The sequence below is a fragment of the Protomyctophum parallelum genome (genome assembly GCF_964188405.1).
Source record: "Protomyctophum parallelum genome assembly, chromosome: 14".
In the NCBI taxonomy this organism is placed as follows: domain Eukaryota; kingdom Metazoa; phylum Chordata; class Actinopteri; order Myctophiformes; family Myctophidae; genus Protomyctophum; species Protomyctophum parallelum.
In genome coordinates this window covers 21271436-21332383 of record NC_139709.1, presented here as the reverse complement: position 1 = coordinate 21332383, position 60948 = coordinate 21271436, and the positions used below count along the sequence as shown (strand labels likewise).

General features: G+C 43.1%; 1 protein-coding gene across 4 annotated transcripts; it reads left to right on the top strand.

Annotated features, from left to right (window-relative positions):
- The first annotated feature begins 1781 nt into the window (after positions 1-1781).
- On the top strand, positions 1782-24636 carry LOC310870881 (SUN domain-containing ossification factor). Of its 4 annotated transcripts, none has more exons than XM_083782233.1 (24): positions 1782-2093; positions 6681-6786; positions 7492-7626; positions 9163-9437; positions 9726-9833; positions 10177-10315; positions 10806-10926; positions 12909-13036; positions 13377-13444; positions 13807-13914; positions 14565-14670; positions 15091-15111; positions 15853-15908; positions 17107-17189; positions 18136-18201; positions 18325-18390; positions 18825-18921; positions 19382-20776; positions 21150-21237; positions 21582-21686; positions 22182-22348; positions 22837-22928; positions 23042-23106; positions 23600-24636. In XM_083782233.1, exons 1-24 carry the CDS (start codon positions 2026-2028, stop codon positions 24065-24067), a joined length of 4131 nt encoding a protein of 1376 aa, XP_083638359.1. In that variant the 5' UTR covers positions 1782-2025; the 3' UTR covers positions 24068-24636. The 4 variants fall into 4 exon arrangements, with proteins under 4 accessions (XP_083638359.1, XP_083638360.1, XP_083638362.1 ...); XM_083782234.1 differs by having other exon boundaries at positions 23042-23097; positions 23600-24635; XM_083782236.1 differs by having other exon boundaries at positions 23042-23129; positions 23600-23738.
- Positions 24637-60948: the final 36312 nt, after the last annotated feature.

Below are 60948 nucleotides of genomic sequence, written 5' to 3'. Positions count from 1 at the left end.
CTTTGTGTCTGGTGTCATCATTGTGGACAAAGGGAGACAAATGTAATATGTTTGACAAATATGACATAATATGTTAGGGAAATAAAAAGCTGGATAGACATGGAGACTCACTGTTAGTGAACAAACACTCTATAGAGTACTATCACAATATAGAGCTATTTCACACATTTTAACTTTAGGCTACACTACCTTTAGTTTAAACAAGATTGACTGAAATCCTAGAATACATTTTAGTATTGTATTATTGACTGTGTAACATTGATGTACTGGAGACAAAACACTACTGATGGAGAAAGGAGAGAGAGAGCACACAGTGAACCATCCCAATCCTTTAGGTCACAATCACACATTTTTAGCAAATGTAAATGTATGTTACTCAGAATAGGGATGCTAGGCTGAATTAGTGGTTCATTTACAAAAATGACACGGTTGGTCGATTTGAAAAAGTATTCAGGAATTGAGGTTCTCTATGGACCCTGAGTCTGCAATAAACATACATTGCCACACTCAGACATACATATGGACACACATAGCTGTGCATAGGAGATGGTGTGCCACCGCTCAAAAATGTGCCAAAAATAATTGCAAACCTATATTATGATGAAGAGCAGAGCCTTATCAACACAAGAGGGAGCTATTGCTATGGGTGGACCATTGATTGTCTCAAACCTTCTTACCACTTTTGTGGTATTCTGCAGATCTTATGTAGTTCAAGAAGACTAGCTGTTGGATACATTTAGCAGTGTCTGCCCACATGCTTTATTGATACTTTTTCCATCTGGGCAGTGGGTGGGGTATGGAATTGTATGGACATAAATAGTTTGCACTGGTCTGGGAAGCTGTTACAACCCAGCAGATGGCAGTAAAGTAACATTATTAATTTATTATGAATACCAAGATCACCGCTGTAAAAAATAAATATAAAAAAAAAAGTCAGCATTAATCTCCACCCATGCAGCCAAATACGAGGCTTGCCTTCAAATAACAAGCCCTTCCAATATTGCTCAATTAAAACTTGCGTTAAAGGACCACTTCACCACTTTTCAACCTATCTTCATATAGGTCCTCACTAATAATCATGATAAAATGGCACGATTTCTTTCTACTCAGTCTGTGTCTCATAGGGCGGCTGTGGACAGTTTAGAAACCGTCTTCCAGTGACATCATCATTAGGCAGATTTAGATTTTCATTATGGTGATAACGATGGCTTCCATTTTCAAATTGCAACTTTTCAGGGCTAGAAAGCCTGCAGTTTCTATTAGCTTGTATTCCCCATCTATGATGTCACTGGAAGACGGTTTCTGAACTGCCTACAGCCCTTCTATGAGACACAGACAGAGTAGAAAGAAATTGCGCCATTTTTTCATGATTATAGTGAGGACCTATTATATGAAGATAGGTTGAAAAGTGGTGAAGTGGTCCTTTAACTTTCCACACAATGCCGGTGGAAGGCTACAGGGTTTCTGTTTACTGCTCAGTGCTCATCAGACCCACATAGAGTATATATACTCTAGTCTAAGGACCCACAGTCCCGCCTACTGTATCCGGTAATTTGCACGCGCGTACACTGATGCGTTTCGGTATCCGTTCCAGACCGGATCTGCAAACCACAAAGTCGAATCGCCCCCCGGTCCGGCTCAGCGTAAACTGCGCAACAGCTCTGCTGCGCTGTGATTGGACGGGGACACCGACGGCGCCTTGTGATTGGACAGCAGGGCACTGACAGTTGTTCGGCAGCTCGAGCGGTCTGACAGGAGAGCACATCACGGCTCATATGAAATGAAACCAAGTGACAGTGCTAGACTTAAATCAGACTTAAATATACTGCCCAGCGGACGACTTATTTATTAAGATACTGTAGTACAACAGTATAACGGGACATTTAACGTTTACCTGGCCTGCCAGTTCGTTGTTCACTACCGAATAGAAAATCCAACCACAAACAGGAATTAGAAGAAGGATTATGTGTGTTCTTGTCATGTAAACACGATGTTCAGTTCGAGGATGTCTGTCCCAACGGGAGGATGATGCCAGCAGCGCTTTGGTGGCGACTTGTTTTAGTGTGGCTGTGTGTACTGGCTTTAGTCTCTCGGTAAGTTTACGAATACACGTATTTATACATTTTATATTATTCCATAATCTATTAGGGAATTACGTTTATTGCGGTAACCTTCTGGCTCACAACACACATACACACAAGTGCAGCTAACATTAGCTAGGCTACGTTAGCCAGAGCTAACGTTGTATTGTATTGCTTGCCATAAAAACAGATCTACAAGTCAACAACGCGTCGCAATGCGCCCGCGTTGTTCACTTGTAGATCTGTTATGTTTTGGCCATCGACACCGTCGTACTACGAAGTATACACGAGGCTTGATGTGGCACCTGATGGGCTGAATTGTGTGATGTGATGCTAGTACGGTGGTGGTGCAACACTTGTAGGTGTTGCACAAAAAGTACATGAATACAAAATAACATGAATCGAAGGTACTTGTATGCAGTATTAAGAGACTATAATAATTAAAAACAATTCAAATTCTCAATTCATTTATTGTACCAGTCATTGTATCAGTTATATAGCAGTTTTTCGTAGTTTTTATATTTCAGAATTCACTTTTTTGTGATATATACATAATATACGTTACCTTTGGATTAGCTTTTTTTTGTTCAATAGCATCGGTTTGTATTTCACAACATCACTGTTCATCATGGTGGTGGTCACCTGTCAATCATAGACCATCAGAGTTTGTGTCATGTCATCTTGTCTGACTGATGCAGAAACTCAGTCAGATGACCTGTGTTACTTGGAAATTGGAATCATGATCGGAGCTCGATCCGTTCCAACAGGTTTCTGAAAGACTGAGAGAGCCAACATAACTGGACTGTAAGCTCTTCTTGATGGCATTAGCAATTGCCAACCAGCAATTTATGTAAAGCTTGATGAGAGAGAGCTGTTGGCTGTGGTACACTATGCTCTCATATCAGTACCGTAAATCTGATGATGTCACAGCAGGTCACTATAGACTTGAGAGAGAGATTAATAGGATGGAGGATGATGATGTTACTGATGATGGGTTTTGAACCAGTATGCTTGATGATACTGAGCAGTGAGCACACTGTCGACCTGACCCTACACATCTTATGCAAGAGTGTTAGTTTGAGATCTTTGTACGTGATGTTGGAGCCGACCTATGTTACATTTATGACTCACAATCAAGTCAGCAGTAGCCCTACTAGTCAGCATGCTTTGAATGTATGTAGTCTCAGTCTGTGAATATGTCCAGGCAGAAATGTAATGGAACTGATTGAGACAGGAAATCAATGGGTAAGGGTAATATGTCGTGATAACCGGATTAACCGCCCATAACAACGTTCCAGGATTCGTTCTGGTTAGATATCATATATCAGATCTGATAGTCATACCTGCTCTTGTGTTTATAATCACGCACGCCTAATGATATAAGGTGTGTGTCTAAAGGATCATGTGACGTGTACAGATACACTCGATCTTTGCTCTGCTCTGATATGATGCATGTTTATCTCTTAAGTTATGTACAGTTGTATAGGAGCATCAAGACATCCACTCTCCTGTTGACTTTCAGTGCCACGCCCCTGCACAGGAGGCGGAGCTATGGCACAGCTGCCAGGCCCGCCCCACACGTCCAGAAGGGAGCTGGAGCTGGTAGTTACTGAGTGCTGCTTGGTTGAGGGAATAAGGGCAGGCAACAACTCCCGTAGGGATGGAAACAATGCTTCCAGTGAATGTTTTGCTCAGTCAGTCACATCTCATCCATATTTCATGGCGATATTGTCTATATCAGGCAGCCAAATGTGCCTGTGTGTGTCTGTGTCACTGTGTTCTATTAACAACCTGTCCTACTTCTGGGTCCCTTTTTATCAGCGGTCTCTAGCTAATTTGGTACTCAAGAGGAAGCAAGATGGATTGGGCTCTAATAATGGTCTGCTGTGGATCTCTGATCATTTGGCCAGTGTGTGATGTCAGTCATCTGTGACGTCAGTGCAATGTCGGTCATCTTCATTTCAACCAGTTTCGATTCGGCCTCCATTGACTAACAGCATGAAATACTTTCTTGACCGGCTCCATTATTTATGCAAGACAAGCCATGCTTTATTACCACCACTTTGTACATTACAGCTGCTGGCTTTTAATTAGGATACAAACTTGAGTGCTGTTTGTTTCACTGTTTATATGACTTGGCCAGCTTTGCGAGACGGACATGCGCCAGCCACACCAGTGGCCAAGCAGACGGCTTAAACGGAAATCCTAAAAGAGGTTCTTGTGAATGGCCCGAGTGTTGACAAGGCCAAGTGCTGGAGTGTGATCTTTAAAACTGGAGCGCTGTACACTCACTGACCTTTATCCTCCAGTTGGAACGTGAGCGTGTTGAATCTTTGTACAGTAGTAGGAATGGGACGATGTTGGATGTCCTGAGTCCTCTAACTCAGGACAGGACTCACGACTGCAATTACAATGGTTTCCAAGAGAGTGTTTAGTGCACTTGAGTATATTTCTCACACCTCTACAAGCACAACTAAAGCCAGACAAAGTGAACATACTAACATTTGTGCACTTCAGTCGTATGTATCTTAAAAGGAACACAATTTGGCACGTATCATTCTCTGGGCCACAAGTCTAGCAGTTCTGTACCACTAAGTTTCACACTTTGACTCAATCAGCCACAATACCAGTTGAAGTTTATTTAATTTAAAAAACATATGCCACAATACCAGTTGAACTTTATTTAATTTAAAAAACAAACAATGCACACAATGTTACTTTTGACTTATTTGTATATTTGTCCTTTTTTATGCACAAGGACCTTTATTACTGTTAATTAATAAGATGACATCTTATTCAGAGCAAGTTACAAGTATGAGATTGAAACTAGACAAAGTGCCCCTCGGGGCACAGGTCAGGTTGAGGCCTCCTGGTGGTGCTATAATGAGCCGATGTGAAAAGGGTGCCAATTGGATAATTTGAGGCATTTTGTTCCAAAAATGTGTTTTGCACGCTGCGTTCATGATTTGAGGCTTTTTGTTGAAAACGGGCCAATCCTGCAAATTTTGAAAGCCAATATTAGCCAATCAGGATTGAATAGGAAATATTGATCAGATCTGTTTTGAGCACATGACTATAGATACACTGTGTAACGATTTGCGGGATTGTTGGACAAAATATGGAGGAGTCTGAGTAATATCAATAAATGTGTTTTACAAAAGTCGCCCTCCTGGTGGCGCTATAACAGGCCGTTCTGGAAAATTTGGGGCAGAGGTTCATCTTTGGCATCTAGGGAGTGTGTGTGCAAAGTTTGGCATCGACTGGGTTAACGCCGGTGCCGGAGATTAGCTGTACACAGACGGACAGACCCACGGACCCACGGACGGAGTGCAAAACATACTCTCTCCCCATGCCTTCGGCCTGGTAGAGACACTAAGCAGAGTACGAATGTCAGCAAAGAAAAATAGTCGCATAGAGAACAATGTTGTAGTGGCTCAAACTAGAAACGAATTTGTGGTCAAAGAAAAAGAAAATATAATATATACTGTACAAAACACATGAGAACAAGCATACTAAACTAGCAACTATCGAACAAAGGTGAGACTGTGGAGGAAAATTGTCAGTCTGCAGTCCTGTGGAGCGTTGGCCAGGGTATTTTAGGGATGGTTGGGACAGTATTCCTAGGCTGGATCATGTCTTGAAAGTATGGGGTTGGCAGGTGCCTTTGGATGTAACAGTCGGCAGTGATGAGGCTATAGCTGTACACAGTTAGCCTCGGTCCCAGGCTTACTTATCTGCGAAAAGAAAAGCCTGGTCACAACCTAAGGCAGAGAAGCAATCGGCGGTTGTATCCTCCGGAACAGCCGTCAAATGTATTTCCCCCGGATACGATATTTTCCAGACCAATCACAACACTTGTTTCATTCGCGGAGAATGTAAACTGATTTGTAAAGCATCAACGATTTCACTTCCGCTAAAATCCCGCAACATCCGCTGATAGTCTTTTCAGCTTAGGTCTTGCCCAGGGTGGTACACAGTAGGTTTCATCATCACTGCCACGTCACTGCTAGTGATTATTGTTGCCACTCCTCCAGGAGTGACCTCAGTTGCAGTGACACCGATTGCTTTCCTGACATTATGTCACAACACACAGACATAGCAGCATGTTACACTGCTAGGAGAAAAGGAGGGATTCTTTGACATATTTTGTCCAAAAACATTTCCCATAAAAGACCAGCACCGATGACATGAGTCACATTGTTTTATTTATCATCTGTTCATGTCTGTGTCACCTTCTTTTCAAGGAGCTTAATTTAATCAAGAAAGGTTTTGGCTTTCTCCCAGTCAAAGTTGGGAGATGCATGACTTCTGCTTTTGTCCTCTTTACCTGACTTTGCAGACACAGATAAGAGAAACTGACCTTATTTAGTGCCATGGCCACCTGCTTTTTCCCATAACTTCATGCCGTGAGCCTGTACAAGACAGCAGGTGTCTACGTTTCATTTATGACCGTTTTCTTCTCGAGGACTATAAAATAACTTATTCCAAATATGTGTTTGTGTGCCAATTTTCTGTCAATATTGTGCAGAATTACCAGATGACCTCTTTTTGCTCAAAGTAAGTCAACGGAACATTCCTACTTGTGACTCTGTCCCGTAGGCATCCCAGCTGTTATGTCGGCTGCACAGAGCAGCTGCAGGATTCCACGTCCCTGCCTGCACAGGACATCGTGTCGGAGGAAGAGCAGAGTGAAAACACTCCGACGGTAAGACCACAAACCACAAATGCAAGGCTCCGTAAATGCTCGACCCCATTCACGTAAACATACTTCAGTTCATTAGGTATTTAATGGTATGTTCAACTACTACCATGGGAGCTCTGGTGTCACGGCAAATGTAATAAAAATGTTTTAGCTGCAAGCAGCGATAAGGCTGCTTGCCTTCAAGACGGAAGGCAATAAGCAATAAGAACAATATGTGTGTGTGTGTGTGTGTGGGGGGGGGGGGGACACTCATACGCTGAGTTGTTGGTACCCGGATTTGAACCCATGACCTTGTGTTCCAAAGGCGGGAGCTCCACCTACTGAACTATCCAGACACAATCAGTTGTTTTGTCGTTAACAGCCAAATTCATGTTTTCACGTACAAACGTCTCTTCAACTGGGATTTCAGATAATGGTCCATAGATTGTGTGTAGAACGTTTCACCCAAATCTCTCAAAGATCCAGGCCGAAAATCAGGTGTATAAGCCTGTTTATAACATGTTTATTTTTCAAACACAGTTATTATATGAGGCGATCTAAAATCCCCCTATGGGGATTACAATGCAAATAAAAAGTACATGAACCTGTGGATTTGCGCCCTCTACCAATATTGACGTCAGACTTCGGTGCTCTATAGTATTTGAATGCAGATGGGTAAGCAGCTTTGGCATGTGGCAGAGTTACATTTCTGCAACTAACTTTCCGCAGGCTGAGGAGAGCCTGGTGTCACATGTCCACTCTCTGTCCGAAGATGAACTCATGACAGCTGGACAGCGGCCAGACGAGGACCTGGACACCCAGGCTTTGGCGGAGGAGGACGAGGACGTGGAACAAGGTCCCGAGGTACAGCGTTGATTGGATTCCAACACGGATGAAACGGTGTAAATCCTGAGCCAAGATCGTGTTGTTGTTCTCACGAAAGCATGCAGTGTGTTTTGACACAGCAATGGGTCCAGATATGATGATATGATTTGTTGTTTTCTTTTAGTTCACCGGAGTAAACGATTAGCTAATCCTCTTTAATACCTTCTTACAGCAGCAACATGGAATGTATAATGAGGAATGTGCAGAATTAGAGGGAGCATAATGGAATGCACAGTGAACTGTACTGTACATCAAGTACACTTATCAATGGTATATACGCCTGTAGCAAGTTGTTGCCGCCAGAAACGTCTGTTGCTTGGGTTTCCTAGACAACCAGATAGACACACAGTTTGATCGTTCAAACACATTTTAATATTATACAGATACACACTGACTGGCAAGCTGTTACAAGCCAGAGTTGATAGACATGCTGCCGTAACAACTAACAAGAGGCCTGGTTTTCTTTCTGAACTGACTAGTAGTGTGATCCATTCTATGCTACGAATTCCCCTACTAATATCTGTATCTGCCTGTTATTGTTCCCCACACATGAATGCTGAATCTAGTAGCCTAGTCCTGCCAGTCGCTATGAATTAAAATAAAATGTGGACATACCAAACAAAATCTATCAAGAAAATACTTTCATGCGATTTCAGTACAATGATGCCCCTGGTTTCCAAGGGACTTATTTTGGGAGCACAGGCTAAATCCATATCCGCCGATTCATTCACTCTAAATTGGATCATCTCTAGGTTGTAAAATTGGAAAACAAGTTGATCCCAGTCTATCCCTGAGTGTGTGGGCATGACTGTTTAATTTATACTGTGTATATCTATTGGGGTGTGCAGTCACACCCAGCTCAGAGTCCAATTAGTTTGGACTCAGGCCACGTGTGAGTGCTTAAATCAGCCATCACCCAGACCACAGCGCCCCGACCCTAACGATTCGGCTATCAGGCGTTTTGTTTTTAAACAGCTTACAGTGAGTCTACGGCGGGGATGGATTTAGACCTGGCCATGGTCCAACTGGCTGGCCAATGGTTCACTTCATCTGTTGTTCGCGGAACAACAGGTGGAGCATTAGGAGGGTGTTAGCTCCAGCAAAGAGGCCAACTACATTTTGACTTCCATATTTCACCAGACAGTGCAATGTGTTTGGGAATGCAACAGTTAATCGAACTAATCACTTATGAATATTAATATTGAAGCTAATATAATTATTATTGAATTTTTTTTTAATAGTTTTCTTTGTCGCATTCCTGAGCCAATAATTACTATGACCGGGTCATCAGTCAATAGTCTCCTATCGGAGACTCCGCTGGTCATCAAATGATTTGCTCAGTAACAAATGACAAACACAAAATCTCCATCAATTCATGGCTTCATGGGGTGTGTAATTGATAGAAAAGAATAATAATTGAGTGAACTGCTCCATTAATAAGATAAAGATATATGGAGGAAATTGAAACTTCCATGCTATTTTTATCACTAAGAAATGTATTTGATTACTTATCAGGCTATGAGAGCAGAGGAGCCAGCTGCAGAGGTGAACCTGGAGACGGAGACGGAGACAGATGATGCAGCAGCAGCAGGTGAGCCAGAGCCAGACACACAACTTCCAGACACTCCTCCTCCCACCATTACTCAGGACCAGCAGCCAGCCGTAACTTCGGAGCCCTCCCCTGCATCCCCTGCATCTTCTGGCGCTGCGGCCGTTACCCCTGACAACGCTACGTCTGACTCTGCAGAGGCCTCCAGCATCTCTGCTCCACAGGACCAAACCCTCAGCAGGTAAGCTGCCATCACAGAGAACCCTTGATGAAAACCCATTAAGCCCTCAGGCCCATTCTACAAAATGTCTGCTAAATAAGTAGTTCTCAAACTATTACGTAATTAAAAATGATTCAAGATTCCTTTTTTCAAGAACACTTTAAAGATAAAAAAATAAAAAAAGTAAATAGCAGATGTACAAGTTTGCAGCGCGGACGATCAATTAACAATGGAGAAAAACATACTATAATGTTCTAAGTTGAATCGGTCTGCTCTGCACAAAACACATGGTCTGCTTTCTCTTTCCAGTGGTTCAGACAATGTTGAGTCTGACATGCCTCCGCCTGAGCCCAGCGACGAACATTTGGCCACGACTGACTGCGAAGCAGGCGAGGCCAACCCTTATGATGATGCAAGGTGGGTACAGTTGGTGACATGCCCTACTGGACGACATAAATAATAATAAATACTGGATTTCGGCAAAGAGAAATCCAGCACACTTCAGCCAGTGGAAGGTAGAAGGGCAGAAGGGCTCATCGGTGCTCTATCTGGGAACCTATCGGCAAAAACATAAGCATAATTGCTGATGTTGTAATCAAATAACAACCGATCTATTGGTCTGGCCCTACTGTGTACCCATACCATCCACACCTGTTATACTGTACAGATCTGGGCGGTACTATAATATGATATAGATATCTCTCTATAGATCTATGTAACACGGTGGAATCTTTCTGTTAATTATCTCCTGCCTTTGTAGTCCTCCGGTGGTCTTGGAGAACACTTCCAACGCTCACATAGCGGGTACCAAGACCCACACAGACCCAGCAATGAGTCCTCCGCCAGCGCGCAGCACAGATAGCCTGGGGGGCAACACATCACACATGCTGAAGGAAAAGGTATGCAGCAGGAATGCGCCCATTTTATCGGCTGTACATTGGTATCAGCCGATACTTGCCTCACTCACTGCCATCGGTGTAAATCGACAAATATAGATGACGTTCACCACCGGTACTAATGTGTAGATAATGCTAATGTGTAAACTGGTCAGTTCGGAATGACAACCTGTTGTGGAAAGCCTGGTGGGGTGAGGTTACAGTACTTGTACACGACGACACCAGGCTCTACATTTGTCAATGGAAGAGTACTATGAACTAGGGAGACACCCTTAACCACTGCAGATGTGCTAGTTATACAGTTGCTATACAGATACAAATGTACAGTTTTATTCATTAGAATTCCGGATTGCAGATTTTATTTATGCCTTTAATGGTTGTTGTTTTTTAAATGCTGAATCATAATGTATACACCTACAGATGTTATACATTTACATTTATATACATGACATACTGTACAGTGTACATACATGTTTTTGTTAATTGTTGACAGGGTTTGAGTCCTCCCGTGGCTGCAGAAACAGATTCCAGCACTGGTAGCAAGGACCCGGAGGACAACCCCACGTTTGATGAGTGGAAGAGAAAAGTAATGGAGGAGGTGGAGAATGAGAAGAGTAAGTTTATGCACCAGCTTTATTTTTTATTTGTATGTGAAGCTCCAGAGTATCAAATCAAACTTATTTTTTTGCATTAGGACAGCAAATGTTTTTTTTGTTGTTTTTTTTTATTTATATTTTTTGTCCCACGATTTTGTAACCCATTTTTCACCCCTGTGTCAATCATCCTGTGATGCGATCCTGGGCTCTACACACCCTCCGCCAACCTAGGGAGAGCAACGGACTTAACTCATGCTTCCTTCATGCTTGAGTGTCCAAGTTGCTCCTTTACACCTGACAGGGGGGAGTTTCCCTGGTTGGACGTAGCGCGTGGAAGGAGCACGTTATTCCAACCAGTTCCTTTCCCCTCCATCAGGCGTCCCGGCTGGCCAGGGGGAGGCAGTTTAGAGACCAGGATTACTGCATGTTTTTGTGAGGGTACCTACCCTAGGGGACACGGAGAGAACATGTAAACTCCACACAGAAAGGCCCTTTCGCCAACCCCGCCTTCGGGTATGGGCACTGATGACGCGGAGGAGGAAACACGCCGCCAGCACCCACAGCGCCCCGAGCGGGAATCGAACCCAGGACCTTCTAGCTGTGAGGCGACAGCACTACCAACTGTGCCACCGTGCCCCTCAGGACAGCAAATGTTGATGATCATCTTAGTAAACATTCTATCGATTGCTTTTTTTTATCACCCGTATATCGACAAATTGATTGAGCTATTTGTCACTATGTGATGTTTTGTCGTGCAAAAATAGTGAATATAGCCAATCTATACAAGCTCACAACGCCTTTACCATTTCTTAATTTTAATAAATTATTGTCAATTGATTAATTTGATTAAGGCCGTTTTCACACCCAAAGTTCACTTAGAAGGTCCGGAACAAGGACCAAGGACCAAATATTTGCATTTAGATTTCGGTCCGTTTGGTGTTCACACTGGACTTTGTAAAGCGTACCAAATATGTAAACAAATGACACGTGGACATGTTAAGCGAACCAAATAGTGAAAAAAAGAAAAGAGGTCGCATCGAAGGCTTCGTCATAACTTTGCGTGGTGGCGGCGGCACATGCTTACAATAAACAGATCTACAATGGTACATCATGTACCATACCGTACATACCATTCCGTGTCGATAACTTGTACATCTGTTATTTTTGCGCACGTGAACCTCGTACGCTGCCATTAAATTTGCGCTGCGCCTCGACATATATGCGTCTACTATTAAAATCAGACAGCTATAGCTGTCATATCAATAGTGATCCCCGTAAAAAATACATGCTTTTAGAACTAATTATTAATGCAGCCTCACAACTGCCGACGGCTATTTTGGCTATCGTCCTGTATTTGGTCCTCTATAAAGTCCGAATGCATTAACACGGAAGCGAACCGAGTCCGGCCTTTTTTAGTGGACCATGGTTCGTTTCTTTGATCCACACCAGAGTTCGGATGCACGTTCACACCAACCGAACCAAAGGGGTAAGCGGACCATGGTTTGTTTTAAACGAACCAAACATGTCCGGTGTGAAAGTACCCTAACTGTTGCACCCCTACACCAGTGTTCTTAAATGATTGTGTGAGCTTGAACGCATCATCTTTCTGTTGCATTTTCACCGGGTGGTTTTTCATCTGTGCTGGTGTCAATTCCGCTGCTCATCAGGGTGTGAAAATAACACTTTGCACAACCTAATGCTGGTCCATTTTGACTGGCTGGTATATTTTGTCTATACAAGCAGCCACTTGAACATTTAACCAACCATCACTCAAGGATCTTGTTTGGTTTTATAATGCCTTTTTGGCTTTTAGAATAGAGCCAAAGTGGCTTTTGTAATCCATCAGCCACTATGGCGTCTGACAATTTGATTTTGTGCACCGTTGCCTTTGCTGTAGTTGGCTGAAAGCAACTCGAAGTTTAAGTGAATATTCCGAATGAATGTGTATAAAAGTGATTTAGAGAAATCCATTGTTTCCTGTGTTTTCTGTGTCTCCATAGCTCAGGCTACTCATACTTCTTCCAATGGGGCTTCTGTTCCTGTGAAGAAAGTTCAGAAGAACTTTAACAACAACTACGCATCAGTGGAGTGTGGTGCCAAGATCCTGGGCTCCAACCCAGAGGCAAAGGTACACCTCATACTACTGTACGCTTCACAGTGACAATATCAACCACATAGTTTAAGAAACGGTTGAAAATCGATTTTTAGAAACTTTTCTCTTAGTTGATTATCTGAATAGAACGCTGTGGGAATTGCCTTTTAAAACTTTGATTGAGCTATTTATGTATTATAGATGGCATAAATCGTATTTACTTTTACATTATTTATAGCACAGTCATATTCCCATAATTCTCCCTCTGTTGTGGAGTTTTATCAGGTTTTATTGGTATTTTGCATGTAAAGCGCTTTCATTAGGGAAATGATTAATGTTACATTTGAATAATTATGAGTGATTTGTTTTTACACAGAGCACCTCAGCCATACTAATGGAAAACATGGACATGTACATGCTAAATCCTTGCAGCAATAAGATATGGTATGTAATGTACTGTATATACATTTCTACATACTGTAGTGCTACACAATTATGGCTGAAATGATCATTGTGATTATCTTTACATAATTTGTACTTAATATTACTATTACAGTTACAGTTATTATGAACAGCTATTGATAATTGTGATTTCTGGTGGTAGATTGTTGTTTTTATAAATACTTCTCTTTTTCCAAATGGTATGTAACGGCGTGTGTAATTGTATTGTTCCTGTAAGTGTAGATGATTTGTAAAATGTTCTCGTTGTTGTTAACCTTGGGTAATCGTCAGGAGACATGATGGGCAAGGTAAACAGCTGTGAAACTACTTTTAACTTTCAGTTAAACCATATTTTTCTCACTCAGGTTCATCATTGAGCTCTGTGAGCCCATCCAGTTGAAGCAGTTGGACATCGCTAACTTTGAACTGTTCTCTTCAACCCCCAAAGACTTCCTGGTGTCCATCAGTGACAGGTCAGCGCTGCTGCTACTGTTTAAGAAAATTGCTGTTACTGTACATTGAAAAACACAGAGCATCACACGACACGGTCATGTTTGTTTAACCTTTACGGGAAGGGTAGGGGAGTATTTTAAAGTCCCTGGGGGAAAGTTAACTGCTTTTACGGCTTCACCCAGCAGAGTGCTCAGATGAGCGCACAGGGGCATTTGGATTCCATAGAAGCCGGCATGTCTTACAGTATATGTCTATATGGAAGAATGTTGTGCAGCGAAAATAGCCAATCTGCAAGCTCCAATCTGCTCACCTTGTAGATGAGCTATTTCCGGTTATTAATTTAAGATTAGAGCTTTTGAAGTGATAAAACTAGCAATATGTTCAGAAACATCTTCCATGAAATCTTAATAGTCTCAGATATTTCATATAAAAGCAAACGTTAAAGCCTCAGTCTGTGATTTGTTCACCTGGTGGAACAGCAGGAACAATTATGTTACTAAAACATAATCATTTTACATAGTGTGTTACTTGTTTAGGAATCAGTGCTAGCGTGGCGGACTCCTTTCATAAAGTTTCACAAATCGCACATTAGGACTTGGTCATACAAACATTTCCAGACGTGACATTTTATGTTGCTTTAATCCATGCATGCTCTGTCATATTAACTCAGATATCCAACCAACAAGTGGCTAAAGCTGGGGACCTTTCACGGCAGGGACGAACGCACAGTGCAGAGCTTCCCTTTGGACGAACATCTGTACGCCAAATATGTCAAGGTGTGTGCACAGAAATCCATCGGGTGCCCTTACAAAATCCTGTCTTTTTTTTTTTAACCTTTATTCTGTACTTGAGTAGAGTACATACAACAAATCACTGTAATAAATGGTTTGGGAAAGTAGAGGTCTCTTAGCAGGGCTGCTTGTGTATGCTGGCTGATTCTATGCTATGGTCCACATGGGCAATAAACCAGTGTGCTCACACTCAGAAGTACTGTACATGGTTAGGACAGAATGTACAGAACACTGCAGCTACAGTATGGGAGAGGTTGGCAGATCTCTTGCTTTGTTTCCATAGCATCTTGAATCTAAACCAGCATATACATTTCGAGGTCCTGTTGAACAAATGCATGTTTATATCCCTTAAATTTATTATCTCTTTCTCCCTCTCTCTTCTCTCTTGTTTCCCTTTTGCATCAGATGTTCACCAAGTACATAAAGGTTAGCCCTCTTTTCTCGTAGAGGTTTGTGGATGAGTGAGTTCAGTAGAGAAGGTGGAGGGAAATGAGCTGTGCAACCGAGTGCAGTTAACAGTCACTGATAGACCATTTAGCTTTATCGCTGTAAATTAAATAAAATTAGGGCTGCAGCTATCGATTATTTTCGATTATTCTATTGATAATTTTTTCGATTAATGCAATAATCATGAAGCGTGTAAAAAAATTGTAAATGTAAACGAATCGACACAAAGATTCTACTTGATTCTTAATTGACTAAAATGATTAACCACTTGAGCCATATATTTGTACAACAGTGTTATGCAAAAATGGCAATCTACAACGCAAGCTCACAACATGTTGCATAATTGCATTGTGACGTGTTGTGAACTTCTAGATCAGCATTTTCTTTTTGCTATTTTAATTTAAAATTTAAATTGATTAAATAGATAGATACGTTTGATTAACCGCTGCACCTGTGAAATAAAGGCAGTATGTCCTTTCAATTCCAGCTGTATATGAATCACAGGTTGTACTGTATGTGGTTGCTCACTGCTACTGCCCTCTTTCATCTACAGTACTAACTGAGACACAGTGTTTTTTCTACTCACCAAACTATAGCTTTGCACTTTGCACATACAGTAACGTGATTAATGCTGCATATGCTGAGTGGTGTGGCACATCATGAAAGAAAAAAAGTAGCATGTCTTCAGTACAGTGTGCGAATAAAACAAATGTCTTTCAGGTGGAGCTGATATCTCATTTCGGCTCTGAGCATTTCTGTCCCCTCAGTCTCATAAGGTAAGCCAACAGTAAGGTAACAGTGGCAACACTTTGAATCATGGCTGTGAGTTTATGACAAGTCAGCACAAGGTGCAGCACCTTCCCACCAGGAACCTTATAGTGCAGTGTCTCCCTGAATCCCCGCTCAAGTTTCACACAACTTTCAGAAAAGGATGTCAAATGTTATGCAATAGTGCGCAATTGCTGCTGGTGACATTATCTTACCCTCAGCCGCTCCCCTACACTGTAGCAGTGCACTGTGCCCTGAAGGAGACCTTACTGTACTGTTGCTGGACTTGGCACGTCTGCTTATGGGGGCAGGGGGCAACATACGCCTGCAGCATATTTTCAAATGTACAGTCCAGCCACTCCCCCTTAGCCTACATAGAACATAGAGTACAGTTGTCTTTTTATTGCAGATGGATCACATTTAAACAAACGGCAAACTAGCACATGTTGTACCCCAGCATGCTGTCATAAAGAATCTTACCACACAATGTACCCCAACATGCTAAAGAATCCTAGTACACAATGTACCCCAACATGCTAAAGAATCCTAGTACACAATGTACCCCAACATGCTAAAGAATCCTAGTACACAATGTACCCCAACATGCTGTTATAAAGAATCCTAGTACACAATGTACCCCAACATGCTAAAGAATCCTAGTACACAATGTACCCCAACATGCTAAAGAATCCTAGCACACAATGTACCCCAACATGATAAAGAATCCTAGCTCATAATGTACCCCAACACTGCTGTTATAATCAAGACGGAAACTGTATGTTATTTCCATGAAAGCCTACCAAATGTTTTTGAATACTCAGGATTATGTATGGCATTACTAGGGATTATATATTCTACACCGGGATTCTGCAGTGGAGTGTCATTGTTAAATCATTTTTAACAATGACACGCAACCGTTGGTTTGTCAAGATGGTTAGGTTGATATGTGGGTGAAGAACTCCTCATGTTCAGCTGGCGGGACCCAAGATAGCGGGGTGGGGGTGGGGGTAGGGTGGGGCCACTGCCCATTCATTGACTTCCATACTTGCATCACAAACCTTTTAATGCCATTCAAATCTGCCCTCTGGTGGCCAGTGGAGATTTTACAGAAATTGAATTACACTGTCAGTTTTAGTGTACAGTACATGTTGCACTGCTACCCTAGCCTTACTTGGAGACGGATCCCCATAATGTGCTGTTAACCAGGGTGTTTGGGACCAGCATGGTGGAGGAATATGAAGAGATAGCAGACCCCTCGGAGAGAGCAGAGGATCCGGATGATGACCTTGGTGAGAGCACTATAGTTTGCTCATTGTTTATTTATTTATGTACTTTGTTTAAGCAGTAAAGCAGTCTCTTACAAGTGTGAACTGGCCAAGAGAAGAGGCAAATACATGTTACACAGTTCTGCCAGTAACAACAAATACAGGACAATATGTTAATAACAATGAATGACAGACATATATCATCTGTAAAACAGTGCCCACTACCTAGGTAGCTCAAGGAGAAACAGAATCTAACAAAGTGACCAATAAAAAACTAATATAATACTCAGATTTTGTTGGGGGTACGACATAGTACAGCCAAGTATTTGATCTGAGACTAGTTCAAATTTAGAACAAATGTAAGATGGGAGATTACAGAGACTGGCCGCTTTGTGAATGAGAGTATACCAATGTAGCTAGTATAGTAAGAAGTACAGTGATGAGTCCTGAAGTGGAATTGGTAATAAACCTGTGTGCAGGATGAAAAAGTGGATCAAGTTTATCCAGTGTTGAGGAACAGGCAATAGACGGTATCGCCATAGACGAGCTGTGAGAGGAAGAGGCCAGGCTGTGACCAGCTATTTTTGAGAGGCAGGGGAAAAATTGGGACTTATGCAGTGTAGCATGGAGGCATTGCCCTAATGCTTAATACAGTAACACAGAAGACTTGCATTTAGCGGTAATGACCAGGCTCTACATTTCTCTGGGAATGGCAAGGTCGCTGATTCATCCCTTGTTTCACACTTGTCAAAGTGTCCCTGAACAAGCACTTAACACCTAACTGCACCCATGGCACTGTACAAATTGCAATAATAATAATAGCTATTATTATTGCAATTTGATAGAAATTTGATAGACATTTTATAGAAACCACTGCCCCTATTGGTTAGGGTAGGTAATTGCAGAGGACAAATTTCATGTATGTGCAAAGCAGCCAAAGGGGACAAAATTATTATTATTGTCCTTACAGATTACCCTCCTGGCTATGTACATGGTGAGATCAAGTCTTCCAAGAATCTGATTGGATCAGCCAAAGGTAAGTCCCTTGTACTATCGTCTAAATGTGGATAATATTGGTAATTAAAATATAGAATACGTATTTATGATCCCATAGCTGGGAGTTGGTAAAGCGTAACCCAAGTTTCTCTTGTCCGCACAGATGCCATTTTGAACATGGTGAACACCGCCGCCGCCGCTGTTCTCGGGGGCAGTTCGGAAATGCAAGGTATGTCTGACACTCCAAGAATGACAACTATGAACAATGTTAACCATAAGGGATTTTCTGTAAACGTATTATAGAATGTGGTTCCCTCTAAATTCAGATGTATTTTGATTTGATTCATCGTTCCTAAAATTGCTCTGAAAGTGATCCCAATTATATTGTTCACCACTGTCAATTATAACTGTGGTGTGGATTCCACTTGATTTAGCACTGGTTGTCAAACCATTACATTTAATTACGGTTCCATTTGGTTCCATTTGTACACTCAGAGTTACAGACCCTGTAAGGGTCTCAACAGTAACACCCATTACCACACAAGTGTCATTCAGGCACAAATCATCTGGATTGAACATACAGTATGAATACAGATTTGTACAATTCTTTACCTTTTACAGTAACAATTTATGTTGTTTCTTTCTCTTCCCGGCTTTCTGAAGGGAATGCATCATTTCAGGAAGTGAACATGACTGAGCCACCGCTGCAAACTGATGCCAACACAGAAGCTGCTGGAGCCGCTACAACCATCGCCCCCATGTGAGTAGCATATGTCTCTGGAAGACATCGCCAGAAACTAGACAGTCTAGACAGACTGAAAAATACTATGGAATTCTTAAATGTAATAGATATATTTTAATGAACGTATGAAATATAATCTCCTTATATAAGCATCACTTCATTTCACTGCATCTTCAGGGTAAATTAAAATCTCAGGTGGAAGCTCTGTTGCTTCCAGTTCTAGTAGAGAGAGAGAGAGATGCACCACTCGGTTCACACAGGTGTGATTTTTTTGCTAACGGCAGCTTTAATGTCCGGGTAGGTCAGTTGGTAGAGCTCTTGGACTCTTGCACATTGTAACAGATAGACTCTCACGTTTCTCGACTGATAACGACGACAAGCCTGTCCGACCTACTTACTTAGCTTTGAGGTTTTGTTAAATGTACAGTACTACTTTCTTGGAGTCTTCAATGTGCTGTGCTTCATTTGCCTTCTCTAGGCCTGATGCAGAAGAGGCAGAGATCCTTGTAGACTCTGATTTCCCTGCAACTGAAGCCCCCCCGCCGGACCTCCCTACTCCAGAGTTACCTTTCACTGAGTCCACTGAGCTTGAGCTCCCTCCAGTGGAGGACAGTATTGTCACCCCTTTGCCAGCAGACGAGGATGAGTCGATCAGCACTACCATCACCCTTCTGGGTGAGGAAGAGGATGAGGATGAAGAGTCGAAGGAGGAGAGGGAGGCCAAGGAGAAGCGACAGCATCAAAGTTCGGACTGCTGTGGACCACTTTCATTCTCCTCCCAGCCCTCTTCTACTTTCTGCTCTTGTTCGTCTTCTCTCGAGGATTATCTCATGCAGAAGTGTTCCACCCGGCTGTCCAAGCAAAGGAAACCGCAAATCCCGGAGAGCAACGCAACAATTACTCATCACCCCTACCTCCCTTCATTGAAGCTACCCTTATCACCTACCGTCAGCCAGGTAACACAACCGCCGCACACTGAAATAAACCAACCCCAGGACAAGGAGCTTGACCCTGGGTCGGCTGAGACCGCGGCCAGTCCCTCGGAGGTGCCACTTATTCCAGGAAACGTCACCGAGCCTCAGACAGGGTCTGTGTCTGAGTCTCCCGTGTTGGAGCCCAGTCAAACATCAAGCCTCCCCAAACCCAGCGCCACAGAGTCCCCCACTGCCAAGTCCACCCCTGCTGCCCAGCTACCCCAGCATTCATCCAAAGGCCTGCCCAAGGAACTGAGCCCTGACAGGAGCCAGGATGAGCAGGCTGCGGAGAGGCAGGGAGGGACTACAGTCTCTCCAAGTGTCTCAGTCCCCGTCACTGACAGAACCAGTGGCAGCGCCACAGTGGAACACGTCTCTGTGCCCCCGACAGACGACAAGCCTAAGATGGATTTCGGGCAATCTGGACAAGATCCCCCCTCCCAGGAAACAGAGTCCGCAGTACAAGCTCACACTCCCCAGCCCAGCACCGCTTCAGAACAGCAGCCTGTCCCTCCAGCCACACCTGAGAACGGTAGCCCTGCCCCCGAGGAACTTCTCCCAGCTCCACCCACCGCCTCAGAGCTTGACCCCTCCGAAGGCCTGTCTGCCACCGCAACAGAATCCAAAGTGGTCGATGATCTCATGGAGGACATGATCTTCACCTCGACCAACGGTCATCTGCCTCGCCCTTCCTCTACCTCTCCTCCCTCCTCTTCCTTCTCCCCCACTCACTCGGAGTTCTACTCCGAGCTCCACAACATGACGGAGCAAGGGAACGGCAACCAGGTGCACGGCTCCAGCCTGAAGGAGTCCGTGTTCATGAGACTCAACAATAGGATCAAGGCTCTTGAGATGAACATGTCACTCAGTGGTCGCTACCTGGAACAGCTCAGCCAGAGGTGAGGAGAGAGACACACACACACACACACACACACACTGACACACACACACACACACTATGTACTGTAGTGCTGTATATTACTGACCAAGAAATTGCATTAATATCAGTCATGCTGTTTGTTCATGCAACGTTTAAGACTTGCAAGGAGCAGAAATTGGGCAGAAGTCTTGGGCAGAAGTCTTGATTATTTTACAAAAATATTGTGAACTAAATTTTTGGTAACACTTTACTTTAAGGTACATACCTCATTAGCCATGAATTGATTGATTGTGAACATAATTATTAAGTGACAGAAGATGTGGTGCCAATTGTCGACTGTAATGAAACTGCATTGGTGCAAAAATAACCATTTTTCTGACGTTTAATTCAAGGTATCGAAAGCAGATGGAGGAGATGCAGAAGGCTTTCAACAAAACCATCATTAAACTGCAAAACACAGCCAGGATGGCAGAGGAGCAGGTGAGCGCCGGAGGCAAACACGTTAATTTAAAAAGATGAAGTTGATTGTATTTAAATACTAGATAATTTCCCCATAAGTACCTGAGAACCAGTTGCTTACAACAAGGGTCATGAAAAATGTCCACAGAGACGTAATTGGCGTCCCACATGAAACCCAGCGACTGTTTGCGAGACACTGATGGATTTCCACCAAAACCAGGCTACAATTACTGTAGCTTAACGTTAGAGTCATAAATGTTCCACCATCTATCATTGCTGTACGTTCGTTTACATTTTTCCCACTTGCGTGTGATCAGTCCAGATGACTGATTTACTAACCAACCCTGCCCTCCCCCTTCCCCCAGGACCTGCGACAGACGGAGTCCATCCAGTTCTTGCAGGGCCAGTTGGAGAACATCACACAACTAGTTCTCAACCTGTCTGTCAGGGTCAGCCAGCTACAGAACGATGTATGTACAGTATATCTGTATATAATATATTATACAGTAATGCCTATATCCAGGATGTGTTCAGGCCAGGAGACAAAATTAAGAGGCCATTTGAACCACATAAACACTGGTGTCCCTGTTTTGGGCAAGTACAGTAGCTGCAACATGCTCTATGCCTGGGAAAGACACAGGTTTATTAAGAAATATATGATGGGGTCCCTGCCCGAAATGCATTTTTTTATTGTGTGATAAATATGAATGAATGTACTGGTCTCACTTGTGAAGAGCATGTTTTAGACTAAAAAGGTACCACAAACTGGTGTCATTAAACCCAGCTACCTACATAATCTATCCTTTTTAATTTGGAAGCAATCTGGGAACCCATTGGCAAAACAAAGGAAAAACAGCGCCCTCTTTTTTTCATTGACGTCTCGAGAGACTCATTTGGAAGTGACACTGTAATTTTGATCTCATTATTATTTAGCCGATCGCTAAAATGGATCGCTTGTCTTGCAGGTGTCTGACAGACAGAGTTATCTGCTGGCGTCTCTCACACTGTGTCTGTTCCTGGGGCTGATCCTGTGTGCCAACCGCTGCGGCGCCGCTGCAGACATCGAACCACCCGCTCTGCTGGCAGAGCCGGAGCCCCCGGAAGAACCCAGGAGCTACAGCAGCTGTGAGAGGTGAGACCGATCTGTGCTTAGATGTCATGCGCCAAACATTGCTGATCTACACCCTTGCACGCGTTGTGACTGTGAGCTTGTAGATTGACTGTTTTTGAAGTGTCTGTTTTCTAAAACTTCTAATCAATATGAAGTGTTTCAAATAGATTAGAATTGATTTTGCAGTATTTGCATCTCGTAAATATATCGGTAAAAGCATCGACGGTAATCGCCAAAACTTAATAGTGGAGTTAATTAAAATTGGGATCCAAGGGGGACAGACACATCTGTGATATGATTACCATGACAAAGGCAGGAGGGCCTGTTTGAAATGAGCGATGGGTAGCTGTTGGGAGTTTTATAGCACGTATACTGCGTCAATAGGGACATTCGACAAGATTACCATCGTAGTTAAATCTCAGAGGAATCTCGCAAAAGCCTTCAAACGTTTTAACAGATGTGATATGACTCTTCTCGTCCTCTAACATTAATTAAAATTTCCCCAACAGGCAGTTTGCCTCGTGTGACGATACATGGTTGAAGAGGCGAGCGTCTTATCCGCTGCTGCATTCTGATTCAATGCAGATCCCTACCACTGAAGGTAAGTCACTTCTTTGTGCCATGGTGTCAGTGCAATATTTGTATGTATTTCTACTTGCTAATGCATGAGAAATATAACTAATATATCTGTGTCTATTGTTTCTTGTTGCCCAGGTCCAGAATCTCTGCCCACAGTGGAGACACAGAGGTTTTCTCCAGCGAACAGAAAGGTGTGGACGGTACCTACAAAAATGTGAATGTGGTGCGTTTGGGAGAAGCACCGACTTAGAGATATCTAACTTATATAGCGACTGTGTGCTCTTTGTGACCTGGGAGTTGTAGAGGATGAGTTTCATTTTGTTTTCTACTGTCCACTATACCATGATTTAAGAACCGTTTTATTTGAAAAAATTCAGGATAAGAACCCAGATCTGTTTTGAATGTCTGAGTGTTTTATGTTAAATTGGTTGTTCAGTAATGAAGTTTTTGTTTTTGGAAAATTCATAGAGAAGGCATGGCAGTTACGTTGGAGAACGATGTATCCATGAGTAACTGCCTATTTGTGTATATGTATTATTATATATGTACAATTTTGTGAGTGTCTTGTAAGCCCGTGCGGGCTGGGCATCTTATGATGTAGGACACTTTAATAAAAACTATCTATCTATCTATCTATCTAAACATGAAGAACTTTCACATTGCCATTTCTGTCTGTCTTTCCTTCCTTTACAGAAGCGACGTGCCAAGGTGAAATCCAGAGAGGGAGTGGAGACCCTGAAAGCCTCCTTGCCTACTCCAGAGCTGGCCAACGGTTTCACTGTCTGTAATGGCCTGCCACACGCAGCATACCCGGCCCATCGGTTACTTCACCCAGCCTTTAAAGACTCACCCTCGGAGGGTAGCTCATCCTCATCGCACTCGGACGACGCCTCCTTCTGCGGCATCACCACGATGGCCACAGCTTGCACGCGGCTCTGTGATGGCCTCCCGCTGCCCAGGACCAAGGCGGAGAAGCGGGCCTTGAGACGCAGGCGTCCAAAGCCCGGCCCCTCTGTGGTGAACTTGCTTCAGGCCCAGCGGAGGGACAAGATGGATTACATGCCCGTCCCCACCAGCACCATGCCGGACCTCGGGAGCAGGAGCAATGAGCTGAGCTCTGGAACATGTGGGGTGAACGCTGCCCTCTCAGGTCCTGCCTGATAAAACACTGCTCTCCCTCACCGACTGTAAAACTCTCCTAAAAGGAGGGTGGATGTTATTTCCTGTATGCACAGGACAGCTTGAAGCATTGATGCAAGACAATCCCATCACTGTTTGCTTTCATTTAATTCAATCCATGTTCTTTTGTTGAAATCTTCTCTTCAGGCTTTTATATTTGTGACACTTCAAGTTCAAAATGAATCAAGTTTTTCCAATCCTACCATTAAAGTCTTCCTTTGTCTCATGGCAAACAAACATGTCTCATTCTGTGGAATTTCATAAAGAGAATATCATGCCATTTTATGCTAGAAATCACTTAAGTGTTTAAACTTGACATCATGGGTTGAGATAATTCTACCTTTTTGTCTCATGGCGAACGTGTCTCATTCTGTGAAATTTCATAAAGAGAATAACATGCCATTTTATGTTAGTGTGTCTAAACTTGACAACATGGGTTGAGATACTGTAAGGCTAAAACATACCATTTGGGTGCTTGATGGCTCAGCTAGTGAGTACACAGATCATTATGCTCAAGCATAAGGTCCTGGATTTGAATTCGACCATCTTTTCTCATGTCTATTCTCTTCGTCCATGGATTCCTGTCTCCTGTTTTGAAATAACGCATAAAATGCAAAGAATAATTTGCACCCTGTAAAATGATAGAATTATGTTGTGTACTTGCTTCAGAGCCCACAGATGGACAGCACTATATTATTTATGGCACTCAAGCATGATGAGAAAGTAGCCTACTAAAGTTATATATCTACCTGCAAAATTATAGTTGGCATTTGTGGGCCAACTAAAACACTTTGTTTGAAATAGACACTCATGCTTTCCAAGGTGTGACTTGGGCTGGGAGGAGGAGTATAGGACTAAGGCCCTATATGTCCTCTCTGGGGGGGGTGTACTACCTGTGAGTGGGTAGTGTTTGCTGATGAATGAATATCAACATCCTAATACATCCTGATACTGGGGACTTATGACATGCCAATTCCTGCTGTCAAAATATGACCCCCCAGTCAAAAAACACTTTGTTTGAAATAGACACTCATGCTTTCCAATGTGTGATTTGGGCTGGGAGGAGGAGTAGAACTAAGGGCCGATTCATACTCCTATTTTACCACTGTTTTGGTGCTGTAGCGCCGAAATTATATATATATATATATGTGAGTGGGGAGTGTTGGCTGATGAATGAATATCAACATCCTGATAATGGGGGGTCATATTATGACAGGCAATTATTATATCAGCAATGACTCATGCTTTCCAAGGTGTGATTTGGGCTGGGAGGAGGAGTAGGACAAGGCCCTATACGTCCTCTCTTGCCATTTGTGCTTATAAGTGACTTTGGCTTTGGGCTTGTTTTTCTGTGAACCCCAGAAACATTAGACAATCCTCCAATCATGTCTGACCTGCCGGCTGCCGTATAGTTTATTTGCTTGTTTCTCTCGCAAAATCTGGCAACACTTTAAATTCCTTGGTGAACATTAGAAGAAGACGTCATCAAACTGGCGACCTCGAGCCTCGTCACGTGACCTGTCACCTGTGGTGTTTACCGTGTTTATAAAAATGTATCACGATTCACGAAATGGAAAAGAGAAGGAACTATCAAGAAAATGTAAGCTCGTTTGGTGTATTAAACAATCTAATTCTAATTGACTTAAGCTGGTGCAATTGTGCAAGCATGCAGAAAGGTGACATGTTTTGCAATTAAACTTGTATAATTAGGTCACTATAAGGCCAGTCTTCAACGTTTTTCAGCCCAGGGAGGGAGGACCCCTTAGCTGAGAGATATAATATGAAGCAGGGACCCCCACTACATATTGTATAATTATGCAGATTAAACCTTTTCCTAGACACAGTAGCTTCATAGATTGTCAGAGACCTTTGTTTGACAGCACTGTCAGTCACCAGTGTTTGATTAATGTACGTATTTTCAGACAGTTGATTGATTGATTAAATACAAATAAAGTACAGAAGAGTAGGCCTACATTTGAATAGAAATACTGAGGGCACGTGTGCAAGTGCCAATTTTTGGGGGTGATCTTTTTGTGGGTTCCGTCCCTTTTGTGTCATTTCATGTCATTGGACAGTAGAATAACTTAAATAAGCAATACGTTCTCATTAAAGTCTGAAACTAAAACGTCTTGAAGGGCCGTCTTATTGGCCCCCCACATGGCATGCCCAATATCCATGGCCCTGGATGATATTGCACAGGATTTATTTTTATTGTGAAAATGTAATGTTTCTGTAGGACAAAGTTTGTGGAGACACACTAAAAGCTGGACATAGGAGGAAAAAAGGTTCCTCCTATCACACAAATATTTGGTCCCCCCCCAACTGTGAGGACCCGGCCCCTAGGGCCCCCGGACCCCCTGTTGAAGACCCTGTAGGCTATTAGTCAGTGAATCTTATTACTATTTCTCTTCCTCAAAATAAAAATGCCTGTGGTTTCCGAGGCTAACTAGTATTCACTAACTATGAAAAGGGTCGGCACACCATCACTTTCAGCTGATGTGACGTCCCTATATCTCAATATGTTTCACAATTATTTATGAAATAGCACATCTACAAGTCACTTTTAGATCAGCTATTTTAGCTGGACGACACCATTGTATGATGACAGAAAATGACTAAGTGTGGTTAACCATGCAGGTTTGCTATTTACCCCTTTTTCAGAATCCCTGGCATTATTTAGAGGGAGCACCCCAATGTGATGGCTGACATTGAAGCTGCAGGTGAGTAATGTTACCCAAGTATATTGATAAGCCTTTGCCGGATATTGAGATTTTATTTGATTAATACTCATTTTAAAAATCACACCTGTGTGAAGTGAGGGACGCTGTTATCATCGTACATATCATGATGTAAAATACACACTATGCCGGGCTATATCTTGCACCACCCCTTAACCCTTATCCCTAAACTTATTTGCCATTTTTTACTATTTAAGAAAAACCCTAAATAGTTCAAATAGCCGATCTACAAGCTCACAACGTGTCGATGTAGATCGGCTAGTTGAACTATTTTTAAATGTTTTTCAAAATAGTAAAAAATTGCTTTTTTCTGGCGTAGTCGGATATCCTCACGTGAGGGACATGAGGAACATCGTGTGCGGCGGTCCGCGGTGTGAAGTGAGAAGCGTGAGGACGCACTTCAAAGACTGGGGGGGTGATTGTAGCCCTCAGCCAAGACCCAGCCTGCAACAGCCCTGCCAATCGGGCTCAGCACTATTGGCACGACAGGTTGCGTGTTGGTCTGGCGAGTGGGAGGCCCGGGTTCAATCCCCGCTTTCCGCGCATTGCTACATGTAGGACAAAGTTTGTGCACACCCACCAAAAGCTGGATATACAGTAGGAGGGTCTAGCACCACTCAAAAAACAATTCAGTGGAGGACAATCTCAGAGGTTCCATTTATTAAACCTTATGAAAAACAAAACCCTATTTTTTACGACCGCATCACCATTATTTTTGCAAGTGTAATATTGCTGCTGCAATATAGCAATTGGTGTCAAGCCAGCAGGGATATGGCCCGTTTGCTACATACGCAAAACTGTCAAATGTTCTGAAACATAATTAAACACATTTAGACATTACGAACAAATTGCACTTTGAGGTTAAATCTGTTGCACATCAATTTGTGCTGCTGGTCTTGACGTGTATGCTATAATTGTGGGTAAGGACAGCCAGGCATTAATGGAGAGACTGAAACACAAAAGCGACATCAGGCAACTGGCAACTTGGAAGGGTGTCTGTTGTCTGGAGCAAATTAATTTTAAACCAATCTCAGCATAGCAATTACAGCAGCTGCCCTTTTAAATTTTTTCAGCAGCCTCGTGCGTACATTAAATGTGCCTCGCCAGCAGAAATTAGACTTAAGAAAATAATTTGTGCGTGAGGTGAGGCGTGTTCCTTCTCGTTTGCCAGCCAGCCAGCATGACAGAAGTTTCAATCACAATGTCACCCTGCAGACTCGCACGTGACATTATCGCAGAGTGGAGCTGGGAAAGGGGATATCTTCTTGAGAGATGGGCAGAGCCACATGACAATATAAAAAAGAGAGGCTGGCAAACGGTTCATGTATAGGTAGACAGTGTTCATATAATGAGCTGTATTCAAATTCATTATAATTTCGTTTTTTTCACCCATATCATATTGTCAGTCCCAGAAAGCTGGGCTTCAGCAACTGTATCATTATGTCTTGTCACAATTCCATTCCAGCAGGGGGCACTATAGCCTTAAAATAGGATACTATTTTGGTGTGTGATGTTGATTTACCGTCCCCTCATTTTACATCAGATGAGTCATTACTAAGAAATATTATGGCTGACTAAATGTCATCCTTCCCTGAATTCATATATTTTTGTCTTAATTTCATCGCCACTGCAATGATTGCTCTTTTCCTCTGGAGCTTGTTCTATGACTAATGTGCTTGTCAGGCTAACACATACACTAGCTGTATGTAGCTTATCATGTTTATATGTAATATTTAGCTACAGTAACAAAGTGCAGACGGACTTGATTAATAGATCCCATATAGCTCATTAAAACATTTAAGACGGGATTGTCTAGTACAGTGCTGACCAAAAACATGTATGAAAATTGAATTACTGGTATTATTAGTTAGGATCTCTCTCTCTCTCTCTCTCTCTCTCTCTCTCTCTCTCTCTCTCTCTCTCTCTCTGTCTGGCCAGACAGGGTGAGAGACAGTAGATGTGAGAAATGAGGTTAAAACCTCTTTATTCATCTGACCCGGTTAGGCCTGGTTGGGTAGCTGGAGCCTTGCAGGTCCTTTTTGTCCCTTTCATTTTGTGAGTGGAATTCCTGGGTTTCTCTCGCCCTCCCTCCTTCCACAGATTATCTATAAATGCAGCTAGGGCTGCAATCCTCTTTTCCCAGGGGGATGCAGTTTTTTTTTTATCCCTGTTTTCTTGTTTTGTTTATGGGCTACTCTGAGAGCAGTACTGTGATGTGAAGGTTTTTCTTACTTGTACAGTGTAGCTTCTTTCTGAAAGTTACTGCTGCTATCCTGCCCTATTGACAAAAAAATGAAAGTGTGTGTGTGTGTGTGTGTGTGTGTGTGTGTGTGTGTGTGTGTGTGTGTGTGTGTGTGTGTGTGTGTGTGTGTGTGTGTGTGTGTGTGTGTGTGTGTGTGTGTGTGTGTGTGTGTGCGCGCATGCATGCTTTCTCTCTCTCTCTCTCTCTCTCTCTCTTGGTTTGTGCCTTTGCCTCTCTCGCCCCCTCTGGGAGTGGGAATATGTGTCTGTGAAGGGGGATGGAGCATCTTCTCAGTGTGCATGTTCGATTGGAGGGGAAGAATCATTTGGGCGTGGAGCTTCCTTATATTTGTCAGGGGGGGGTTATTTCATGTTATGCGGATACCGTTTGAGACCTTTAGGATTTACAGTTTCTGCACTAGTTTCTCCTCTCTCTCTCTCTCTCTCTCTCTCTCTCTCTCGCCCTGTCTTCATGAGCGTCATTTGTACACTAACCCTCATCTTCATACCATTACCACAGGTATTTCATTGTTTGCATTGTTTTTCTACAGCTTGATCTTCTGACTTCCTATGTCTGGAGAAAACAAGAAGAAGAAAAGGAATGACTTGGGTGTGATTTAGGAGCAGTTATCTCTCCTTCATGGTTGTGCTACAGTGGCATTCTGACAGGGCCGTTTAGCAAGCCCCGCTTAGCGAGGGGCCGATAAGACGCTGGCAGCCACTTGAAATCAATTCGGCCATACCTTTAGTCCCTCTATGCACGCTATATATAGTCTACACACTCACACACTGTATACATGAATACAAAGCCCCTTCTGCTTAATATTTCATGCGATTATGTCCTCTGTGTCTCTCTGTCATCTGAGATTTGCCGTCCTCTCTGACACGGCACACAGGAACATGAGGCATTCCCTGTGATCTTGGGCTTTTGTACCTCCCAAACCGCGCACACACACACACACACACACACACACACACACACACACACACACACACACACACACACACACACACACGCTTGATGTGTCTCAGGGGTGATAATGGATATACTCATGCGTACACACTCGTCACATGTGATTTCTGCATATCGAGGGCGCATGCCACAATATTGAGTTCACTTCACGCACAACAGGGTCACATTGGATGCTAGCAGTGAGCACACACACAGGCACGGCAGACACACAGGACGAGCATGACACGATACATGTCGACTAATCATGGCACAGGGCTTACTGTCCACAGTCTAACCTTTACCTCGCTTTCGAATGAATCACAGCCCAAGCTGCGCATCATGTTGACTGACCTGTGTGTGTGTGTGTGTGTGTGTGTGTGTGTGTGTGTGTGTGTGTGTGTGATCTTTGAGCTCCAGTGATTTTGATCCATATCCAATATCCATCCATACCAGCAGTCATCGCTCCGAGACCTTCAAATCATGTCTCACATTGATTTGAACAGCAGTAGAAGTAATCACATTTTTTACAGTACTTATGTAAAAGTATCAATCACAATTTAGAAATACTCTGTTACGAGTAAAAGTCTGATGTGCAAATTGTATTTATTTAAGATCAAGTATAAAAATCACACCCGTGTGAAGTGAGGGGCGCTAATATAATATTAAAGTCTAACTCATGTTGATTAGGTGATGTAATGGTGATGTAAAACAAATGGTGCCAACACAAACATTAAATGCCATTTACAATGGAGACAATATGACATAATGAGGGACAATATGACGTAAATTTTCCCTTCATTGTCAATGGTGTTTTTAAAACAAACATTGAACTAGAAAACAAACATTAAACCTGTGTATAGGAGGGGCTAGCGCCCCTCAAAAATATTGATTGATTGATTGATTGATTTATTAACAGTTTGCAGAATTCCAGTACATTTCAAGTACAACTCAATACAAAAACTGTTAACAGTGAGTGGACGACACCATAAAGCATTACACCTGTTTACAATAGAGCACCGAAGTCCTGACGTAACTCGCTCATCCCTTCGATTCCCCTGGTTCGTGGAAGTAATTTCTCTTTGGAGAATAACATGGGGTCATCTTAAAATCGTTTCATATAAGTGTTGTGGTCCAAAAATAAACAAGCTGTCTTGGCGTTAATGTAAGGGAGGTGTCTCTGTATCGTTTGCAACAGTCAGTCACTCATATATACAGTCTGTTTCTAGCGAAAATGTAACTAATTCAGTAGCAGTAACATTAGCGTTTTCTCTCAGTCAGTTGATTCTTCATATCCATGAGTGAAACGGCCGGGGTGACATGTTTATTTTTCAAACACAGTTCTTATATGAGGCGATCTAAAATCCCCCTATGGGGGATTATAATGCAAATAAAAGTACATGAACCTGTGGATTTGCGCCCTCTACCGATATTGACGTCAGACTTCGGTGCTCACGTCGCAGTCCCGCCCCCTCGAGAGACCCGGAAAATAAATCGCCGTTCATTTTCCTCATAGGCATTTCTTAAAGTATTTATTTATAGACTGTTACGCCACGGACAAAGCCAACTCGGATCGTGACAAATCATGACAATGAACACAATATTTTGGGCCGATCAAATCATTAGAAAGAAGAAAATAAAGGCAATACTTTAAGAAATGCCTATGGAAAAAATGCATTGGGATTTATTTCCTTGGCCACTCGTTCTGAAAGGGGGAGGGACTGCGACGCTCTATAGGGCCCACCATTTTCAATTCATCAAAACATTTAGAGACGTATGAATATACACAACTATATAGTCAAAAGGAAATCATCATAGGAGGTAAAAAGGGAAAAGAAACATATAGCCTACAGGGGGAACAGGGGTGGGTGGGGGATTCAGATTTTACGGGGGCCAGATTTCAAATTTCAGCCGTCCGTAGGTGCCCTTTGAGAGCAGTTTTGAAGGAGTCAAGGGATTTGCATGTCTTAATGACTGTTGGTAGGGCGTTCCACATTTTGGTGGCATAGGAGCGAAATTAATTTAGTCCCTTGTTTGTGCCGAATCTGGGTTGCACATGGTTTGTTGAACTCCCTCTGGTGTTGACATTAATTAAACTAGAAGCTTGCTCGCCTGCGGTGCGCTCACGTCTAACGCCACGCGTCCGTGTTGTGAGACACACACACAAAGCGTCTTCCACAGTTGGCCCCGCTGTGGGAAACTAAAGCTGTGCACAGTAGTAAATGCCGAGCTAAAGTCAGTGACATGTCGCGGCCACAACGCACTTCCACATATGTGACGACGAGTCTATGACTTGGCCACCTGAACTGTGCACAACGTGTACAACTCAGTTGTAGATATACTGTAGATTCATAGTCAGTGCATCTCTCTTGCACACTATACAATACAATATAACATGACCCTTTGTCAAATCATTCACAACTAGACAAAGTGCCAATCGGCACAGGTCTCCACCAGAGCAGGTCAGGTTGTGGCCTCTTGGTGGCGCTATAACAGGCTGTTGAGGAAGATTTGGGCCGGAGGTTCGTGTTGGAGGGATGCAGGTACAATGTTTTTCCATGTGTGCATACATAAGTTGTATACAGATCGATGCAGTTATAGCTAAAAACAGGAATTGGCCTGTTATAGCGCCACCGTGAGGCTGATTTTGAGGAAATAATTGTGGCATGTCGTCCTCGGCCTAGTGAAAATGTGCGTGTATAATTTAACGGAAATTGCACACTGTGTTTGTGATTTGTGGCCTTTTTTCGAAATGGACGAATCGTGTGAGCTTTGGAAGCCAATCTTAGCCAATCAGGATGGAAGATGGGAAATGGTGCCGCTCCGTGTTGATCACATGACTATGGAGATAGTGTATACCGATTTGCGTGAAATTTGGATAAAATCTGAAGGAGTAATAATAGAAAATGTGTTTTACATATGTCGGCCTCCTGGTGGCGCTATAAAGAGCAGATGTGTAAAATTCCAGGCAAAGGTTTTTCCTTGGCCTCTAGGGAGTTGGCATACAAAGTTATCCACAGATCCGTGCAGTTAGAGGTAAAAACACTTTTCGGCCAGTTATAGCGCCACCTTGAGTCTGAGTTGAAATTGTTCATGTGGCATTTCGTCCTGGGCCTAGTGGGAATGTGGGTGCACAATTTCACGGAAATCACGCGATGTGTTCATGATTTGCAGCATTTTGTTTGAAACTGAGCACTCCTGTGAACTTTGGAAGCCAATCTTAACCAATCAGGATGGAGTGTGAGAAATCTGAAAGACCGGTTTCGTTGAATGGCTCTAGAGAGACTGTGTACCAATTTGCGTGATGTTTGGACAAAATCTGTAGGTGTACTGTGCAAAAACTTGTTTTGCACAAAGCGGCCTCCTGGTGGCGCTATAACAGGCCGTTCTGGAAAGTTTGGGGCAGAGGTTCATCGTTGGCATCCAGGGAGTGTGTGTGCAAAATTTGGCATCGACCGGGTTAACGGTGGCCGAGATTAGCTGCTCACGGACACACGGACGGACGGACGGACACACGGACGGACACACACACGGACGGACGGAGTGCAAAACATACTCTCCCCACATGCCTTCGGCCTGGTGGAGACAATGAGTTATGAGTATACGTAAATGATGTCTGTGGTTGCTAGGACTATAGGAGCAGAGACTGCATGGCATCCCATCAACATCTATACTTTCATGTACAGTATCTTGGATGAACAGGTTGGCTTTGATTGTACCCGGCACTGGATCCGATCAATCTTCATCGTGGTTAAAATGGCAACCACAAGAGTCACACTTATGGTCACCAATGTTGTAGAAGTCCAGCATTTAACAGTATGGCACACGCTTGGTATGTGGTATCAAATGAACAATAAACTTTGGCTTCAACATTTCTCACGGGGATAAAATAAAAGCTTTTTAATTATGTATAATGGGCCTAATTCCACTTTTAGTGGAGGGTTTTTAATAATAAAAGAAACCCTCTTAAAAACATTAAACCATTTTAAAACATGCACTATTTTGTCCTATTACATTTCATGAATTTTTTAAATGTCCAATTATTTTGCAAAAGCAGCACTTTGTGACGTATTGCTCTACTTCAGGGTTAAGTTAGTCCTTGCACTGTGCACTTTGATTTGCACACATTACTTTGGATGATTATTGTGCCACAGTTTTTAATAAAATGGACTGCTATACTTGCCTTACACTGTAAGGCCACAGATTTTACGTAAGGCTTACTGAGGTTAATTTGATGCTCCACTGTGTGTGAGTTCTGACAGACAAACAGTGTTGTAAAGTAAGTACCTGTACTCAAGTGCTGTACTTAAGTAAAATTGAGGTATTTGTATGTCCAATTTCCAATACCTTTACTTATACTCCACTACATCTCAGATCTAAATATTGTACTTTTACTCCACTACAATTATTTGGAGACTTTAGTTACTACGGTAGTTACTTTGTAGATTTAGATTATTATTATAAAACGTATACATTAACCACTTCAGCCCTATACACATTTCATGATGCAACGCATTGTGAGCTTGTAGATCTGCTATTTTCAAAAGACTAGAACGGTGCCTGTGGGGGCTCTACAGCGGTGCTCGTTGGGCACTGGCCTACTTGGAACGATGCAAGTTGGAAATGCATATACTGTATGGAGTTCTTTGTCAGACATGCCCAAATGTGGTTGTCTATGCAGACGTCAGAATGATGTCAGAACAGGCCAGCTCCATATATGGATACTGTCCAGAGCCCAGGCCTTTTGGGGGCGGTTCTGGACAAGTTGGACAACCGTGGGTCCGACCGACTCAACACCGGGCACTGCACCCCCTGCGGTGGTGTGGCACGCGTGTGTCGAATTTGAAGTCAGTGGGGCGAACGGTTCTCGAGTTACATGGATTACACACAGACAGACAGAGACATGGTGCATTTATAGATGGATGGATAGATAGATAGATAGATAGATAGATAGATAGAGATTTTGCGTACTTTTACTTCTGGTACTTTATAAGTACATTTTGATGCCAATCCTTTTGGCACCAACAACCGAACTTGTAACAGACTATTTGTACAATAGGGTACTTTTACTTCAGTAAAACATGTGGGTACCTCTCCCATCACTGGATTAGTGTTTTAAATGAAGCTGAGAAGAGAAGTGACGCTGGCTCACCGTGACTCACTCGGCAGCCTCCAAATTGACTGACCCCTGTTGTTCCGTTTGTCGCCATGGTTACGCCATGGTTACACCGCCGGCTCTGGCAGATGAAGATGTGGTGATGATGAAGATAATGGTGATGATAATGCTGCCGATTCTGATGGTTTATCCCTCAGGAGGCACTCTCTCTCCTCTCTCTCGCACACACGCACACACACACACACACACACACACACACACACACGCACACGCACACATACACACACCTAATTGTAAGCTTAACTCTTCTACTATTTCTACTATATACTAATTCTACTATACTCGTGGGGACATTCGTTAATATAGTACACAAACACACACACATGTCACGCGTACACAGACGTCTCCGCTCACATGAGTTCCTCTGACCTCTATAGTCTCCTACCCTGGGGAGATCATGCTTGCCAGCCAGGTGAGAAGAAGTGCACGCAACTGGAATGGAGAGGAGCGTGTTGTTGACTGTATATGTGGCACCTCCAGCAAGGTTGTGTCGGGCTCATATTTGTGTCCTTTGATTCCTCTCATGAATACAGAACAGCTTGTCCCCCTTTTTCCTCCCCCCACCCCCTCCCCCAGCAAAGCAAAGCAACAGTTTTTAATTAAAGCCTGATTCATACTATGATGCACTTCGGCGTCGCATGCCAAAAATAGCCGTCGTACAACAAGCTCACTGAGCTTGAGGTCGGCTACTTTTGTTGCGTCATGCGGTGGAGCATAAATTAGGTTTTTAGGAACAGCGATTAAATATATTAAGCGATTAAATATATTAAATATAATATTAAAAACAGTTTATTGTGATACAGATACCGATAAATACGAACTTCCATTGATCACAATGTATTGATTGATCGATAAAATAATACAAATTCACACAGCCCACCCATTTGTTTTCAAGGTCTTCAGCTGGGCCCTGATCCAGAACAGGTTGGGGGCAACTGCACTAACAGACACGGCTCTTGTCAATATAGAAGTCATGGAATGTGACTATAAAGCGGTTTGCCACAGGTAAAGCAACTCTCCAGTACAGTACAGAACAGTACATGCAGGCCATGCACGATCATCACAGGATAACATGAATTCTGTTTTCCCTCTGAGAATCCCAAAGGAGGGACGCTTGTGAAGTTGTGAACATGCAACTTGTGAACTAAAAATACCATAATTGATATGTATCTAGAGTAAATCAACGATGTATGTATTTCCCAGTGAGCCAATGCTTGCCATAACTAATTAGACCTCTCTCTCTCTCTCTCTACATCTACACACAACACATCTAAATTGACACCGATGCTTTGCTGGTTTTAATGGGTTAAGTCAGCGATTCCAAACCTGTAGTTCGGGCCGTACATTTCATTGCTTTTGGACATCCCCCCCCCCATTTTTCTATTGCCTATAAGATTTCATTGATAACATGACACGAATATTAAAAATGTCACTGTATTTGTTTCTTTAAAAGTTGTCATTGTGTCCTGGCAAACTCGAGTGGCAATATGAGTCGCAACTCAGGTGGAATGTAATCTATCAACTGCTTGAGCACCATCATATCATATCATTATTACAGATCTTTTAAATTGGTAGTAGACCAGCACCCGTGCTGGTCTGCGCTAACGAATAAGTGAAGAGGGGCAGCGCTACAAATTTGGTGACGTCAGTGTTCTCCGCTGTGTTCTACAGGGGAGGCACATGAATAGGTTGGTGAACCAATAGGGAGCCGGCGTCCGTTTCCAGCGCTAGTTTGATCCGCCTCTCTATACCAAGAAAGCAGGCTTTCAGGCTATTGATGGCCGAGAACGTCTATATACTGTACGTCCCATCAAATCCAACACTTCACTGCCAAAGACATCTTAATTAATGTTCAATGGTCTTTTAAGTGGTTTAAGATATTTTCGCCAATTCTGAATGGTTCTAGGTTACTAGGTGACCGATACAACCGGAAATGAAAACTCTGTCTCCGTCCACCTCAATGTAAATAGCATTTATCTCTGATTCTTTTCCCAGATTGTGTTTTTGGTCAAAACAAGCTTTATTCAACGGCCCATAACTAAAGAACCAATGATCGCATTCACAAAATGTATTTTCCGGGTGAAAGAAAAGACGAGCTGTGAAAACACTGGCTGTGGCAGAAGAATGAATGAATACCTGGCATTTAAAACACCAAACAGCCAAAACACTGCCAACTTAATGTAAATCGCTTAACCGGATTAAGAGCGTCTGCTAAATGTAACAAGGAAGGACAAGCTAGCCCAACCTTGAGGCCATCACATTACATTACATTTGATTGCAGTGTATTTTGCGTAACCTCTGCCTGGTTCCCGCGGGTCAAATTTCATAACAGGGCAACGTGTGTGTGTGCGTGCGCGTGCGTGTGTGCGTGCGCGCGCTCGCTTGCTTTATCATGACCTTCAAAGTGCTTTTCTGTTCTAATTCCCCAGGAGATTATTCTCATTTGCTCTGGTTATGTTTGCCCTCTGTGTTCTTTTCTCTCACCTCATTGTGTTGTGAAATGTCTTTAAACGTCACCTTTTTGCCCTCGCCCCTTCTTGTGGCAAATAATATAAATTACGCCTAATGACAATAATTAAAACGTTTTAAAAAAAGAAATCCAACCCAAATGATAAATTCTCCTGCCTTGGGGGCTTAATCTCATTAAAACATATTGTTAATCTTATCGAGTGGGGACCCCCGGCAGTAAATTGGACCGCGTCCCACTTTGTGTACCGTTCCGTGGAGATAATAATCATTCAGTCCCTGATTGAAACGAGTGACTTGCCAGTTAGTTCCGCTTACAAGACGCCATTTCCATGGGTGGGCTTTTTAGGAAAGCACAGACCCTCTTGTATTATTGACTCACACAGACCTGCTATATGGAGGGAAATGCCAGCCAGAGTGACAGGAGACTGACTACAGCGGCCAGAGTCTAGCAGAGTTATTCATAACCCATTAAAACATCTGTGTCACTTTAGATTTTAACCACTTTAACTATTGTTTTATACTTTGTCTATTAAAAAATAGCAGATCTGCAATTTTTGAAAGATCTTGAAAATGTGTGCAAATCTTTGAATTGCATTTTAGCAGCAGTTTAATTTTTTAACTAAAATCTTTCCCTGGAACAAAATATTTTGGGGTGGCGGTCAGCGGGCCAAATACATTATGATTTTGGGGGTCTTTGACATGGACAGGTTTGAGAACTGTTAGGATTTAGAAGACATTTTGTCTTCTAATGGGATAATGTATGGTGTCCCGATGTAAGCGCCGATAGTAGGCTGGATGTCAGCTGCTGCTCCACATCCAGGCGACTAACTGGGGGAATGTCTTCATTTCTTTGACAAAGCCCATAAGCAAGTTAATTCCTCTTGAGTTCCAGTGTTCTGGCAGCCCTATTCACTCGAGAGCCTTGACATCATTAATCCATTAAACTTTAAAATTTCAGAGGATTTTTTAGGCCCTCCTGCTCCCAGATTCAGTTCAGTGCGTTTCTGTGTCAGTTCACTGGGTTGAAATTAATTTCTCGACTAATTTAGTAATTGCATGCAAGAGCTCTTTTATGTGTATATATGGCGGAGAGCAGGCCATATCGCAGTCGCTACACACTCCAGGCAGGTTTTGATGTTTTAAAATAGTTTGGTTATTTTCTGACACATTTTTGGCACCAACTGCGGTGGGCCACACATGCCCACTTCACACATGGCAACATAAATAACGAAAAAAAAAATCAAAACAACGCCTCAGTGAATACTAAGTGTTCTCTCTTTAATCTCTAAAAATAAATCCAGATTGTAAATTACACGGCCTGTGATGAACTGTAACTGGGCCAGGAAGCCAATATCGGGACTGGGTGAAACGTGATAATTCATGCAAGCTTTTAGCCACAGAGTCTAAATGCCCTGGTCTTATGATGTGATGCGATGCACTGTATTATACAGGATGGTTGTATATGTGGGTAAAGTGCTTGATTCAAAGCTGCTCACTGCCTGCCTGGCCCATTACGGCTAAAGCCCCTCTCTCACACTGATGATAATGTAGAGGCTATACTCCTTTTACAGTGCTGTAAAACACACACACACACACACACACACACACACACACACACACACACACACACACGTTTTGAATATGGGCTTGCACGGCTGCTGCACATGTTCAAAGAACCGTAAGGTTGTGTGAGTGCATGCACCACGTGTCTTATGTGTGTGAAGGGTTAAAGTGGAGGGTGGTGGGGGGGGTTGTTAGAGACCAGTGCGTTGATGAGTGACTCCCCATAATCCTCACTCCATATCTGCCTCCGTCCTTCTTTCTAGTTCTCGGTGCCCCACAGCAAAGATGCAGTGAGTCATTGTGTTGTCTGGGCCTGGGCACCCCCCACCGCCTCTTTCCCCTCTCTCCACTCACTGCCTAGACAGAGCACACTCTGAGCAGAGACAGCATCTGTCCCTGATCACCACAAACCCTCCTCTCATGTCTCTGCCTCTCTGTGTCTCTTGACGTGGCTTCATCTGAAAGCACACACACACACACACACACACACACACACACACACACACACACACACACCAAACACTGCTTCTCTAACTAGCTCTGTAGCACACTGACAGATTTGCCCCGGCGTTTGAAATGCAACATCCGCATGGTGCATCCGGCTTGTCCGGCAAGCACTTCCAACGAGTGGTGGGAGAAGTACTATAACATTTTACTTGAGTAAAAGTATCAATACCACAATATAAAAATACTCTGTTACAAGTAAAAGTCTGGTATTGTACTGTACTCATTATGCAGAATATCCCATTTGAAGTTTTTAAAATCTTTTGAATCTTTTGAAAATATATATAGAGCTTAAGTGGTTAAGTAATACAACTCTAAATCTAGTCAAAAGTATCTAAAGTTTTTAAATAATTGTAGTGGAGTAAAAGTACAATATTTTCCTCTGAGATATAGTGGCGTAGAAGTATTGGAAATACAAAAAAAGTACCGCAAAGTACAGTAAATTTATTTTCTTTTCAAAATCTTTTTATTAAAGTTTTGTGACAAACCCAGGGGCAAGCATTAAACAGAGACATATCAAATATGAAAATAAAAAATAAAACTCCATCCCCTATCCCACCCACCCCCCACCCACAATCCCAAGGATAGTCGGAAAATACATAAATCTATATACACATACACGAAATACATGCATACATAATTACAAAAAAAAATAAAAAAAATAATAAAGCAGATTTTAATAGCAGAGCAGAACTTGTTTCAGTTGTGGTTGGCGTGGCCGAGGCATAGGCACGGCACACTATACCGTTTGTGTGTTGTGGTAGAATGTCATAAACGGACCCCAGGTTTTGTAAAACTTTTTTTCAGAGCCGGCAATTGAAAACCTTAACATCTCCAACTCTTCCATTTGAGCAGAATGGCACGCCTAGCGAGCAGTAAGGCAAAGTCGACCATACGACACTATGCATGTTAGAGGAAGGTCATCCCTTCCAGCAGTGCCAAGGAGAGCCATTAAGGGATCTGGGTCTAGATTTTGTTGTAAAATGTTGGACAGAGTCTTGAACACATTCCCCCAAAATGGTTGTAATTTTGGACACATCCAATACTGATGGAACAGAGTTGCATCACCGCTCTTGCACTTGTCACAGGTAGGACTTACGTCAGGATAAATACTAGCCAGTTTAGCCTTAGACATATGAGCTCTATGGACTATTTTAAACTGCACTAAGCAATGTCGTGCACAGAGAGAGGACCTGTGTATAGAAGAGAAAACAGAATCTCATACTTCCTCAGACAGTGTGAGCCCCAGATCATGTTCCCAGTCGGCCTTTATCTTATCTAAGGGTGCTGGCCTCGAATTTGAAATGGTATCATATAATATTGAAATGGCGCCCTTAGTCATTGGGTCAAAAGACAGAAATTCATCAATAGGGTTAGGATTAGGCTTATTAGGGAAGCCTCAAGCCAGGTAATATAGAGCTCACATAATGCCGGACCTGCAGAAATCTGTAGAAGTGTGGTCTAGGTAGACTATATTTCGTTGAAATTTGATCAAAGGATGCAAACCCCTCTTCCACAAACATGTCTCTAAACCATTTGATGCCCTTTCCATGCCAACTCTGAAAGGTCACGTCTTGCATTGATGGAACAAAAAGGTGGTTGGAAGCCACAGGACTGACCAGGGAGAGGTCTCTATAATTATAAGTTTTCCTGAACTGGGCCCACACTCTCAGCGTATGACGCACCACCGGGTTAGTTATTGAATCAGGCAGGGGGCGGCCAAGCGGTGAACTAAGAATAGCTGGAAGTGATAGATTCCTACACGATTTAAGCTCCAGAGATGTCCATTCTGGGCAATTAGGCTTAAGGTAGAAATGATTCCAAAGTACAGTAAATTTACTTGGTTACTTTACACCACTGACTCCAACAAACACTCTGTTGTGCTGTGGTGTTGATGTCGGAAGGAGGATTATCTCTGTCGCTGCACTAGTGACTGTTAGTCTGGAGGTGTCCACATGGAACACTGCCTCACAACTCGCTCAAAAAGAAGGCAATTACATTGGTTCCTCTTCGTTTTTAATGAATACTGAATTTACTTTAGTTGCCCTTCTTATTTGAAACTGTATAATTTCTTTCATATATCCACTTAGACACCTGCAATATCCTTACTTTGTTGTCCCACAAATCTTTAAAGAAGTTGGACGAAGGTCATTCAGCTACAAAGCTCCATCTGATTGGACTGATCTTCCTCTATCTCTTAGATCCATTTCATCCTTCTGTCGCTTCAGGGCTGACCTACATTCACATCTTCATTCAACATGAGTCTTGATTAAACATGTTTATGCTTTTAAAGTGACTGTAGCTGTATTTGCACTGTGATCTTCTTTCTCTTCTGTTGTTTAACAGCTGATGCTGATGGGGTGGTTGGAGAGGGTGAGCAAGCTATCTGTGCATGAATGTATCTCTATACTTATTGTACGTATCAGTCTGTTTCATGGGACCCCCTCGAACATGAAATTCTGTATCTCAAGGGACTGTCCCTTCAATACAAATCTGACATCTGTTCAGTAGAGAGTCAAAGTGACACGGATATCATGTTTTCAGGTCGAGACCCAAAAGAGAGATAAGACGTTTGCTCGGAACACAAGCTAGTGGAAATTGCAGATCTACAAGCAGCAGGCTCATTGTAAGCTTGTAGATTGGCTATTTTCACTACTTCTTAATTATAATTTTGGTAACACTTGCTATGCATCCCACGTTTACGTGGGATGCACGTAAACGTGCATTATGAACACACTTATAAGATATTATAATCTTATCATAAACATTTATAATTGTATTTATAAGCGCTGATAAATACTCATTATACTTTATAAGTTTAATCATAACACATTTTAAACTTTATTATAATGACTTATAATATCAATTATTACAGTCTTTTTTACAACCTCACCCATTTTAATCACATACATACATACATACATACATACATATGTTACATCATCAAGAATGGTGGTCCCTGATTGGCTGACGGACAACACCGACATACTGTACCCAGCCGATTACAGTACTTGCATGCTCTGCTTCTGCAAGTAATAATAATAATAATAGTAACTAATATGAAAAAAGAGATGCGCATTCCGTGCTGCCGTGACAGTAATTTATATGCTCGCCTTGAATTCGCCTTGAAATCCACCGCACTGCTCTTCTATTCTTACAAATCTGGTATGCACAGTATAGGCTATGTGTGTCTGCACTCTGCAGAGATGTGTGCGCCGGTTCACTTTTGCATGACATGTCATGCACAGGAACTGTTATCATGGTCTCAAACACACACACACACACACACACACACACACGCACCCACACGCAGACCTGAGGTGTGAGCCGAGGCTTGTGATAATGGCACGCTGTCATGCACACCCAGTTGTCACATAACTCCTTTGACAGTCACAGCCCTTCTCTTGTGTGCACGTGCCCACACACAAGAGTTTCTTAGAAAATGTGTGACTGTGAGAAGCAAACCGCAATAATTACAGTTATAATAGAAGAGGCCTGCTCGTTCAGCTCCGTTAAATGACAAAATTGTAAAAGATGGGTGTAGTAGAAACATATTGAATTGATTTACGTTACTAGTCCTGTGGGAGAAATTCTGTTTTCAGCTTCACCCAGCTGACACGGTAGATGGTTATGAGCAGCGGTTCGGAGTCAGGTGTCTTGCTCAGGGACACTTTGGCACATGGACCGAGGCCGGGAGACGGACCAGTAACCTTATGATTACCAGATAGCCTCTCTTCTCTACACACAACGCCACGGTGCCTTGGGCACCCTACAACAGTGATGGAAGAAGTACTCACATGTTGCACATGTTGATCTACAAGCTCACAACGGGTCGGCGTCGCATCACATTGTGAGCTTGTAGATGAGAATTTCAAATAGCTAAATAGGGATGAAGTGGTTAATGTATGTTTAGAAGTAGAAGTAGAAGTAAAAGTACTGACATTTTTAAAGACTCCAGTAAAGTAAAAGTAATGGAAATTGTGTAGTAGAAACTGAAGACAGGTGTTGTAGAAAGACTGGTGTTGTAGAAACTAAAGATAGGTGTTGAAGAAAGACAGGTGCAGTAGAAACTAAAGACAGGTGTAGTAGAAACTAAAGACAGGTGTAGTAGAAACTAAAGACAGGTGTAGTAGAAACTAAAGACAGGTGTAGTAGAAACTAAAGACAGGTGTAGTAGAAACTAAAGACAGGTGTAGTAGAAACTATAGAAACTAAAGACAGGTGTAGTAGAAACTATAGAAACTAAAGACAGGTGTAGTACTAGAAACTATAGAAACTAAAGACAGGTGTAGTAGAAACTATAGAAACTAAAGACAGGTGTAGTAGAAACTATAGAAACTAAAGACAGGTGTAGTAGAAACTATAGAAACTAAAGACAGGTGTAGTAGAAACTATAGAAACTAAAGACAGGTGTAGTAGAAACTATAGAAACTAAAGACAGGTGTAGTAGAAACTAAAGACAGGTGTAGTAGAAACTAAAGACAGGTGTAGTAGAACCTAAAGACAGGTGTAGTAGAACCTAAAGACAGGTGTAGTAGAAACTAAAGACAGGTGTAGTAGAAACTAAAGACAGGTGTAGTAGAAACTAAAGACAGGTGTAGTAGAAACTATAGAAACTAAAGACAGGTGTAGTAGAAACTATAGAAACTAAAGACAGGTGTAGTAGAAACTAAAGACAGGTGTAGTAGAAACTAAAGACAGGTGTAGTAGAAACTAAAGACAGGTGTAGTAGAACCTAAAGACAGGTGTAGTAGAAAGGAGAAGAGATGGAAGGTAAAGCAAGCATGAGAAGCTATACATATCAGCTTGACAGAAGATGTATTGCGCTCTCAAACCACCCGTAAGCTTGAGACAAGGAATTTATGCTATTCTGCTCTATCACAGTATTGTTAGGCATATCATGCACAGTGGACTGTCATATATTGTTGGAGGTACTAAACCTATTCTTTATTCATGGATAATGAATTCTGCATTATTACCTTCCCAAACTGTCTGTCAGGAGGATGTTTGGCACAGCTGCAGCCAAGATGTAACATTTAATTCAGTAGGATCAGTGGTGGAGGAAATACTCTGATTTGTTTTACTACGCAAAAGTACAGTAGCCACACCACGAATGTAGAAATACGCTGTTACATTAAGTTAAAGCCCTGTATTCAAGAGTATTAAAGGTATGAACATGCATTTAATTGCTTGAACCCTAACATCCGTATTCGGTGGGGTTAATTGAAAATAGCAGATCTGCGAGCTCACAACGTGTTGTCATGTTGTTGTGAAATTGTAGATGGCTGTTAGTATGGAGGGGGGAAAAGCAGGCCCAGTCAAGTAATTATAGTAAGTATAGGTTAAAAAATCACACCCGTGTGAACTGAGTGGTGCAACTCCCCTCTCTCCCCCCCCCCTCCTCTCATCTCTCCCTCTCTCTCTCTCTCATTAGCAGGCAACAGTGCGTGCAGCACTAATACTATCTCTCTCTCTCTGTTTCTGGCAACAGCGCCCCTACTGGTACTCATTATACTGGCTCATTAACATCACATAGGTAGGTTAACCACACATAGGTGAACCACACATAAATAGGTGAACACGGACATTGCTGTTCCTTGGAGTGGTTGCAACACTCAAAAATCACACCCGTGTGAACTGAGTGGTGCAATTCCTCGAGAAAATAGCAGATCTACAAGCTCGCGCTGTGAGCTTGTCTATCGTTTATTTTCAGCGAAAGCTTTCCCCACAAACGACAGAAATGACATAAAATACACTAGCATAGAGCCCTGGGGGACTCCGCTCAACCGTATGGGGTTTAAGTGGGTAAGACACATTTTTGGGTTGTGACTTGGCGTCCGGGGTCAAATGTAGGGCTTTGGACAGTGAAGGAGAAATAACGGCATGCATCAGCTTTGGTCACATCTTATCATGCAGCCAACCATCTGCTGGCTAATCCTCAGGGGGTACACTGTATGAGCCGAGGTCTTGGGGGCGGCCCGCCAAGGTGGCATTAGCGGAGCCAACGCCAGGTGTTTTGTTGTGCTGCTGCTGTTGTTGTGTTGAACAGTCAATGTTTCCTCTTCCATCATCCGCTAATCCTGTGACCACACAGTCGTAGACACAGTGGCTAATCCCATCACGGCCTGATTGTTCGTGGAAATAAAGACACCCGTTGTGTGTGTAGAGAGCGTAGTTATTCCTACGGTATAGAAGTCTCCGAGGGCCGGGGTCTGTTCTGTTGTCACACGTTTACTGCACAGGGGTGAATGGCTTTGAATACACACCTGCTAATAAATCACTCTTGGGTGGCGGCATCCAATAGCTCTCTTGCTGTTCTTTTTACCTCAAATAGCACACACATTCACCTATTCTGTATAGGATGTCTTCTTCTTTATCCCAAGCTCTGACAAGTAAAATGCAGCCACACTCCATGTGTGGCTGGATTTTTCAAAGAAAAGAAAAGTATTTTTTTTAGTTCCTTCCATACAGTACCATATTCCAGTACCATGTACTATTGTGCATGTATGGCATTCCATACAATGCCATATAGCAGTGGTCTGCAACCTTTTTGAAATGAAGAACCGTGGTTTTATTTTATAGATAGGCAGTGTGCTATGTCAACATATATTTTAATCGACACCTCATCAAAACTTCCAACATATTTTGATATTCCACAAATATTTCCTTTCACATTATTATAATGACCATTAGAATATAACCCATCAATTTGCAATAACCACCAGACTCACTCCCCAGTCAGAGTTCAGAGTTTTAATGAATGTAGAATTAGGATATAATTACAAATTTGAGGGACTTCATTTATTTGACTACATTTTTTTAATTGTTTATTTTAAATCAAAAATCACACTGTGCCAGTGATCACCCTCCTTTGTGCCAATGTTGGCACAGGTGCCAAAGGTTGCCGGAATTGCATTTTTCTGTCTTCCTCTAGAAGTTATTGTTCCAAAACAGTACAGTCAGGGGAAACATGCCTCATTTAGCATTTTGTAGCCTTGATTCTGTACTTTAATATGAAATAAAAAACATCAACAACACACTCTGTGTACATCCAGATGGTAGAGGGCAGTGAAGGGCATAGCATCGTCTGTTGACTTGTTTTTCCACTGTAGGCAAACTGTACACACAAACACACACACACACACACACACACACACACACACACACACACACACACACACACACACACACACACACACACACACACACTGCTCTAATGTGTCAGGCAGTGAAGAGGTGAAATGGGCTTTGACTATAGCCGCTCCAAGCACTTCATGCATGGTGACTGGTGCAAGTGGCCATTCAGACAGCTACAGTGTAGCTTTAGGGTTTTTAGGGACAGGGGCATTTGTGGTCTTTTTTTAAAAACATGCTCTCTGCTACTATAGTGGATCTACAAAGGAGAGAAGTTGTAGGCCTATGTAGATGTTAGTGAAGACTAGGGCTGCACCTATAAATTATTTTCCTTGCATTAGTTTATATCAACAGACCGATTAAGCAGTATTTATACTTCAGCAAACATGGTGTTGTGCAGAAATTGTGAAAATAGCACATCTTCAAGGTCAACCTTACCTTTTTGAGAAAGAAAAAGGGGGGGACAAGTTTGTATTATAACATGCCAAAATAGTGATTAATTATTAATGGATGAATTGAAATTACCAATTATGGATATTTTATTTATAATGGATCAACTAGATTAGTTTGATCATCTGTTGCACCCCTAGTGAAAACATGTTGGTCCAGCTGATATGCCTGTGCCTTGAGGGCCTGGTGCCTTCTATTAATCCTTTGGAAGGTTTTCACACATCTGTTCTAGATATTTCCAGTCGGCAGGGGTAGCTAGCTAGGTCTTAGTTCTGTGGCTATGGCTGAGGTCTTATAGACTCTTATCCTCAAAGCATGCATAGAAGGTGTTCAGCTCATCTGGGAGAGCATTTCCACTCCATTGTTGGATGTCCTTTTGTAATCCATGAGGGCTTTTTCAGTGCACTCCACTCCACACACGCTGCTCATGTGAAGTGGACTGAGGTGTTATTACACTAATGGGGTGATATTTTATTTAGTGAGGAAGAAGCCACAATGTTTGATACTCCCATTCATTAATGGCATTACTGTTGCACGAGATTCCTCAGAAGAAAGAACTGTTTTGTGTGTAATATTCAGGAGGACTTACTGTATTCCTACATAGTTTTTCGGGCTGCTACGGGGCCTTCACATCTAGTCCTGCTGTATATAGAGAAGATTAATGCAATGGTCGCAGCAAAGTTACGGCTGTACTGCCCCTTAAATTGTGTGCCGTTTAGGTTGTTTTGGTGTGACTAACAGTGTTTTGATTGACTAATGGATAGGTTGGTTGGTTGGTTGGTTGTTTGATTGATTTGATTAAAATCATTTGGATTCTGTAATGTCTGTAATATGAACAAACCTCGTTTTAACTTGTATGCTCACTGTTCGCATAGAAAATGTATGGGAAAGTAATGGCTTTTCATGAATGATCTCATGAGACCGATGTGCTCAGACAGAGAACCCATGGCTTGAACAGCTGACTGTACGCATTTCTCTGCATACTGTATGCCTGCCGTGTGATGCCGTTTGTATACTGCTGCTTGGACATGCAGCATGCTATCTTACAGTAGCTTTTCATTAGCTACTGTACTTCCTCCTCCCCAAGGGGAACAATTAGCCCCTGCTAATGTGTCTTATTTGATAGATGTTTGTCTGTGAGTGGCGATGCTGCCAGCCCCTTGCTGTCATGTTAAGGCGGTATTCTGTAAGGCTGGCACCCCGAGACCAAGAAGGAGCCAACTTCAAACGCTTTGTCTGCAGCTATTGTATTCTTGGGTTTAATGGGGAACACACAAACCCACTGCGCTTATGGGAATCGCCATCTTAGGAACTTTTGCAGATTGCGGCCACCAGATTCTCACTGCACTTTAACATGGAACTTGACAATTGCCTCAAGGAGTTGAATCCAATACCTTTAGAACCCTGCGATGCGCCAATCAAGTGAAGAGAGGCCGGTTCAACGCAAGCCCTCTGAATTTCAATCAAAAAGAGAATATTGAATTTGTACGATTTGGAAAAAAATCTGCCTCTAAAGCAAAATGCTCCCCGCCCTTCTTTGATATGTAAAACCAAATGCTCCCTTCTCCCTACTTTATGAATTAAATTATTTTCCCTGTCTGTACAGTGGAGTGGCCCCGGGCGCTACGGCCATAATTACATGAATTGTACATATGAGAGAAAAGCCGCCGTGCCTTTTTATTTGCCCTTCAGTTGATTCCCCCCCCCCTCCCCACCCCGCCCCCCCCCCCCCCCCCCCCCCCCCACCGTGCATGTGCAGCAGTCGAATCCCTTACTAAGCTGTGATAGGGCAGTAGTAGCTCAGCGATGACAGTGTATTAAATAGATTGTGAAGACTTCTGTAGATTATATAGGCGATGATTAATCATTCATCTTAATTAACTACTGCATAGAGAATAATTCATGCTGTGTGTACTGCCACTTATACAGTGATTAATTCACTGCTCCGCAATAAAAGCGGGCGCTTGTTAGCCAGTCATCAAGCCGGCGACACTGCCATTGATGTACTCTCTGTCCTTTTAGTAGCGAAACAGAGCCAAGTACAACAATACAAGAGCCTAAATATGAGGTGAGATAATTGGAGAGCGTGTATAGATAAGGTTTGCACAATGTGCTAATGGTAAACAGAAGGTCTCCGCGCGCCTCGGTTATGCTCTAACGGCTAGCTCTGACGCTCCAAGTAGTGACACTCAGGAGTTAACTGTTGGCCACGGCATATGGCGGGTCTGTAGACACCCTCATTAGCCAAGTGGTCCAAATGAGGTTACATTGCACTGTGGTGTAGGGGGATGGGGTTATTATGGCAATAGTGGAAAGTAACAAAGTACATTTACTCAAGTACTGTAAGTATGTCCATTTTCTCAGTACTTTATAGTACAGTGGTTTAACAATAATGTAACAATGTTACATCAACAATGTAACAAACAATGTAATCAACAATGTAACAAGAGCGTAAATTGTACGGGTCCATTTTGGTTTCATTCTACACTCTCAAGACTTGAATATCTATAAGGGTACATTTGGTTACCAACTCTACATCATTCAGCTGGGGACCACCTGGAATCCCCTCAAGGACCACTGGTTGAAAACTACTAACTGCTTTATACTACTTTACTGTACATCTACATATCACTGCATCTCAAAGGCCAATATTGTACTTCAGTTGTACTCCACTGCAATTATCTGAAAACGTTAGTTACAAGTTACCTTGTGTGTGTGTGTGTGTGTGTGTGTGTGTGTGTGTCTGTGTGTGTGTGTGTGTGTGTGTGTGTGTGTGTGTGTGTGTGTGTGTGTGTGTGTGGGTGTGTGTGTGTGTGGGTGTCAATGTGGCGGTGGGGGGAAGCGGAAAAAAACATTATGCAATTGCTGCTACATTATGTAAGGGAAATCAATAGAGCGACTGAGTCTACCCCCTTGTTTTGCACAGATGCTAATCATTGTGATCCTCTGAAGTTGACGGCTAATTGTTTCTCAGGGGAGGAGGCTGCTATCCTGCTCCCTGTCTGCTGTGGCAAGAGTCAACCGCATTGCATGACGTGATGTAGACTCAGAGATGTACCAGATGCACGCCACCAAAAGAAAAAAAAATCTGCCCATCTTTCACCTAAGATGTCGTCAACATGAAAGCCATACTCCTGGAACAACGGCGTGACGAAGGAGATTTCACCGTCGGACGTCCTCATAAACGATCTTCATAGAGATCTGTGGGAAGCGGTTGACCCACACTGTGCCTCTCATCTCACAGAGTTGGCAACGGAACAAAGCATCCGCTTGCCTCTGTGGAAGCCCGACGGCACCGCACCAGCATAGGCTAACACATTGGCATTTTCGGCACGGCTAAACCTGCAGCGCCAGAGAGCCGACATCATGCTCTGTGAAACTCTACATGACACCTGTCATCATGGCCAGGAGATGGAGCTCTGTTCCACACGTCCCTGTGCTCCATTAGCATGGCCTTGTTTCCCCACTCCACTGGAGAGAGATGGAAGATCACAGGCTTCCTCCGGCTCCTTCGCTCTCACATCTCACACTCGGCCTCTCTCTGTGTGCAGTAGTAATGTCCTGGTTGTTACTTTAACTTGGAGAGTGTAAAAATGGACCTGGATTTTTCTGTGTATGGTATTGTTCTCACGTCTGTGGACTCTCTCTCTCTCTCTCTCTCTCTCTGCCTTCTTCCCCTTTCATCTCCCCAACTTCTCTTTCTCATCTTGGCTGCGCACAGATTGCTCAGATCCTCCTATTGTCATCATACCATGCCCCCATTCCTCTCTCAAACACCACCATGTAATATTAACATCAGAAGGGACAGCCTTGCACTTGTTGTGCGAGGCATGTGCACTTGTTTCACGGAAGGAAGGGTCTATCTGCAGTGAGCAGGTGCTTAGGGAATGTCCATTCTATGCGAATGTCAGTATACTATAGGTGTTACCGTGTTCATTACCGTACATGACTAGGATGGCTATAGGATCCTATAGGCCCTATTTTATAGGATCCTAGAAATGTACTGTAATGTCGGGGGCGGGGGAGCGTTCGGTATGTTTCACTAAGCATTCTGCGTACGAGCGTTAGTCCACCATGGCTAGGCTTGGGATCCAACATTGAGGCACCAGAATCAGTTCTGTCACATCCAGAACCGTTTTTTTTTTATCACACTGTCAGAGCTGGTATACTGTATGTGAACTTTCAAGGAGAGTGTACGATACGAATGGAGCCATGACCCATGAGTGAGCTTGGAGATCTGATATATTTGAATAGGCAACGTATAAATGGGTGAAGTGGTTAAAATGAATGTGATGCTATGTTAACTAGCCCCCGAGACCCCCATTTTGTGAACCACTGCCCTAAGCGCCTGCATGCACTCTGGATCAGTGATATTGGTCCAAGGAGAGAAAGGACCACAGAAAAACTAAAGTGATGCCACATGCTGGCAAGATGAACGCACTTTGGACTAAATCTCCCGTTTAGCAACTTACTGTTATTCACAAAATCTCTAAATCCTATGGCAGCTCTGCAAAGCGAATATAAAATATGTTCTGTTCATTCATACACATTCTTACAATTAAGAGCTAATCACTAACACAAAGTCTAAAGTCTACAGTATAATGGCGTAACTGTTTGCTGCATATGAAAAGCAATTTCCTTTTCGTCTCTCCATAGGTGATTCTTGGAATATTGCCCAAATTTGCTATAAAGGGGTTTGGCCGGAAATGAGCCACAGATCTGAGTGTTCTTATGAGTGGCCCCCTCTGTATAACTGCCACCTAGCCACCCAGTGGGGCTACATAACAGCACATGTGCAATTAACATGGGACAGATGGTCTAAGCTCACATCCAATCAATGACTAGGATGAAATGATGGGAAGGGAAGCCCAGATTTACCCACCCCAACCCCCCGGGGCGACCCACCACCACCACACACACACACACACACACACACACACACACACAAACACGTGTGCACACACACACACACACACACACACACGTGTGCACACACACACACACACACACAGTGCTGGGGTGTGTGTGTGTGTGTGTGTGTGTGTGGAGGTGTTCGCCGGAGCATTGCGGCCACTGATGCGTGGTCCATTCTGACATGTTTGATCAGGTGACTTCATGGAAGTGTACTCACTTTGAAATTTAAAATTCAAATTTAAATGTAATGTGTGCGGCTGGCTGGGAGTAATTACAGCATGGCACCCTAGGTGTTTGGTAACACAGGTGGGTCCGCATCCAAAGGGATCTATCATTTTATAATTCCCTCATGCATTATTCATGACAACATGCCATTATTGCTAGATAGGTAAGGACTTAGCCGTGAGTGGGTTTTTTTATGAATTTTTTAAGATGACGCCAGGCGATAGGGAGAAATTTGCATTCGCGCGGAGGTGACACTGTGTTTGTTCTGGAGAAATTAACGAGGTTGTGGGGGTCACTGCTATAATGGGTGTTTCCCTGCTTATACCGTTTTAATTAATTCAGCCCCACTTAATCTCAGCATGCTGCACTTTGTTATTTTTATTCTTACATGTAATTATTTATGATTTAAATTTTTTTAACTGGCCTTGCAAACTTAATTTCCATGCAAATTGAACCGACAAGAAGAGTATTAAGCATTATTGCATCATATTTCGTAACATAGGTTACCGCGTTCCATTGTATGTTGCTGTGTGAATTGTATTCTACATGGTTTTAATGGTTTTCATTGTAGTACGTCATATCATATTTTAGGGATTGACCTCCGCCCCCAAACTTGTTTATGTATAATCCAGTGGTTCTCAGAACGGTGTCCAGGGACCCCCAGGGGTCCTCGGGGGGGTTCCACGGATGTCCCCAATTAACTAAATGATTGAACCAATTGGACCCTTACAGGTCTGTATCCCTGAGTCTGCAACCAATCTCAGTGTTAACAATATATATATATATTTTCAAATCTGTTCCTCCTGGTTTCCATCTAAAATGACACTGATTCTTTACCAGTTTTAAAGCAAGGTATCTATATTAACAAGTGAGAACTTGTACCCAACACATGGCAAGAAACCCAAAGCCACAACAGCTACGTCACTATTGCAACACCCACAACACCATCTTACACACTACACCCACACACACTCACACGGCAGTGACGTCACACACTTACCTTCGCAGTGTTCGGGACCTATCTCCTCCTATCGCGCCCAACGCCAACACTCGACACCACCCGTCAAAAAATGCTCATTCCACTGCCACCAAAGATGCCTCCCGTCCACACTCACGGCAGCAATGCATTTACATTTACTACAAACATTATCGCCCCAAGCACCCACACCCCCGGAACACTGTTGCCCTTTCACCACGCTAAATTCGCGAGATGTGAGAAAATTCATTTACAAGCCCACAAATGCCATTCAAATGCCATTCAACACACACTACGACTCGCTTACAATTCGCGAACCTGGCAACTACTACTCCGTCTTTTCATTGGCTACTAGCTCTGCCTCTCAGCCTGTGCTGCTCTGATCTCCGAGTCTCCCTGACAGTCCTGTCCACTGTCCGGAGGAGAAAAATACAAGGAAGGAGAGGAACTTTCGCCTCACGATTTTGCTTATTCCTTCTAAATCTCAGTATATAAAATATCGCTCTCTCAGCGAATCTCTTAGTTACATCAACATTGTTCTTTGTAATAGTTTGGCACAAACCAAAAACTGTCAATTACACCGTTCGAATTCGCCATTTTGCCTGCCAACCATACTGCCGAGTACATTTGATTGCGCACACGCACACGCACGCCTGGAAGCCACGATCTCTCTCTCTCTCGCCACACCACGCACGCACGCACACACACACACACACACACACACACACAGGAATAGCCGTGCAAGCCTATACACGGCGGCAGCGAGACAGGATGTTATAATCTTGAGTTTCATTAAATAACTGTCTTTCTCCGCACGCGCACGTGCGCACACAACATTATTCAAGTGAAATGCGTAACGGCAATATTGGGCTAATATAGGCTACCAATACAGGACGTTATAATCTTCAGTTTCATTAAATAACTCTGTCTTTCTCCGCACGCGCACGTGCGCACACAACATTATTCAAGTGAAATGCATAACGCCAATATTGGGCTAATATAGGCTACCAATATGTGGGTAGCCTACAGGGATTTACCCACGGAATGAATATATATATATATTCATCTATACCAGGGCTGCCCACACCTTTTTTTACATCAGAGCTACTTTCAAAACGACCAGCTCATAATATGAGCTGGTCGTTTTGAAATAAAACTATCATCCCATTGCAGAAAATAGTTACAAAATGTAATTGAGGCTACATACAGTGGTGTCCCCTTCGTCTGTACCAGGCTGACTTCTATAGGTTTATAGGTTCTTTCTTTTTTTACCCAGGGAAGTAGCTGAGCACAGGTGCTCATTTTCAGCAACGCCCTGCACATCGAAACACACACACACACACACACACACACGCACACACACACACACACACACACACACACACACACACACACACACACACACACACACACACAAAATGTCATGTCAAAGGTACCTCTGGAAGCCACACCTCTGATGGGTTTAGTCTTAAGGGGTGTGTTTTTTTCACCCACTGTGTAATACAATGAATGGACGGTAGGTGGCAGTAGTACAGAGGCCAGAGAAACTATAAGACAAACGCACATGGAATGGGAAATAGAGGGGGGGAAATGGAAATGGTAGGGTTTTTATTTTTGGTATTTGACTTTGCTACTGATGATTGTACGCAACAACAACTATTGCATTGTGTGTTTGAGCTGACAGGCCCTTTTTTATGTCAATCAATCAAGTCATCTCAGGTCATCTCAAGCGGCAGATGCAAAAATAGTTTTTTATATTAAAATTATATATATTTTTAGGGCCATGTCATGTGCTCTACCTGCAAAGCCTTTGTGATCTATAACTTTTGGGCACCGCTTAACGGGGGGTTTTGTCGGCCAGCGCCAAAAATGCTCCCCGACAGCATAATCGGAGCAAATACCGGGCAGTGTGTATGAGCCATAACGTGTTGACTACACTACACTACACTAATAAGGACACATAATAATAACTAATAACCCATCCGTTACTACATGTGGAGTCAACTCCCGCAATTTCCTTCTTCCCATAGTGCGCGGCAACGTAACTCTGGGATGAGCGCCCGCTTCTAGTAACAACATATAGGCTTTCCAGGTCTAAAATGGGTTTTAAAGTTTTACTGTGTAGACTGGGATCCCAGAGATAAACAATCGTACCAAAAGGTCGTCCGACTAATGTATTTCAAACCGGGGCTACTTCACGGCTGTAATCCTCCCCCTAAAGAGTACAATGTACTGTAACTAAAACAGATAACAAATGTTATTTACTGTTTTGCTGTGACTTTTATACTGCCCTCTCTAGGTTTCTCTCCTAATGCAGCTCATAACATTTTCCTCTATAGTGTCACGACAGACTCCACAATATCTCTCTCTCTCTGTCTCTCTCTCTCTCTCTCTCTCTCTCTCTGTCTCTCTCTGTCTCTCTCTCTCTCTCTCTCTCTCTCTCTCTCTCTCTCTCTCTCACTGTCTCTGTCTCTCTCTCTCTGTCTCTCTCTCTCTCTCTCTCTCTCTCTCTCTCTCTCTCACTCTGTCTCTGTCTCTCTCTCTCTCTCTCTCTCTCTCTGTGTCTCTCCGTACAGGCTGTGTAGCCTAATAGTCCAGGTGGTGCTGTGAGAACGACCTTGCTTCGGGTGAACAGACAAACTATATTAATTAGCGTTTGTTTGTTGGGTTTTTATGTCAGCCATGGCCAGCAGGCAGCCAAATAGTGGGTTCTTTTGGCTGTGAAATTGTGATGAAACCCACAATTGTTCTCAAATTGCACTCTCTGCTAGAATGTTCTGTCTCGAAAGCCTGAGCCTGATGTTTACCATTGAACCCTAGTGACCCTATTCTGGCTCAAACGTTTATCAAATATATTTGTTGTAGAGGCAACCAACATTTGGTGAAGAGATTTGGTGTACTGTAGACTAGAGGGAAAAATGGAGAGGGCCAAGTATAGAGCCCTGGTGGATAACAGGGTTTAAGTGCCCTGAGTGTGCCATGCCCGGGTCGCCTCCCTTATGTTTCCCCCCTCTGCAGGGCCGTGCAGAGAGCACTGAGGGGGCAGGGGCTCAAACCCAAGGAAAGGGCACATGTGTGCAATATGTCTAATAGTCTCATTACCATATCACAATTAAAATAATCTCAATAAAAGCAATAATGTATTGATGGGGGACCATGGGGGGGGGGGGGGGGGGGGGGGTGAATTTACCGTGCTTGCTGCCTGTCTCAATTTCAAATCAAGTTGTTTGCAGCGAGGTTAACGAGGTCATAACAACATGGTGGTAGGGCAGTCGGGGCACGTGACATCTCTGCATCAGGTGAAAAGTGAAACAAAAACTGCCTGATGGCAGGCAGCACATTCTAATTATAAATAATAATAATCTAAAATAATAATTATGATAGTGGAATTATCATTATTGTCAAATGTTCGTCTTGAAGGGCCAACATTTTTGCCCTCATTGGCCCCCTACAATATCCATGGCCCTGGGCCATGGATATTGGGCTCTGCATGTGCCTGCCCCTCCGTGCTGTGTGTGAGACTCTTAATTACTGAGCGGTGTCACCCATGGGTGCAGGTGCCTCCATCTATATGCGCATGTATAATGTGAGTGGCAAATCGAGTGGCTGAAAGTGAGTTTAACATTGTTACTGTAAATGAAATCTGATAGGACCTTTCTTTTGAATGTATGGGCTGTCAAGGCCAGAAAGTAGTTTTTTTGCTCAGTAGGCATAACTTCCGGGTATGATGATCATGATGTCACACGCATACCCTCGATAGAGCGTCGCAGTCCCGCCCCCTACCAGGGCCCAGGAAATGATTCTCCGTTCATTTTCCTCATAGACATTTCAAAAAGTATTTATTTAAAGACCTTTTAAGCCTCGAACAAAGCCAACTCTTGTCGTGACAAATCATGACAACAAACACTCTTTTTGTTTGTCTCTTTGTAATTATTTGTTTGGTCCAAAATATTGTGTTTGTTGTCATGATTTGTCACAACTCCAGTTGGCTTTGTACGACGCTTATAAGGTCTTTAAATATATACGTTTTGAAATGTCCAAAAATGCATTGGGAATTATTTCCTGGGCCTGGCGTCGTCATGAAAGGGGGCAGGACTGCGACGCTCTATTACTAGTAAGACGCCCTGAGGGCGAGAAGTGCACGCATCCGCCTGGTGACGGCAGACTGCTGGGAGAGTGCTGGCGCTTTGGCATGGGCGTTCAGATCAGCATATGAAATGAATTCTGTACTGGCCATATATATATATGGAGCGTATCTTGAGTGTACAGGATTTGAGGAGGTCAGATCAACATATGGAATGTCAGAACAGGAAGGACGGGTGGAGAAGGATCAACATATGGAATGTCATAACAGGTCAGCTCCATATGGGTTTGAGGTCAGATGTAGAGTTGCTGGCCGGCCCCATATATGCAGATCTAGGTGCTGATCTAGTTCTCCATGTATGGTTATCCAGGGTTAGATGAGGTCAGTGTCTTTGACCAAAAATTGCACAAGATCTAAGGGTCTGTTAAGAGGCGTGGCCATATATGGAGGCGGGATATGGCCAGGCCGTGACATACTAAATCCAACACGGATTGTGTTTATAACCACGCCCCTGGGCAGGGTTAAGTTTACTGAGGTTAAGGTTAGGTTTAGGCTGTCAATCACAGCGACTGGCCAATCACAGCGTGTCCTTGCAGAACCTGTGTAGGCTTTGGTATGACGTGGCCAGGCCCATATATAATATATTGACATTCCCATATATGGGGAAGGGCCCCTAGCGATGTCGTCTACGTTGCGACTACATATATGCCCGTATAAGGAGATCCCTGATGATGTCACGTGATGTCACGAGGCATGACCATAATATGGTCTCATAAGCATTTCTCGTCAGTCATTCACCCCACGCCTCCATATATTATATGGAGGCGTGGGGTGAATGACTGACGAGAAATGCAAGTTTTCATAGTAAAAGTGACTTGCGGTCACAATAAGAGTCCCTATAATTTGCTATTTAAAAGACTAAACATTAAAAATAAATGTTTTTCATGTTCCCTTCTAGACGCTGGAGCAGCTGAGACCGTCGACAATGACATCATCTACACTCATAGAAGATGCTACTTGTGGAGACACCGTTGCTGGTAGGTGGTGTACTGTACAGTTTATATAAAAGAGACATTCTTCCATCTGTATTCAACTCAACTTGAGGCAAAGTATTTTGAGGTAGACCTTTATTGATCTCATAAGGGAAAGGCATGCCATTCTATATGGCTTGACAACTGAATTTCCCCCGTGGAAAATCAGTCGTAGCTGGGAGGTTTTAGGACCAAACTGCTTTAGATCTTAAAATTAAATGTGCATATCAAACTTTCAGATTGTGCACTGAAACGCAAAATGTTTTTCTACCTACATTTTTCCTTTCCCTCCCCCCCACACACACTAAACAATTGGAACACCATTTCCATTATGCCTTTGTATGGGCATATCGACAGCCTATCTGACCGCCTCGGCGCCGGGCTCTGCACTCCCTCGGGTCATTGCCGATGCCTGCGGCAAGCGTGAAGTCGGTCGATCGGTCTGTCAGACAGACAGATTTCACTAATTTATAGTCGGATTGCGCAGCTATACTGCAAATAAACAATTCCTGGCGTTTGATAATAAATTCATGCTATAGCCTGGGCTGGAAAAGTGAAATCCTCAGAAGGCCAGTATAACATCCCTGGATGCTAGGAGGAGGAACCGTTTCCTTACTGTCTACTCTACTGTACACTTCCTGCAGTCTGACGTTGGGGAGGCTCCATAGCCCTGGTGGAGATAGCTTTATGAAGGAACATCCAGTCTGACGTTGGGGAGGCTCTCTAGCCCTGGTGTAGATAGCTTTATGAAGGAACATCCAGTCTGACGTTGGGGAGGCTCTCTAGCCCTGGTGGAGATAGCTTTATAAACGAACATCCAGTCTGACGTTGGGGAGGCTCTCTAGCCCTGGTGGAGATAGCTTTATGAAGGAACATCCAGTCTGACGTTGGGGAGGCTCTCTAGCCCTGGTGGAGATAGCTTTATGAAGGAACATCCAGTCTGACGTTGGGGAGGCTCCATAGCCCTGGTGGAGATAGCTTTATAAACGAACATCCAGTCTGACGTTGGGGAGGCTCTCTAGCCCTGGTGGAGATAGCTTTATAAACGAACATCCAGTCTGACGTTGGGGAGGCTCTCTAGCCCTGGTGGAGATAGCTTTATAAACGAACATCCAGTCTGACGTTGGGGAGGCTCTCTAGCCCTGGTGGAGATAGCTTTATAAACGAACATCCAGTCTGACGTTGGGGAGGCTCTCTAGCCCTGGTGGAGATAGCTTTATGAAGGAACATCCAGTCTGACGTTGGGGAGGCTCCATAGCCCTGGTGGAGATAGCTTTATAAACGAACATCCAGTCTGACGTTGGGGAGGCTCTCTAGCCCTGGTGGAGATAGCTTTATAAACGAACATCCAGTCTGACGTTGGGGAGGCTCTCTAGCCCTGGTGGAGATAGCTTTATAAACGAACATCCAGTCTGACGTTGGGGAGGCTCTCTAGCCCTGGTGGAGATAGCTTTATAAACGAACATCCAGTCTGACGTTGGGGAGGCTCTCTAGCCCTGGTGGAGATAGCTTTATAAACGAACATCCAGTCTGACGTTGGGGAGGCTCTCTAGCCCTGGTGGAGATAGCTTTATGAAGGAACATCCAGTCTGACGTTGGGGAGGCTCTCTAGCCCTGGTGGAGATAGCTTTATGAAGGAACATCCAGTCTGACGTTGGGGAGGCTCCATAGCCCTGGTGGAGATAGCTTTATGAAGGAACATCCAGTCTGTCGTTGGGGAGGCTCTCTAGCCCTGGTGGAGATAGCTTTATGAACATCCATGATAATTAACTGTTCCTGTGGCCATAACTCATTAAGACCCGCAGCGCATCCGTGTCACTTTAGCTTTTAACCACTTTAACCATTATTTTATACTTTAGCTGTTGAAAAATAGCAGATATACAACCTTGCAGATTTTCTATTTTTGAAAAATCGTGAAAACGTGTGCAAATCTTTGTAACTCAAATCTGCTTGGTCCATGGAACAACATATTTTGAGATGGTGGTCGGTGGCCAAATATATATAATTGTGGGGCTCCTTGTCACCAAAAAGGTTTTTTTCGGTCTTGCTCTTGGATTTTAATGGGTTAACCAGGCCTTGGGGTTCTTTCTTTCTCTCTCTCTCTAGTCTCTTTCTCTCTCTCTCTCTCTCTCTGACTCTCCCTCTCCTACCGTCCTTCCTCCTGTTATATGGTCCGATGTGATTTGTATTCCACTGGCCTCCTCTCCTCTCTTCCCCCGTGTTCCAGTCTACAGTGCAGCTGTCCGTGGCTGCGGCTCTGATAATGATAGTCTACTGATAAGCAGCCTCAACACGGACTGATAAAATAGGGAGACTTTTTTGTGTTTACTGACATGAAGGACATGGTTTCAGTTTGGGTTTATTTCTTTTTTTTGTCGGGAATGTCACATTGCCAGAAAATGCATATAT

What these genes read in the sequence shown, in the direction of transcription:
- LOC310870881 (XM_083782233.1), top strand. Translation starts at nt 2,026, where the DNA reads ATGATGCCAGCAGCGCTTTGGTGGCGACTTGTTTTAGTGTGGCTGTGT. An exon ending in AGAGTGAAAACACTCCGACG is followed by an intron (nt 6,787 to 7,491) that starts GTAAGACCACAA and finishes AACTTTCCGCAG; the next exon opens with GCTGAGGAGAGCCTGGTGTC. An exon ending in CGAACAGAAAGGTGTGGACG is followed by an intron (nt 23,107 to 23,599) that starts GTACCTACAAAA and finishes CTTCCTTTACAG; the next exon opens with AAGCGACGTGCCAAGGTGAA.